At 38.6% G+C, this 72,089-nt stretch overlaps 2 protein-coding genes and 1 non-coding gene across 11 annotated transcripts; 1 reads left to right on the top strand and 2 right to left on the bottom strand.

The window, feature by feature from the left end:
• The first annotated feature begins 10,375 nt into the window (after positions 1-10,375).
• LOC131218818 (probable xyloglucan endotransglucosylase/hydrolase protein 7) lies at positions 10,376-13,135 on the top strand. Its single transcript, XM_058213646.1, has 4 exons — positions 10,376-10,599; positions 10,829-10,929; positions 11,024-11,220; positions 12,384-13,135. Exons 1-4 carry the CDS (start codon positions 10,413-10,415, stop codon positions 12,772-12,774), a joined length of 876 nt encoding a protein of 291 aa, XP_058069629.1. The 5' UTR covers positions 10,376-10,412; the 3' UTR covers positions 12,775-13,135.
• Positions 13,136-25,632: 12,497 nt separating this feature from the next.
• Positions 25,633-45,301, bottom strand: LOC131218820 (uncharacterized). 9 transcript variants are annotated; one of them, XM_058213653.1, is made up of 12 exons: positions 45,099-45,301; positions 42,900-42,958; positions 40,152-40,222; positions 39,595-39,673; positions 38,792-38,866; positions 38,522-38,636; positions 38,358-38,415; positions 37,727-37,807; positions 35,961-36,091; positions 35,459-35,582; positions 35,305-35,379; positions 34,687-35,179 (listed from the first exon to the last, which is right to left on the bottom strand). In XM_058213653.1, the coding sequence occupies exons 2-12, from the start codon at positions 42,939-42,941 to the stop codon at positions 35,113-35,115; spliced, it is 918 nt and encodes a 305-aa protein (XP_058069636.1). In that variant the 5' UTR covers positions 42,942-42,958; positions 45,099-45,301; the 3' UTR covers positions 34,687-35,112. The 9 variants fall into 9 exon arrangements, with proteins under 9 accessions (XP_058069633.1, XP_058069636.1, XP_058069637.1 ...); XM_058213654.1 differs by having other exon boundaries at positions 42,900-42,962; XM_058213655.1 differs by having other exon boundaries at positions 44,960-45,301.
• Positions 45,302-64,853: 19,552 nt separating this feature from the next.
• Positions 64,854-65,010, bottom strand: LOC131219617 (U4 spliceosomal RNA). The gene has a single exon (XR_009158267.1). It is a non-coding gene; the product is annotated as a U4 spliceosomal RNA (small nuclear RNA).
• Between the last annotated feature and the right edge of the window lie 7,079 nt (positions 65,011-72,089).

Here is a 72,089-nt window from a genome sequence, read left to right on the forward strand (position 1 = left end):
GTTTTCCCTACTCAATTTCTAGTTTGACTCGCTGAATTTCTAGTTTGCCCCGCTCAATTTCTGTTTGACTATGAAATGAAGGGAATTGACCGTGAAATGCACAGAATTGACCGTGAAGTGAAGTTTATTGACCGTGAAATGCATGGAATTGACCGTGAAGTGAAGGGGAATCGCCGATATTGATCGTGAAATGCATGGAATTGATCGCGAAGTAAATGAAATTAATCGCGAAGTGAATGAAATGGATTTTCAACCATCGACCTGATGGAATCTTGAAAAATAACCAGGTTGGTTGGCTAAAGTAGCTTCTCCTACCCCAAAATCATACGGGGAACATCAAGTAACTAATTTTGGTTTAGAAGATATTCTTATTAAATGAATAAAGAAAGAAATGAAAAAAAGAGAGAAATTTTTTTTATATATGCTTATATATACATATTTATATAAATATGTATTAGAGAATATTGTAGGTAGAATAAAGTTCTCCATGTAAAAAAATATAATAAAATAAAATAAAATAATAAGATTTAAAAAAAAAAAATTGTATAGATGGGCACAGGCTACAGTTATTGCTACGATTATAATCCGTAGCTATAGGTCTTTTGATATTATCGAAAACGTCCGAGACTGTCCAACGAGTTAGCCTAAAAATTCCTGCAATTTTCGATACACTATACCTACGGAGATAACCATAGCCATAACCGTAGCAGACTGCGGCGGGCGGCAGCGCCACGGCCGTTTGTGTTTTTTTTTTTTTTGTTGTGTTGCTTTTATGGGTCCCATCATGAGGTCTGTATTATATCCAAACCGTCCATCCATTTGGCGAGATCATATTAAGGCTTGAGACGAAAAATAAGATAGATCTAACTATCAAGTGGATCACACTTTAAAAGGCAGTGGGGATTTGAACGTCTACCATTGAAACTCTGATAGGGGTTATAGAAGTTTTGGATCATTATGAAATTTGTTTTTCCTCTTCATCCAGGTCTTTGTGACCCTATGAATGAACTTAGCCGGGGAGGATTTCTCACAAACATCACAGTGGGCCCCCTAAAAGTTTTTAATGGTTGACGCTCATTCAACACTGTTCCCTGTAATGTGGTACATTTGAGATGTGGATATACCTCATTTTTGGTCTCATACATAAAATGATCTGAAAAAATATATGGACGGCATGGATGAAAAGCATACATCATGCTGGGGCCCACAGACCACCGACTATCCGCCATTGACTGGTGGCAGGCGGAGTACCCAATCCGTTTCCGTGAAAGGAGGGATATTTTCGTCCTCAAATTCGCTGTCCGTACGAGCAGGTCTAAGTTCCAAAACAAAGTTTGCATTGTTTCGTAAAAACAGCTGGATAAAAGGTGGGGTCGTCCCAAATTTCTCATCTTTTGGCCCGTAGTTAAGCAGTCACATCTGCCAACTTTTGCTCTTCTACTCGTCTGCAAACCGATCGTAGCTCAACGCGACTCAACATAGCAAACACAGTGGCAGGGTAGATAAATCTATGCCGTTCATCTCATGGGTCTTTCTGTGAATAGCTATTTACAGTAAATTGAAACTTTATAGCTGTCCATTTAACAGAATTTTCTCATATTAATATAAACCGTTGAACTTCTTTCAACTGCCTTCTTGACGGCCCAGATTGGAAATATAGTATTTTCCAAATGGTGTTATTTCTTAGACCATCCATGGTGGGCCTACCGGATTGGCCACACGTACGTACACGTGCACATTATAGTAGCAATGAACCAAGATTCATTCATCTGGAGATGAACCGAACTTGGATTCTGACAGATGACGTGAAGACGGTTGTGCGGATTGCAGCTCCAAGAGCCGACCTCGGGCAAGAGCCGTCCGTACCCTCAACCGATACTAGCCAATGGAAATTCGCAACGTGGCTATCAAATAATGCAGATGGTTGGGGACGTCGGTGCTTGTCCGCATTAGAAGATACGAGCATTGGAAACCGTATTCGAGACGCGTGTGGTTGGAAGCCATGTGGGGCCCAAAAGGATACCCTTTACAAATCCACTCCGTCCATCAGTTTCTCAATATCACAACAAGGCATAGTTCCAAAAATCAGCCACATCCAGAACTTAAGTGGGACACACCACTTGAAATAGTAAAAATTGAACGCCTACCCTTAAATGCAACATAAGGGCCTGTTTGGCCGGGCAGAACGGATTGGATGGTATTAGAGTGGATTACATGGATTTCAAGATAATGATAGCTGCACCAGTGAATCAAGGCCAATCCTGGGATCTATCTTCCAATCCCTTCCAATCCCTTCCAATCTGCCCGGCCGAATTGGGCAGTGGGATTAGAAGGGATTAAGTGGGATGGATTAAAAAACATAATTATTACCATGCTAGTGATTGTTTCCTGTTGCCGTGGGATAAGATTAATTCCATGCTTTGTAGATAATAAGGTGGTAAATTGAATGGATATACCCACCATCATTTGAAATTATTAAGAATAACACATGTATGTTATATCTAAACTGTTCATTGTTTTGTAACCTCGCATGGGCCTAAAAATGAGACTGATCCAAAACTTATGTGGTCCCAAAAAAGTTTTCAACCATAAGTATTCAATCCCTGTTGCTTTCTATGTTGGGGTCCACTTGAGCTTGAGATTTACCTGATTTTTTGGCCCATGCTCTAAAATAATCTCAAAAAATGGGTGGACGGTGTGGATATAGCCCACACATCATGGTGGGATCAACACAACTTGCTGACATTGAGTGAAAATGGCATGGGACCCAATGCAATTCCATCTAACCTAATTCCGCTTTACCTTTCTTCCCAAAGGAGTGGAATTGGCACAGGACCGGATGCAATTCCGTCCCACCTAATCCCTTCTAATCCAACTGCCCAAACACGCCCTAAGTGTTGTATCAGTACGATATTTTATCCGAGTAGTAAAAGCCGTATGAACGGTGTTGGTTCTGAGAAGGTTTTGATGGTAGAAGCTTTTCTGACTCTGTGGCCCACTTGAGTTTTGAATGTGCCTGATTTTTTATTGAAAAACTAGTGGAGAGAGTGAAACTATTGCCCACATGTGGAACCCCACGTAGCTTCCGACCACAAGAACTTTCCGACAATTCTCGTCCGCGATTGACCCCAAACAAAGATTCCTGCAGTACTAACCTCTTCAAGGGCACAGCCTGTATATATGTATTATATGTGCGTCGGTCATCTATCCACCCCGGCTCATTTTAGAATAAGGGCTTAGCAAGTGGACCACACTATAGTAAAGAGCAGAGTTATTGATACTGACCGCTGAATCTATTCTAAGGTCCACCTTAACAATCATTTGCCATCCAACCTACTAATAATGTTAGTTAGACATCACAAAGGAAAAACACAAATATTAGCTTGATGTAAAACCTATGGTGCTCTTAAGAAGCTTTTAATGATGAATATGTAACTTTGGATTTACCTTATTATTTGGGCTTGTGCATTAAAATGAGTTGTACATACATCAATGTGACCTGTTTGGTGGGATTCTACCATGAGAGTGTTAGAACTTTGTACAGGATTTTAATTTTTGTGTAGGTGTGTCAAATATGTGACCTATATTAAAAAAATAAAATTATTATTTTGTATAGTGAAATCTAAATCTTTTACTACTCACATGTTTGCACTATGATGCCACATAATTCACATTAGTGCACCGAGTGGGCAGATTCCTCGGGGGGGCATTTGACACATAGTATTAGGTGAGGTTAGGTGGGATAGAATTGCATTTGGTTTCATGCAATTCCATCCAGGATTTGGGGAGGATGGGAAAGCTGAGGATTAGATGGGATGGAGTTGCATTTAGTCTTATGAAATTGTATTTGGTCTCATGTAATATGAGACTATCATAAGGTTTGTGTTTTATATCCATGCGTATTCATGTTTTTGACCCATTTTAGATTATAAGTTCAAGACTAAATCATAAGAAATAGTGGCAATAACGATGCCTATAGTTGGGATGTTGATTGTGTAGTGAGGAGGTCACTATGTTGTCGTCTGGTATGGATTCTCTGTAAGGTATATGATGATTTATGTGTTTTATTTGCACCATCCAGCTAATTTTCTAATTCATTTTAGGACATGATCTCAAAATTAAAGCATATCTCAATTTCACGTGGACCACATCATAGGAAACTGTTAGACTTGAACACCTACCAATGAAAACTTCTTGGAGGCCACATTAGTTTTGGATCAAGCTAAAATTTATATTTTTCCTTCATCTATGTTTGTGTGATCTTATGAATAGGTTGAATGACAAGTAAACATCGCCACGGTCCTAAAAAGGTTCAGCTGTGGACATGGTCATCCCCATTGTTATGATGCTCTACTTGAGCCATAGTGATGTTTATTTACCATAGCTCAAGTGGCAGGCTAAATGAAAGATACCTCATTTTAACACTGGGGTCTTGGCATCGATCCCTAGTGAGAGTGGCTAACAGTGAAGTGTGAACTAACAGAGGGGTGTACTAACAAGCTAACTAAAAAAAAGTAATATTTATTTACCACCCAACCTGTTCACATGGCCAAATGGAGGGAAGACACAACTATCACCTTGATACAAGAAATTTGTGTCCCTTATGATGTTTTTAATTTAATAGTGACCTTAGTTTACTCTCTCATGATCTACTTGAGCTTTGGATTTGATTCGTTTTTAGGTTCATGTCCTAAAATAAGAGGTACAGTTAAGCTATTGTCGGTGCTCTGCAAGCCCTACTAAGATGTATGTGTTTCATCCATGTTGCCTATCTATTTTTTTGTATCATTGTATGACATGTACTAAAAAACACAAGGTAAATTCAAATCTCAAAGTAGGGCACATCACATGAGATAATGGTAATTGAATGCCCACTTCTTAGAAGCTACAAAAAGTTTAAGCTGATATTTTTCTTCTTGCTTCGTTGAGGTTTGTATGAACTAATCAAAGGTTGAGTGTCAAATAAACATTACAGTGAGCCCTTGGTGATTTTTAATGGTCGACATTTAATCACTACTGTTATCTCATGGAGTGGTCCACTTAAGATTTCTCATATTTGGGATTAAGCCCTAAAATGACAGGGAAAACGGACACATGCATCCGGGTTTGGGCGGACAGAGCACTGACTACTATCCAGACTAAAATGAGTTGTAAAAACGGATGAAAGAGTGTGAATAAAACCCGTATATCACGGTGGGCCCCACAGCGACTGCTACCAGCGATATCCCGGGTGCACCAGGCAATTCGCTTCCGTGGAGTGGCGGATGACGTGACATTTCACCACCGTGCACATGATATTTAAAAAATGACATGCATGCATGACATTTACTCAATCTGGACCGTCCAAATTGTGGGCCAAACCGTGAATGAAGAATAAAACAAATTCATACCGATCTAACAGTTTTAGACATCTGATTTTAAACGTTGGATCTGGACAATATATCATTTCATTTTTAACCGTCCATTTTTTTACAAACACCGGAGGCATATGATTTTTTTCAGTCACTGCGATTTTCTGGCAATGGTTCATTCAAAGTGGGCCCCACATTTTGACCATGCATGCCGCATGTTACATCACAACTTCAAAAAATGGATTTGAAATATAACCATTACTGACTCGTATTTTAAGGACCATTTACGCAGTACACGGGACCACCCAAAACCGCAGCTTGTGATATCTCCATCACGTAGATTGTCCCGCACCATGTTCGGACCTCTAATGCAACCTGCATGTGCGATCACTATCTTCCTCAAGGATACCACTCCAAATACATGGAGCCACATAGATTTCTCTAATGCATGATTTTTTTAAAAAAAATGTAAATAAATTCTAAAAATTTATAAAATGATTGATGATTTAAATAAATGAATTTACAACCCTTTAAATAAGGATACTACTAAGTCATGTAAGAAGTTTTGAAATTAAACTACAACTATAAATCACAACTTACTATAAATAGTAACTTAAAGTAGATTGTCATGATGTCCACTAGACTTTATAGTTTTTGGCCGAAAATAATAAGTGTCTTACTTGGCTTTACCATGCTATTCTCCTAATTATTTTAACCACTTTTCATGTTGGGCGTAACTCCTAAAGCCCAGTCGATGAAGTGTTATATTCAAACTAAAACTTATTATAAATAGTAAAAACAAAATTAAAATAAGAATTCAACGGCTATTCTAATGGTATTTTGCAAATTTGGCATGCGCAGTATACCTTAGTTGGGTTAGGTGGCCAAAGTACCTTGTCCTACCCAAAATTATATATTGATACCTACATTTTAAGGTATGCACGACCCAGATCACTTCCACTTCTAATCGAGCCTTTTCTGATCCAGCTTGGCCATAAAACTCTCTGCAACCCGCTCTACATTAGGGAGCGACGGTGAAATAATAATAATCTCAGTGGGCCCACCGGATCAACAGCTCGTGTCTATGAGATGGGCTCCTAGTCCTGGCGTAGTGAGAACTACAATTTGATGGTACTCCTGCGCGCTACCTTATCTTTTCATTTACAGTTCACGAGCATAATCAAATGTACCTCAATGGACGGTACGTGCACATGCATCGCACTTGTCAGTTATACAACCTATCACACCAACGTCTTGAATCAATGGAATATGGGCCTCACGTGTACAAACCATCGGCCTGAGGAGTCATCTAATCTGAGCTATTTGATACTCTGACGGAGCATGACGGTTGATACACAAGCACTTCTGATATGTACGTGGCATTCTCAATATCAGACTGGTCGAACAATCTAATCTGCGCACTTGTTAATTGAAATAGGACCATTAGATACCTTTTATTTTAGCCGTCCAATAAACGCTCACCGATAGTAATTTTTGTTCACGATAAATCTAAACTTAGATCCATGATTTGGACAGTTTAATTCAACTTATATATGCACCACTTGTTCATTATCTAAGTAATTTCTAAGCGTGGATCCTTACTCTTGCTCGGGTTGTAGACTCTCAAGAGTTTCAACATCAGGTCTAGGGTTCGAGCATCCATAGGTGGTGAAATCCCACTTCGGTGTGAGTGTGTGGGGTTGTGTGTGCGTGTGTGAAATAAAAATAAAGTAATTACTAAGCGCCTGCGTATCATCCATCACACTTTAAAAGCACTTTAAAAGAGTATCAAAGCTTTTACCAGAGATAATACACCGTAGAGACAGGCGAGCAAGAATATTCTCCTGAATAAAATGCCTACGGAGCCCAGGCAAGTAACCATGGACGATAATATTAGTCTTAGGGTGCACATGGCTTGGTTTGGTTCACTTCTAAGGTGAAACTGGAACCGAACTGTTTCCAACTGTTCCCAAAAAACTAGAACCAGAACTGGACTGTTTGCACCCTAAAACCAAATTGGAGCCGGATGGTAATAAATCAGTTCCAACTCCGGTTCAGTTCTATGATTTTGGATTTTTTATGATCCAGTACAATTGTTTTTTTTTTTTTTTTAAGAAAAAAAAATTTAGCCCAAGCTCCTCTACAGAAAATTTTCACGAATAGTAACCTTGTCATGGTTTGTTTTTACGATACTTTCGTGTTCCCAAAATGATTTTGCTGCAGATATCTATCCACATGTTGTTATTCATTTGATGAATGGTCTAATTTTTTATATTATATATATTTTTTGAATATTTATTGACCAAGGGTCTAGCTCTAGGTTCGATTTCAGGGTTTGATTTTACAGTTCGGTGTTCATGATTATACAGAACCTCAAATAAAAAATTGAACCGAACTAACCCATTCTTTAATTTTTTGAATTTGGAACCGGTGCATTTCAGAACCGGACCAAACCGTGCGGTCTAACCGGTTCCAGTCTGGTTTCCCAGTTCTATGGATTCCGTGTGCGCCCCTAAATATTACCACGCATCTTGCACGTGTGCCCAACGTCTGTCACGTGTATATATATGAACCCTCTGTCAAAAAGGCTGGGCCCACCTTGTAGATCAATGGATAGAAATATTAAGCCAATCCACCCGTTGAGTGGGCCACACACGTACATTCAGTTGATCTATTGGCTGCTTACTGTTGAATATGTTGTGGCCAACATTTCCCGGGACCACACCGTTGACGGTCGGTGCAAAAACATCCAGATTTAAAGATTGTATATGTTGTGCGAATCTTAAAACCAGATCATAGACCATTAAAAACCTTCCAGACAGTGGGTCGGATCCACCATGGTCTCTACATGCCATCCAATCCGGTCAGAATACGCAACCCACTAGAATGAATGAAAACCCTTAAAATCAGCCTACTACAAAACTCAAGGTGAGCCACGTCAGGTGATTTCAGAGGTTTATTCATGATAACATGGTGTGGCTCACCTGAGTTTTTGATCAGCCTGATTATTAAAAGCAACGTAGGAGATGAGGGGATCACTTGATGGACGGATTGGATTCCACGGGCTCATTATTCTGGGCCCACACATCATGATGTAGGTTAATCTCAACTTACAAAGCTTTGCAGTGGATCTGGGCCATTCATATTCATGATCATGAAAAAGGGTTCATCTAAGTCATTGGTCACTCTTATATGATTCAGTACCGGCCTAAGCAGTATTAGATTCAGTATTCACATTTTGTAGAACATCTGAGCCGTGCAAAAGGGGAGTATTTGATGCTCTGGCTGCGTATGACTTGATATGCAGGCAGGTAAAAATGTTACACGTGGCTCATTTAGCTCAACTTAAACTGACTAGATTGTGGACCCCACTTTTGCTAAGTTACAGTCCAAAAGTCAGATTGGCTGAAGAATCATGTCCTTTGATTCCTGAACGCTTGTTGTTGAAATAAGACAATTGAATATTCTTTTAATTTCAAACCGTCCATTAAATGTCTGCAATCTGATCGTCAGATAATCAAGTAGCTGTAATTGTTGGTTCATAATACAGCTGTAGGTAGTTTGGACGGTTTAATTTGAACTACTTGTATGCCACATATGCAATTTCTAAGTATTTTTTAATTGCTCGAGTATCATCCATCATACATTGACAGAGTCAGAGTATCAAATCTCTCTTTTAAAAATGGGGCCCATCCATTAATGATGGACCACACTCATTAAGAACTGAGCTGATGATTATACAAGCATTTTCATCTGAGTCTTCTTCAGACGGATCAATTGCATAGGAACATCTCATCCATCCGTTTTTTATTATTATTATTATTATTATTTTTTAACAGAAACTAGATACAACCCACCGATTGGACGGTTTGGATGGATGGGCGCGAACACTGATTGCACGGTGGAGATCACTCTTCCTGTTGCTATTTCAAATTTATCCACCAGGCAGTAGGTAAATACTTCACAGTAATCCCATGATATGATCATTGACAGAAAAAGACTAGTAACGGCCAATCTCTCACGGATCAATGATCTTCACCATTGATCTAATGGACCCATCCAGGTACCGGGGACCCACCAAAAATCTACTAGCTAGGAAGATCCTAACCTCTCAAATCCATAATAATTTCTCAACCACCCAATTGTAAGCAACTGATCAAAGGGTTTGGACCTTCCGATCTAGGTGATATTTTAAGTATTGCCTACAATAACAAGACTGATGTAGAGTGGGCCACGGTTAATTTCATGGCCAAGATGGACTAGAAAAGGTCTGATCGGAAGTGGAATTGATCCGGACCATCATAACTTAAAACATGCCTATCTTGCAAATCAGAATGTGTTATGCCGACATGCTATATATGATTTTGGGGTAGGACGATCTACTTTAGCCACTCAACCCCCTTATGAACTCTTAATAAGTATGGTTGAACCAAATAAGACACTTACTATTTTTAGTAGAAATCATTACGGTCTATAAATAGGAAATAGTTAGTCATGATTTACAAGAGTTTTAGTTATAGTATGATTCTGAAACTTTTTCATAAGGTTTATGTAATTATTGAAGAGGTTGTATGCTTGTTTTTCATCATCAACCAATTTATTACTAATAATTTTAAGAAATTATTCTATTCTTCTTATTGTTTTTGGTGAATTTCCAGGTATCTCTCTAAGAAGTCCAGGAGATGGTGCTCGACCTCAACACGTCCTTCCCTGCGTCAAAGATCCTCCAATCAACGTTCCAGATAACCAAACCATGGGCCCCACATGTACCGAATCTAGCACTAAAAAAACCAATTAGCTGTCGTGCTATTGGCCCTTCAATCTCTCAAAGAACATTCCTTTAAAATTTCTGGCGGGAAGAAACATTTCGTTATTGATGGTGGGCCGCAAGGACGGCTTTCTACTAGCTGGATGATGGGCCTCAAATCCAACTGTAATTGTCATTTCCATTTTAATGAAGTAGTCCCAATCACTAATGAAACCTCTCCTTTTCCTCACTATAAAACCACAACTCTCCAACACCATTTCACTCACAAAAATCTCTATTCTTCTTACACTACAATGATGGCCATCCACACATCCATGGGTCACAATACACTCTCTCTTCTTCTACTACTCTCATTTTCACTTGCCGTCAGGGCCCGCCCAGCTTTGTTCCAGCAAGATTTCAGAATCACATGGTCAGATACTCATATCAAGCAAATGGAAGGTGGAGATGCCATCCAGCTGACCCTAGACCAATCTTCAGGTACCATAAGTCACAGTTTTTGTTATCCTGCACTACCCGTACTTGTGTTTGGACGTTGAATTGAATCGAATTGCGATAATTCAATTAAGCTAAGTGGAAAATGACCGTGTGGGTCTAGTCCCATCTCCATTGTATGTGACCTAGTTATCGCAATTCAATTGAATTGAGCATCCAAACGCACCCTTAAGCGCGGTCCACTTACATATTCTTCCCAACTGGAACATTTTAGGATGTGGGTTCGCTTCCAAGAACCAGTACTTGTTCGGGCGTGTGAGCATGAAGATCAAGCTCATACCAGGCGACTCAGCTGGAACGGTTACTGCCTTTTATGTACGTTTCTCTTCTCAATTGAAGACTTAATTTTCTATGGTGAGGTTTGATTTTCACTAAGTGGATTTTCTTTTGCCAATTTATTTGTTTTTAGATGAATTCAGACACCGATACAGTCCGCGACGAGTTGGATTTTGAGTTCTTGGGCAATAGGACCGGGCAACCGTATACCGTCCAAACGAATGTGTACGCCCACGGGAAGGGCGATAGAGAGCAAAGGGTCAACTTGTGGTTCGATCCGGCCGCTGATTATCATACTTACTCGATCCTTTGGAATCATCATCAAGTTGTGTAAGTTTATAATCCAGAAGCTTAATAAAAAAATAACCAAAATTTCAATTAGATGTAATAGATGTTTGAATTCTTCCATCATTTCTAGCTTCCAAGCATTCAATCATGGTACATGTGCAATGCATGTATTCGATCTGGAACGTTTATTTATTCGGTCCCATCATGGATGGACCATTTGCCAAAATTTATATTGATTAGATGATCATGGCACTTGAGAGGAAGAACCAGAATCATTATTTTTTAAAGGATTTTTTGCACTAATGCTGTGGTAATATCATTTAGTGTATTTATTAATGTGATATTTTCAAAATCTCAACTATATTTATCACACTCATCCATGTCGGTTGGATTGCTGAGTTTCAGCACCAAGTATAATTTTATTCACAGAATGCCCCTCACCTATGATATTTCCAAATTTCTACCACATTGCCATATTTCTATCACGTGCATGGCACATATCTTCAAATGGTTATTTGAACCAGACATCATCATCATTGTCCTAATTAGGGGTGTACATGGAGTCCGTAGAGCTGACAAACCAGACCACACTGTTTGGTCCGGTTCTGAAGTGCACACTGGTTTCGGTTCTGGTTCCGAAAATCAAAGAATTAATTAGTTCGGTTCGGTTCTTGAAATTTTGAAATGATCCCCTTGGTCAATAAATATTTAAATTATTTTTTTAATATATATATAATAAAAACTAAAAAATGAAAAAAAAAAAAACGAAAAAAAAAACTGAACTATTCATCAAATGGATCACAACACGAATAGACATCAGTAACAAAATCATTTTGGCAACACGAAAGAGTCATAAAAACAAACCATAACAAATTACTCTCCGTGAAAATTTTCAATAGAAAAGCTTAGCTAGATTATAAAAACAAACTATGCAATTAGGCTGGATTATAAAAACAAACCATGTAATTGACTTGAATTATTAAAAAGCCCAAAACAGTAGAACCAAGCCAGAACTGAATCCATTTATTACCGTCGGGTTCCAATTCAGTTCTAGGGTGCAAACAGTCCAATTCTAGTTAATAGTTTTTCGACAACAGTTCCAATTTCACTCCAAAATCAGACCAAACCAAACCAAACTAAACCGCTCCTAATTACTCTATTAAAGAAATTAATCTTAATTTAATTAATTTCGTAATATTGTGCAGCTTCTCCGTAGACGAGGTGCCCATTCGAGTATACAGAAACAACGAAGCAAAGGGCATTCCATTCCCAAAAGTCCAACCAATGGGCGTCTACTCGACTCTGTGGGAAGCTGATGACTGGGCCACACGTGGCGGTCTAGAAAAGATCGATTGGAGCAAAGCACCATTCTACGCATACTACAAAGATTTCGACATCGAAGGCTGTCTGGGCCATGGTCCCCCCACCTGCGCATCCAACCCCTCCAACTGGTGGGAAGGCCCATCTTACCAACAGCTCGATCCCGTCCAAGCACGTCGCTATCGTTGGGTTCGTATCAACCACATGATCTACGACTACTGCACCGACAAATCCCGTTACCCCATCACCCCTCCTGAATGCATCGCCACCGTTTAATTCTCTATTTATCAGATTAGATCTCTCATCCTCGATAATTGAATCCTATCCTTCCAAGTTACCCAAATCAACGGTGGATGAAATTGGTAGATAATCTCTTCTTACGTACTAATTGGTACACACGATCTTTAGGTTGTGTGGACCTATCCATGCAAGGGGTAGAATGGGAATAATAATGTGTTGTATAGTGATACACACCGATGTATCGTGGCCTATCTCTATCTTCATTTGTGTTTATTAGCTGGAAACCGTTGTGTAATAAAGTCATTGCATGATTGTGAAAATGATGGCAGACGCACTGTTTAAACTTTTAAGAGTTTTGAATAGTAAAATGAAAATCACCAACTGCGTTTTTACTGCATGGTGAGTGAAGGGCAAGCGGACGCGGGGTGGCTAGTGGTTGGTGCTATGTGGACTCCACCATGATGTGTGTGTTTTATCCATGCTGTCCACTTATTTTTAAAGATAATTTTAGGGTTTGACACCAAAAATGAGGTAGATCTAAATCTCAGGTGGACCACAACATGGGAAAAAAAGTTGTGATTGAATGTCCACCGTTAAAAACTTCCTAGGGCCAATGTAATGTTTATTTGACATATAACCTTTTGATTAAGTCAGATAGACTTGTATGAAGGTAAAAAATATATCAGCTTGATCCAAAAAATTTGTGGGCCCCAAGAAGTTTTTAATGGTGGGGGTTCAATCAACACTGTGCGGTCCACTTGAGATTTGGATCAACCTTATTTTTGGTCTCATATTATAAAATGATATGTAAGAATGGGTGGACGGCATGGATGAAACACACACATCATGGTGAGTCCCACAGAGCACCGACCATAGACATTGGCCAGTGGCAGGGTAAGTAGCCGATCTGTTTCCAGGGCAAATGGCAGGTAGTCGTAAGAGGACGCGGTTTGCCTACTGACGGTGTCAGTAGGAGGTGGCTACTGACGGTGCTCTGTGGATCTTATCATGATGTATATGTCCTATCCACGCCATTCATCCAAATTTTCAGACAATTTTATATGATGAGCCCAAAAATGAGGCAGATCCAAATCTCATATGTACCACACCGTAGAAAAGAGTGGTGATAGAACACTCACCATTAAAAACTTTTTATGGGCTATAAAAGTTTTGGATTAAGATGATATTTGTATTTTTTCTTCATCCAGGCATGCGAGACCTAATTAAAAGATTGGATGACAAATAAACATTACAGTTGAGCCTTAGGAAGTTTTTAATGGTGAGAAATCAATCACCACTGTTTTCTTGTGGTGTGGTACACTCGAGAATTGGATCTCCCTAACTTTTTGGTACCATTCTCTATAATAATCTGGAAAAATATATGTACAGCTTCATAAAACACATATATATCATATAAGGCCCACCGAGCACATGGATTTTAATTAAGCTTTTATGGCATAAATTCATAGAGTAGAGGTTTTTAGTATCCTCAATAAATTTAGTATTCACGGTCTCCACAATGCTAGTGGAGCGAGAAAGACAATAAAGTTTGAATTTATTATTATTTTTATCTTTTTTAATTATCAAATTGAATTAACTATTCTTGGTTAAGTTTTTTCTTCTGAGTTAAAAAAACTCAATTTCAACAAGACAATCCATACATGAAGGTGTTACAAATTGGATTATTTTTAGTCTACAACAATTAACTTGGAACTCAATTAAGGATATATGCTACAAATTTTTTAACATGTGACCTTATAAAGGTTCTAGCATTGTTGAATTATTAATCATAATGTGTGCCATGTTTTATAAGGTATGATTGTGTCTTTTAGTTATGCTATTATGCTCTGGTATCTCAAGCATGATGTGTTAAGTCACAATGTCATAATTTTATAGAAACTTTATAGACCTTATATGCATCTAAAGTAATCGTACATAAAGATATGAGTATTCATAGCAAGATTTCATCTGTTAGGTGATAAAAACTACGTTTATCTATTTCAAAATGCAGTAGGGAATAATCCACAGATGTTCCTATGTATTATTATAAGAGTCATACACTACGGGTAGCACATTTCTTCATTCATCCTAATCTACTTGTACTTAATGCAGTCTATATACACCTTAAACTCCACAAAGTCTTGGGAGTAAAAAATTCTATCTCGCATGAGTCCTTCCATCATATCATGAGAGATATGGTTTGATTGTTTATGCTATAACATGGAAGAATTTTCATGTTGTAATATTTGGTTAGTACTATGCATTAACGATAAAGACGTATAAGACATTCAAGTCAATTTTGTTGGCTAGTATCTCTTCTATTTTCACACAAAGCATTAATGTTGAAGATGTGTAAGGCATCTAAGTCTAGTTGGTAAATGTTATTAACTAAAGTACTAGTGTTAATTGCATTTAAATCATAACAAACACCTAACCTTTTATTCTCAAATTTAAATGTGTAACCACATTTGTCTAAAAAAGAAATATAAAATTAAATTATGCCTTATGGAAGGTGTATGGATACTATTTATTAAATTCGAAATGTGAGTTAACTTTATCCTAGCTTACAGACTTTAATTGCTTCCATGTTCACCATTATGCCATTGCTTATATAGACTGATCTTTCTTTAGTTTGTGTCTAACTTTGCAGCATACATATTCTTTGATAGCCTGGTTTCTTATAGGAGAAAGAAACATTCTTCTTAGCCCACTTTTTCTTTTACTAATCTTCGGGTTAAAGCTGATATCTAACTATCGAAGCTAAAGTTTTTTTTTTTTTTTTTCAATATTTTGTCTCCTTTTTTTATTTCCACCATGTCCTTATTTAAAGGATACAAGATATGCACTTTGTACCTTTCATTGCCCACTGATCTTCTCTTCCTCTTGAATGGATTGAGAAATCAGCTCATTCAATGTCTAATTTTTATTTTGAGTATTATACTTGATTTGAAATTGAACAACTTGAAAAAGGGAAGGAGTTTAAAACTAAGAAAACTAAAAGTTCATCTTTATCTTTAGGTCCAATTCACAGATTTTCGAAATCATATCAGACAATCCCATATGTATTATTTGATATTTTATTAGCAATTATAAGATGCACTAGTTAATTTATAGAAAAGTGAACTCACATATACTTTATCTGATTTTTAAAAGTCGATTTATTGTTTCAGTCAGGAATTCCTTAACATTCCTAGTGCTGGGAATGTGACCTCTCAGTTTCTAAAAATTCGAATGCTTCATGCTTTGGTGGTATATTTTATTAAAGTTTAGCTAAGTCATATAATGTTAATTTCTAACTTTTAATAGTGTTAGATGGTTTATGAGGTTTTTCCTCTTTTATGGTAAGATATAAGTCCATGTAACCTAAGGAAATTTGTTAGTACACAGATTTGTGCAATTTATTTGTTAATCACGTGAGTCATTATGTCATGTAGTCGATTAAGCCTCTAGAAGTTGAAGACCGAAGACACAAAAGAATAAAAACATCAAGAAGCAAAGAACAGGTAAATAATATGCCTTGATGACCTTGACTCTTGACCTAAACTAAACAACCCTTGAACTTCTAGATGATCTTAATTTAATATGTAAACTTTGTTGATCATCTAATAGCCTTGGAAACTTAATTGGAACATGATAAGTAAAGCTATAAGAGGTGTCAAGCTGTTGTGAAATCATACGCCCAAAAACAACAGACTTCAAGGGGTTTTTCGTGGCATTAAAGATTCCCTTGATGACATTGATAGAGAATTTAGATATGTCTATCAAAAATTCATCATTTTAACTGATTTTCTCGATGGCATTATGGTCTTCTTCAATGGGATCGAAGGCTCACCTCGATGGCATTAAAGACCACCGATGACATCAAATACCAAAAGGTAACTCAGATATGTCTAGTAAGAAATAGACATATTATCTGATTGTTTCGATGGCATAGAGGTACCTTTCGATGGCATTGAAGGTTCATCTCGATGACATCAAAGACCAATCGATGACATCAATAAAGTTGTTATCTATCATTTTTCTAACAGTCGGAACTCAAACTTCTTATAAAAAGCATTCGATTCTTGGGCATTGGTATGAATTTTTGATATAATAGAAGCTTAGGTGATTCTTTAATCATATCCCTCATCCTAAGCCTTTAAATCAATAAATTCTAAGCCATCTTTCTTAATATTAACAATCTAATAAGGATTCTAACCTTCACCTTAAAGATATAATTGAATTTCTCTATTTTTTAAAGATTAGACTCAACCTCTATAGGCGTACCATTGTTTAAATCCTCAGGATGACCTATCAAAGTGTGAATCCCCTAAGAATTACAACTTCTTATCAATCGTAGGAGATTCAATCAATCTCCCATCACCTTGGTCACCTTAAAAGAGTACTGCATGTAAGGTGTTTAATCTTGGAATTGAAGCCTTGGCATCATGATCAATGGAGTAAAGGAAAGTCAATTGAAGTACAGGAGAGTATCAATCAAGCTACCAAAGAAGGCGTTACAAAAGGAGCTCAATCCGACAAGTAAGTAGTCAATTGTAAGAGTTTGAATACTTTAATTCCTTGTATATGATTGATGGTAAAAATTTATGACCCAAACTTGATTAGGTTTTTGTATATGACCTTAAATCTTGTATAGGGCCTAAATCCAGGTTCTTGTATAAGACCTTAGCTCTTATGTGGGACTTAAATCCAGTCATTGTATAGGTCACTGGACAAGGGTGCGTTCGTGTTAGTCTCCATAAGAGCCTCCGACTGGAGTAAGCATAGGTCCTTAAACTATTACCGAAGTTGTTGGTTAGCAGATAAAAAAACTAACTAAAGTACCTTTTACAGGAACCTCCAATGGAAGTGTACATCGGTAGGTTCTTAGGTAAGACCGAAGTTCCTGGCGAGCTTATAGAAAACCATGGAAAGTCTCTTATAGGAGCTATCTTTATATAGAATTATAAATATTAGAGGTCAATCTGATTTAAAACCTCTGATAGTGAAATTTGGTACACTCATGGATTGAGTGCTCCGCTCGGAGTGGAGTGGGGAAACTGAATTACTATACAGGCTTGTGTTTATGATTGTATTTGCGCACTTGTTTAATTATACTTATGTGATTGAATGTTTAACTACATATATGCATAATTAGATGAATGCTAGAAATTAATAGTTAGCACATCCCACACACACGTGTACACTATCATGTTTATAGACTAATTCCTAATTGACATATCATTTATAGTTCATATGATTGAACCTTCTATTGGCTTGAAAGCCTTAAAATTAACTGTCTTACTTAACTTAATTGTATGTTAACTTAAATAGGTAATTGGGTATTAAAAGACATAAAATTTTAATTGGTCATAATTACCCCCTATAAGATATAACCTTCATTCCTTAGCTCCACCAAACTTCCACACACGCAACTATGGTAATCCTATTACACTATAGGTGAATTTTCAAAATCTTTATGGACCTTTTCTATTTAAGATTAAAGATTATATGAAATTATATTAATTCAGAATGCTGAAAAGTTTATGACTTAATGTACGAAATTAACATACACGTGAATTAAATACTTGTCCCATCTAAGCAATGCATGATATAAACTGAACATGATTTAAAATAAAATCATGTAGTACACTATTATTCAATTGATTGAAGCTTTCAATCGAATTGCCCCGAATAAGATAGGCTTACTTCATCAACTCTGACAAGAACCTGGTATTATTGTGATTCTTTCTTTGGGTGAAATCATGATATATAAGTGAATCTAATGAACATAAAGCTAATAAATACCGATTACATAAATTTAAGGTATTTAACACCTTTAGGTGAGATTGATCTCTTAAAGTTATATTACCAGTATCAATCACTCAACACCACTTGTGTCCTACAAAATAATAACATTCTTTATTTCGATCACCACTAGCAATTGACCAAAGATAACCTCTACAATCCTAAACATAGATTACTAAATTTCATAGATGAGCTTAAAAAAATAATTAAGGTTACTTTGATAGTTAGCAAAATTAGTTCAAACCTTCAAATTTTAGACTAAGGACTGCAGCATGATTATTCCCTCCATGGACCACTATAAAGAAATTTGATTTGGTTTAAGATATAATTAACCAATTTAATGTTGATAAGTTGAGAATATTTTGAGTAAATCATATGGTTAAATTTTTCGTTCCCTTGACCACAAATAATAGTTCATATTAGCTCCTTAAGAATGGGTAAGGACCTAAAAGTTTTAGGCCAATTCAAAACTTGGTATACAAATGTGGAACAATGAGTAGTCATTTTTTAATTTAGTCAATTATTTATTTTCATATAGGCCAACTTCAGCTTCAAGCAAAGAACCCAAGTATGTTGTGGGTAAGTACATAAAGAGCAGTTTATTTTTAAGGATTATTTTAATCAAATATCAATGATTGGACTATCCTTTGGTCAATCTGAAGTGACAAATATTTTCTGAAAGTGTTAATTGGGGCTCAAAAGTGAATTTTAGCCCAATTTGATATAAAATAAATCAATTCATTCAAAACATCCTATAAATAGGCAGGATTAGTCTGGCCATATTTGGAAAGGATATTTCTATTCCTACCAAATCATTTCGAAAAATATATCGAAAGAATCACTTAGACTAAATTTTACCTTATTCCAATTATATTATAAAGATCGTTTAGTGTATGATCAATCCTGATTGTCCAATAACTTTACTATTCAAACTTTGATCAAGAGAAGTGACCACTCGTTTTAAAAATCTAGATAATTGAAACAACATGCATGAATTAGATCCCTAAAAATAATATAAAAACTAGGCAAAAAATATCTAAAATCTACTAACATAATGAGGATTACATATGGGCCCCCACATGCATGTTTTTCCAGGCTCAATAAGTTGATCCAATAGTTCAATAGCTATGGAGTTAGATATTTAATAAGACAAGGATAAGCCTCGCATCTCTGAGTGGTTGTATGGTCGAATCTATGCATGGATAATCCTATATGAACTTAAACATCATATACACACAGTATGATTATGATGAACATTGTAGATTCCATAGGGACATTTTGGCCTTTAAATTTAAAAGTTTTTTAATTTAGGTATTTTTTAAATTTGTATATGATTTTAGGAAAGAAAATGAAAAAAAAATACTTGATTGAGCTAACCAAGAGAGCTCCTCTCTCTCTCTCAAATACTTAATTAAGCTAACCAAGAGAGCTCTTCTCTCTCTCTCTCTCTCTCTCTCTCTCTCTCTCTCTCTATTAAGGCCATCTGGCCTGGTGTACATAGGGAAGGAAAAGCTGACCTATTCCATAGGCCTCACATGGCCATGGTCATGATTTGTACTATTCATTACTCTCTTCTCCGTATAAGCTTTCCAATGATTTTCATATGTATATATGATTTCCAAATGATGTTTATGATCTAATTTCAATGGCTTGAAATGCATCCACTAAATCTACATTGTGCATCAAGAATTCAGTAAATTTGAGTGGTCCAATTCAAATAATTTATATTATGGGATTCATCTTAGATTGCAGTAGCCAAAAGACAAGTTCTCTTAGATCGAAATGTTTTAACACTTCAATTATTTGACTATATTTCTTTGATTATGGACAGTCTATTTAACCTTTGTATAATAAAGGATTGAAATATTTTAACTTGAAACATTTTTTAGATACCTGCATTTACGTTGAAACAATTAATTAAGATGATTTAGATCATTAAAAGTAATCCAAGTCGTCGAGAGTAGTAAGATAATATATCTCAGGAGGCATGATGTAATATTTCAACCACTTAGGAGACAAGATAGATAATAGGGTCCATCTATACACTTTGTGGCAGCATGGATGATATAGATATTCTGATTCACCAATTTATATCTATTTAAAAGGCAAAGAAAATGATAATAGTTAATAGTCAAAAGATTAATGATGGATGGAATTGTCTGATATGGATTTATTTTTTATACAAATAATCCTTATCATGTCTCAATATATGGATGGACCTGATTCGCTCATGTGCAACTTCATATTGCATGGATAACTATGGTTATATTAATATACGGAAACTAAGGCTACACTCTTATGTAGTTTTGTGCCATTTAAAAAATGATATAGCAATTCTTCATATATATATATATATATATATATATAGGAAAAGGTTCTATGCGGTCAAGCCCATGCGAACTTCCCATGAGGTCAAGCTGTGTGGGCCCACCGTGATGCGTGTCGAACATCTACCCCATCAGTCAGATGCACCATTCCATGATAGGCCTAGGGCTTAAAAATCAAGTCAATCTGTGATTTTGTGGGCCACACCACATACAAAAGTTGAGAGGGGCTACCCTCCATTAAAACATTCATAATCATTTGTTGGGCCCACCAAGATGTGGTTCACAAATCCAGCACATCCATTATGTGTGTCCCACTTGGATGAGGGGTCAGACCAAGTTTCAGATGCATCCAAATTTCAGGTGGGCCCCACTAAGTGTTTTTATATGTTTTAGGCATGTCTTCACATGATTTTAGATGGTATGGCCCACCTGAGTTCCGTATACAGCTGATTTTTGGGATATCTTATAATTTAAAAGGGACCCATCAAATGCACGGTGTTGATGTTTGACACACATCACGGTGGGCCCACACAGCTTGACCTCATGGGAAGTTCCATGAGCTCGACGACATAGAACCTTATATATATATATATAGACACACACACATATATATGGCATAGTTGCATAGCAATCTAAATTGTCCAAACTGCTGGCCCAACTGTAGAATTGGGCTAAGAAAATAATACTAACCATCTGATCTTATTTTTTCCCTTTGAATTTGGACCATTTAGTATTTTACTTTTAACCACCTGTTGTATAGCCATTGATCATATGGGTAAGATTACTTTGATTAGTGTGATTTTAGATATATGTTCCATCCACAACAGGACTCACATTTTGGATGGTCTTTGATTGCCACACATCAGTGTGACATATGAGGAGCATGAGCCACCATCATTTTTTTAAATGTGGCCTGCATGAATTGCTAAATGTCTTTATTTTTGGGGCGTCCATTCATCCTAGAGGGGTATGTCACATAGATGGATTGGATTGCATATCTACACCATGATGGAACCAATACACAACTGGAAAATTTTATTATGATTTCCCAGCACAACTTTCCAAAGGTGTAGCACACTTAATTTTTGGACTAGCCTTATTTTTTTGGCATAAGGCTCCTTCCAAGAATGCAAATTAACACCCCCTTTTATGATTATGCAAGTCATGGTGGCGTTTAACTCTTCCTATAGAAGTCTTCCACGTCAAGTAATGCAAGTCAAGATCACATTTAATTCTTCCCACAAAGGTCTTCTGCTAAAAAGTAGATTGCCCGGTGACCGAATCACAATAAAGCCAATTAATTATATACTTGACTTGACCAAATAATTTTCAAATATGCTTGGCTCAAGTCCCAATTTTTATAACAGCAAGTAGCCCGATCAAATCCACCCATACCGTGTCATCTGCGATATCCCCATGATTCAGTCAATTTTGGTTAAGGGTTGCTTGGCGCTATGGATCTGGGAGGATTTAAGGGAATTTTTGTTTGGCACCCTAAAGTAAATGGGAATCCAAGATGGAAGTTAGAGTTACATCTTAAATCCTTCTAAGAGTCACATGTGTAACATGTGTGTCACTAGACTACTAATCTACTGGGCACATGGTCCACTGATGACATTCCAAAACAATTAGATTATCAACTGACTCACTATAATTACTTTAATAGGATGATTTATGCCTCCCAAACATTGTCCATATAAATCAATGGTTAAAAATCGTCGGTTTGTCACTTGAATGTGCTCCTATGGTTATGGCCCATCTTAGACTTAGAATTTCATAATTTTCAGCTAAAGTATATATTTCAAATTTATTACAACCATTATATAAAATATTACATATATACACTAATTAGGAATATTAAAGTTAATTTAGTAATTAAATTCAATTCAAATCCAGGGTATTTAAATTAAACCAGGCCAGGTCTCTTGTCTTGCTCTAAAAGTCTGAACAGCAGGCACTAAAAGTCATAGAAAAGTAACAAGAGTACGACCGCATAAGTCAAACATGCACATCAATCCGAACTGTAAGGATAGTGGTTTCAGTGGTGGACAGGAGCTCACAAAAAGTTTAATTGACAAATCCTAACAATTGAAATCTACCCGTTGATTTTGAACTGCTTTTTTTTTTTTACTGCTGTCCATTTAATGGCCACAAATCAGATACTTAAAATAATACCTTTTCCATGCAGGTTATGGTCATTACAATTCATTTGGATTGTTTGGATTATAGTACACATCTGCCACTAGGAGCTCACATCAAGTGGAGAAACAAACCAAGCTCCCACTCATTGGCAACATGCTTATGAACAGATAATGTGAAATAACATTCACCACGTAATTAGGTATTTATATTTAAAAATAAATAGAGAAAGAGACAAGATGTTCATGATTTGTCACATCATGATTATATTTATGAAAAAACACCAAAAAATACTTTTGACAAATAAAATAAAAAGAATAGAAGATACAAGAGAAATATTACTCATAAACAATAAAGAAAATAGTAAACATGTTTTATATTTTCTAATCATGAGTTCTTACTCTGCTCCGTGGTAGACTCTCGGGAGTTTCAACACTGGTTCAAGGGTTCGAGTTCTCATTGGTGGTGAAATCCCACTACGATGTGAGTGTGTATGGTGAGCGTTTCCATATGTGTGTATGTGTGTGTGTGTATTCTAATCATGTACTAAAAAACATTTGACGGGAAAAAGAAAGAACTATTCATTTATTTTTTACACCTTAATAATACATGAGAAGATGTTACCCTAGAAAAACTAGTCTACATTTGATTTAAGCATCTCTTTTCTCATCTCCATCTTACTAGTACAATGAAAATTCTTTTAAATTTTATAGAAAAAATATTATTTTTTATTTTTATAATATGAATTAATTTGGAGATTAAGAAATTTTTATCCTTAGAAAGATATCCCTCATTTAACTTATGAAACTAACAAATTAATTTTACCCTTCAAAAAGTACTCACTTAAAATTACTTTGAAGACCATCTTAACGTGCTAGATCTTGAGTTTCACATGGATGTAAAAGCAAACTTATGTTAAATGTTACTACTTTAACGATGGTATTGGATGGTTATATTTGAATTGTTGATTGTTAATCTAGTAGGCTAAATGCATGGAAGTCTTTTATCAACATAATTACATTTAAAATCTCCATTAAATCCAAGCTCTTCTTACTCTTCTATCTTCTATTGGGAAAAAATCACAACAAACGTATGATTTTAAGCCTAACTTTTAGGAACAATCATTTACATCCATTTTGCATGCCACTAGCTGCACGGCTTGGATCATCCGATCATTGTGAAATTTTCAAGGCATCCTATGAAAACTGCACTAGACCTAATGGACGGTCGAAATGGTCGATCTGGACACCATGGGTCTAAATGAAACTATGCCTAGGGGTCTGAATATTTAGTACCTTGGGATGGATAGGGCCACCGACTGGTATTGATGCTGGGTTGGGTTTGGATTGACAACCTTACCTGACCCACTCAGTAATACTAGGACAAAATACATCAATGGTGGGGCCCACGACAGTCTGCACATTCATGCAGTGTGGTCACACCGTTGAAGTGATGGTGGCCAATCTAACAATAGAAATAAATGGAAAGATAAGAACTCCAGCTTGGATCACTGTTCATACGTGTGATAGTGACATTGGAGTAATGATCATATCTGCATGGGCCATACGTGTGATAGTGACACTGGAGTAAACTCCGTGTGGGGTCCTTTCTTTTTTTCTTTTTTTTTTTTTGAGACTTGGACACGACCGTGTACCATCTTGTCAACGGTTCGGTCTCAAACGTCCCATTGTGGTCCAACGGGTTCAACCTGTGGTTGAGAGATGGTTAGATACAGCCACTGTATGTGAACTTCACCATGCAGCTATTTCTTTCCCTATGTCATTTCAAACTGGCAGAGCATCTTATCCGTGTAAAAGGTGGGCCGTGCTATGATGAACGGTTGGTATAAAAATAAAGCAGACAATCAACTCAAGTGGGACACACGACTACATTGAGTCATATCATTGGCTGTCCAATGAATTTGGCATGGTGGCCTGGTGAATGGATTGGACTGATTTTCTACCAGGTAACCATCAAGGCATGGCCCACCTTATGCACTGATAGGATATTCTATCTAGGGGTGCACATGGAACCAGTGGAACCGGTTAACCAGACCGGAACTGACCAGACCGCATGGTTTAGTCCAGTACACTAGATCCCGTTCCTGTTCCAAAAATCAAAGAACCGGTTAGTTCAGTGTAGAACCGAACCTTGGATCCAAACTTGGAACCCGACCCTAGTCAATAAATAAAGAAAAAGCCTAATTTTTCTTGATTCTCCCTCTCTTTCATGGCCTCTCTGTCTCTCAAGAACCGTGCAATTGGACTGGATTAAAAATAATTTTTTTAAAAAAATGCAATTAGACTGGATTATAAAAATAAATCATGCAATTGGACTGAATTATAAAAAGCCTAAAATTGTAGAACCGAAACAGAATCAAAACAGTTTTTTACAATCCGGTTCCTTTCGGTTCTAGGGTGCAAAAAGTCCAGTTCCGATTCTAGTTTTCCTAGAACCATTGGAAACAGTTTGGTTCCGGTTTCAGCCCTAGAACCGGACCGAACCGTATGCACCCCTAATTCTATCCCACAACATATTGGCATGGAAGAAACGGCTGTGTTGAAAGTTCACATTATTGCATGAGGTGTAAAAGGATTTTTATATAAAAATATCCCAATAATCCTGATTTTATATAGGATCTAACAGGATGTTCCTGTGGCCCAACGCAATCTCCATGAGAAATTACTTCATCCATCAGCTCTGCAAGCTCACAATAGAACAGGAGTCCAAAAAGGAAGCAGATCAAAAGCTCAGGTGGGGCAGATGACAGGAAACACTGAGAATAGATTTGCCACCATTGAAATCTTCCTAGAGCCCACCATGATGTTTATATGCCATCCAAACCATTAATATAGTTACTCCCATTTAGATGAACTACAAGCACAAATATCATTATGATATAAATCTTTTTCTAACGGTGGGCGTGTAATTTCCAGTGTTTCATGTGGTGTGGCGCACTTGAGTTATGGATCTGCCTACTTTTGGGACTCCTGTACTATCGTGAGTTTGTGAAGCTGATGGACGGAGCAGATTGCTCATGAACATCATGTTGGGCCAAAAATAGCTTTAACCTTTAGGAAATTCCTGTGGGCGAGGCACAGGCAATTCTTAAAATTAGTACATGTGGCATACATTAGCACAAGTTAAACCGATCAAATTCCATAATTCACTGAAACTAAGTGATATTCTAAAAATTAAATTGATTGAACAATCCTAATCTTTATTTACAGAACTTGTTTGTGATGGGGATTTTCTCCTCATTGCTAGGTTCGATGAAATCAAACCAGTTTCGATATCATCGATAATTGTTAGATTTTTCACTGCTGGTTGCTGGACAGTTTTTTGTCCTGTTCCGATATCATCGATGGACTTTAGATGATATCGAGGCTGTCATCGAGAGTGGTTCGATGACATCGATAATTGTTGGATTTTTCACCCCTGGCCGCTGGACAGTTTTTGGTCCTGTTTCGATATCATCGAAGGACCGTCGATGATATTGAAGGCTGTCATCGAGAGACCGTCGATATCATCGAAGAGTTCCGTAGATGTGATTGCGGAAACGCAGATTTTTTGAATTTTGTTTCCTATTTTGGTTCTACCTCTTTCTATTCTTATATAAAGGGATGTATGCAGGATTGGGGAGTATTCCAGGGGATTCCAGGGTATTCTAGAGTTTCCTAAAACTTTGCAAGGGTTTGCTAAAGGGCTTAGGGTTATCAAAGGTGTGTGTGTGAGAGAGAAAGAGAGAGAGAGAGAAAGAAAGAAAGAGAGAAAGAGAGAGAGAGAGGAAGCTTATGGAAGGGAGGTTATGCTCGTAAAGGTGATCTACCATATATCAGCGCTTCCACGTCCTCGTAATCGGTGAGATCTCTCTGTCTTCTTTGTTTCTCTTATTGTTTATCCACTCCTACGTGAGTGAAGAAGGTTTGATCCAAGCGGTGTGTGCTTGTGATCGGTTGTAATGTTCTGCTTTATAGTGGATTGTTGATTTGGACGAGGTCCCGTGGTTTTTACCTTTTTTAGGGTTTTCCACGTAAAAATCCCTGGTGTGATGTGATTTATGCTTTGATTTAGTTCATTGCGTTATTATTCCATAATTCTTGTTTGTATCGGGAGGCTAGATCCTAAGGTTTTGTGCAAGGCCCCCAACAAAGTGGTATCAGAGACAAGTTCATTGAACGGGTAGGATCGGTTTTAAATTATGGAATGTGGCTCATCAAGGATGATCAGCCTCAATGATTCTAACTGGACCATATAGAATGCTAAGATAGAGGACTTGCTTTATTGTAAGGACCTATATTATCCAATTTTAGGCATATCAGTAAAATCTAAGGATATGTCTGATGATGATTGGAAAAAGATGGACCGGAAGGCAGTGAGGTTTATTAAACAATGGTTGGATAATTCAGTATTCCACCATGTGTCTACGGAAACCTCACCCACTAGCCCATGGCTGAAATTAGAAGGGATGTATAAGAGGAAGACAGTCGGTAATAAAATTTTTCTGATAAGGCGACTTGTGAATCTCGAGTTCAAAGATGGTGGTTCTGTGACCGAGCACATGAATGAGGTCAGTAATATAGTGAACCAGCTCTCCGCTATGAAGATGGTCCTGGATGATGAATTGCAGGCATTGTTATTGCTTAGTTCATTGCCTGACAGTTGGGAGACATTGGTGGTGTCTCTAAGTAACTCCACGCTAGACGGAAAGGTATTCATGGAACAGATAACCAGTTGTCTCTTCAATAAGGAGACAAGGAGGAAGTCTCAGGGGTCTACTCAGCAAGAGACCCTTGTGATACAAGAACAGGGGAGAGGAAAGAACAGAAAGGGCGAGAAGGCCCGAGATAAATCAAGAGGCAAGTCGAGTACTAGGAAGAATGTTGAATGCTGGAATTGTGGCAAGAAGGGCCACTATAAGCATAAATGTCGTAAAAATAAGAACGACGGGAAAGGAAAATGAAAGGAGAAGGAAGATGAATCAGATTCCACTACGGTCGCTTTAGATGGCAACGTTGTAATTATTCTTTCAGCAGATCACGATGTATGTCTCATGGTTACGGGTTAGAACACCGACTGGGTGATAGACTTGGGAGCTTCTTTTCATGCGACTCCACGAAGGGACTTCTTCACAAGCTACAAGTCACGTGACTATGAGACCATAAAGATGGAAAATTCTGGCGTATCGAAGATCGTAGGGGTCGGTGATATTTGTGTAAAGACTGATGTGGGCTGCACATTGGTTCTCAGGGATGTGAGGCACATTACAGACCTTCGTCTCAACTTGATGTCAACGAGAAGGTTGGATGATGATGGCTATGAAAGCCGATTTGTTGGTGAGCGATGGAAACTCATCAAGAGTTCGTTGATCGCAGCTAGAGGAAAGAAGTGGTGTACCCTTTACAAGGCATGTGTTAGTGTATGCAAGGGTGGGTTAAAGGCAGCGGAAGATTCAGCTATTGACATATGGCACAGACGTCTAGGCCATATGAGTGAAAAAGGGCTTCATGTACTAGCAAAGAAGCTACTCCTTCCAGACATGACAGATACACCTCTCAAAACCTATCTTGATTGTTTATCAGGGAAATTGCATAGAGTTTCATTCGTTAAAACTGCTTCTCATGTTAATAAAGTGCATGCATTAGATTTGGTTTATTCTTATATTTGTGGTCCTATGAGGACAAAAACCTTGAGTGGGGCATTGTATTTTGTCACTTTTATAGATGATGCATTTAGAAGGGTTTGGGTTTATGTTTTGAAATCCAAGGACAAGGTCTTTGGTGTGTTTAAATTGTTTCATGTTATGGTCGAGAGAGAGAGATAGGTTGATCATTGAAGTACATCCGTACTGAGAATAGTAGTGAATACATTAGCGACTTTCATAAGTATTGCAAGTCCCTGGGTATACGGCATGAACAGACGATTCCCAAGACCCCCTAGTATAATAGTATAGCTGAGTGAATGAATTGCACCATTGCTGAGAGAATCAGATGCATGTTATCCCATGTGAAGTTACCCAAGACGTTCTAGGGAGAAGCAATGCACACGGCAGTGTATTTGATAAACAGGTCTCCATCAGCCTCATTGAATGGAAAAGTACCTAAGAAGGTGTAGACTGAACAGGATCCATCGTACAGTCATCTCAGGGTATTTGGATGCAGGGCATCCATTCACGTACCAAAGGACGAGAGATCCAAGTTCGATATAAAGATTAGACAATGTGTGTTCTTGGGGTACGGTGATAAAAAGTTCGGTTACAGGTTATGGGATCCGACGAGAAGAAGCTCATCAGGAGCAGAGATGTGGTTTTCTTTGAAGATCAGTGTATATAAGACATTGGTAAGCTAGAGAAGAACTAGCCTAGTTCAGGTGAGCTAGAGGACATGGATCCGATTATTTCTCTTGTGGGGCCTGATGACGGGGGAGTACAGTAAGGTGCAGAGGACAAGGAGTTCCTTATGAAGATGAACCAGGAGAGCAGCCCCCACTTGATCCACATGTTGAGTCACGGGTAAGGAGGTCATCTAGGGACAGACAGTCCAAAAGGTACTCGCCACATGAGTACATTATACTCACTGATGGGGGAAAGCCAGAAGATTATTCTGAGGCCCTAACCGACGAGTATAAAAGAGAGTGGTTTAAAGCTATGCAAGAGGAAATGGAATCATTTTATAAGAACTACACCTATGATATGGTGAAATTACTTAAGGGCAAGAAAGCTTTGAGCAACAAGTGGGTGTTCAGACAGAAGATTGAGCAGAAGAATTCACAAACGAGGTTCAATGCCAGACTTGTGGTGAAAGGTTTTGGTCAGAGGAAAGGTATAGACCTCGAAAAGATATTCTCACCAGTGGTGAAGATGACATCCATACGGGTGTTGCTTGGGTTGACGGCTAGCATGGATCTAGAGATAGAGAAGTTAGATGTTAAAACTGTCTTTCTTCATAGTGACCTGAAAGAAGAGATCTACATGCACCAACCAAAGGAGTTCGAAGTCAAAGGTAAGGAGCATATGGTGTGTAGGCTGAGGAAGAGCTTGTATGGGCTGAAACAAGCTCCACGGCAATGGTATAAGAAATTCAACTCGTTTATGTTGAAGCATGGGTATGACAGAACGGAGTCGAACCACTGTGTGTTCACGCACAAGTTCTCAGATGGTGATTTCTTAGTTCTGTTATTATACGTTAATGACATGCTCATTATGGGAAAAGACATCAAGAAGATTGACACACTGAAACAGGAGTTGGGGAAGTCGTTTGCGATGAAAGACTTGGGCCCGGCTAAACAGATCCTAGGAATGGAGATAACCCGTGACAGAAGCAGCAGGAAACTTTGGCTGTCACAAGAGCGGTATATTAAGAAAGTCCTAGAGCATTTAATATGAATGCAGCGAAGCCGGTTAGTACTCCACTGGATGGTCACTTCAGATTGAGCGACAAGCAGTGTCCCAAGACGAAGACAGAGGTGGAAGAGATGCAGAAGATACCCTACGCGTCAGCTGTAGGAAGTTTGATGTATGCTATGGTGTGTACACGCCCAAACATAGCATATGCGGTTGGTGTTGTCAGCCGGTATCTTACCAATCCTAGCAAAGAGCATTGGGCAACGGTGAAGTGGATACTACGGTATCTAAGAGGATCATCTAGGTTGAGCCTATGCTATGGTGACGGAAAACTTGTGTTAAAGGGCTACACAGATGCAGATATGGCATGTGACATAGACTCCAGGAAGTTTACATCGAGGTTCATGTTCACGTTTGCAGGGGGAACGGTTTCTTGGCAGAGCAAGCTACAGAAGGTCGTAGCATTGTCAACGACAGAGGCCGAGTACATTGCAATCACAAAGGCATGTAAAGAGATGTTTTAGATGAAAAAGTTCCTACAGGAACTTAGCCTGAAGCAGGAGCAGCACATGGTCTATTGCGATAATCAAAGTGTTATACACTTGAGCAAGAATCCAAGTTAGCACTCCAAGTCGAAGCACATAAGATTCGGTATCACTGGATCAGGAATACTTTAGAACAGAAGGTGTTACAACTTGAGAAGGTCCACACGGACGATAATGGGTCAGATATGATGGGCAAGGCTTTGCTCAAAGGCAAGTTTGAGGTTTGTAGAAACCAGACTGGCTTAAAGAAGGTGGATTCCTCCTAAGTCGAAAAGGGGGAGATTTGATGAGGATTTTCTCCTCATTGCTGGGTTCAATGAAATCGAACCAGTTTCGATATCATCGATAATTGCTGGATTTTTCACCGCTGGTTGCTGGACAGTTTTTTGTCCTGTTTCGATATCATCGATGGACTTTAGATGATATCGAGGCTATCATCGAGAGTGGTTCGATGACATCGATAATTGTTAGATTTTTCACCCCTGGTCGCTGGACAGTTTTTGGTCCTGTTTCGATATCATCGAAGGACCGTCGATAATATCGAAGGCTGTCATCGAGGGACCGTCGATATCATCGAAGAGTTCTGCAGATGCGATTGTAGAAATGCAGATTTTGCGAATTTTGTTTCCTATTTTGATTCTACCTCTTTCTATTCTTATATAAAGGGGTGTATGCGGGATTGGAGAGTATTCCAGGGGATTCCAGTGTATTCTAGGGTTTCCTAAAGCTTTGCAAGGGTTTGTTAAAGAGCTTAGGGTTATCAAAGGTATGAGAGAGAGAAAGAGAGAAGAAGCTTATGGAAGGAAGACTATGGTCATAGAGGTAATCTACCATATCTCAGCGCTTCCACGTCCTCATAATCGGTGAGATCTCTCTGTTTTCTTTGTTTCTCTTATTGTTTATCCACTCCTGCGTGAGTGAAGAAGGTTTGATCCAAGCAGTGTGTGCTTGTGATCGGTTGTAACGTTCTGCTTTATAGTGGATTGTTGATCTGGACGAGGTCCCGTGGTTTTTACCTCTTTGAGAGTTTTCCACGTAAAAATCCCTAGTGTTGTATGGTTTATGCTTTGATTTAGTTCATTGCATTATTATTCCATAATTCTTGTTTGGTTCGGGAGGCTAGATCCTAAAGTTTTGTGCAAGGCCCCCAACAGTTTGCTGAAATAAGACCACCAGATATTTTGTATTTTTAACTGTCCAAAGAGTATTTAACACACACATATCGAAGTATGTTTAAACCGGTACCTATAATTTACTTCCATGCCACAAGCAATTTCGGAGTAATTTCTACTTGCTTATCATCCATCGCGCTCTGTCAAAATATAAAAGTTTTTTTTTTATATATAAATATTAGAAGGCGTTGAGATTCATTATGAAGTCTTAATTTAATTATGAACTTCGTTGTTAAGCAAGCTTTGGTTTAATCAAATTTTAAAAATAGTTATTTAGAAAATTTTCTTCTTAGAGTTATACTGTTAGTAGAATTAAGAAATAATAACTGTAAATGATAAGCAGTATCTAAATAACATATAACATATATGTGAAAAACTATCCCTTCTTTCTCTTTTACTTTTTTAATAAAGTAATTTTGTCTTTTTTACTATCTCTGTAATGCTTTTCCATTTTTCTTTTTCTTCTTCTCCATGGATGCCTAGATGCTCTTCACCATAACCTTGGATGTGTGATTTTCGACATGGTATCCTAACCATGTCTATGAGTAGGTTGGTCCTTTTTTTAGCTTTTCCACTTTCACTTTATATTAAATCTCCTCTGCATTTTTTGTGGTGTTGGTATACTTGAACATGTCAACATCAAGTGCTATTGTTCCTCAAGTTCTTAAAATGAAGAATTATGGCAATTGAAACGTATGGCTACAAAGTTATTTAATAGGCTGGGGTCTATAAGATATCGTTAATGGTAAAGACCTCAAATCAATGACAGGGAGGCTAGGTTTTCAAATTAAAGGATGAATAATGGAAAGGCTTTACATTCCAGCCCAAATTTCTTATAAATCATATATGCTTTCTTATATTAGAAAATTTAATTCAGCCAAGGAAGCATGCATCACTTGACTATTGTGCATGAGAAAGCAAGCAGAGCTAAGAAGACATTTTTAAAAGTATAATTGAGCGCGATCAAGAAAGGCAATAAGTGGTGTATGGAAACCTTTCCATCCACATAGCTTCAGTTGAACTCATCAGAATTCACATCTCCCATCTGAACCGTCCATGGGGTCCACTCCAGTCTTATTTCACTTCTGTGAAAAGATCACAGCAATCTAACAGCCCTAAACATCTGTCATTACACCATCCATTTTTACACTAACTTGACAGTTTGGATAAATCTGATTAGTATAATTTTTTTGAGGTAACCTAACACGACTGTGGCAAGCCTTTTGCACGGTCAAGATTAAGTGATGTGGATGCTAATGAGACCACCAGATCATAATTCATTAGCAAAAGTAGGAAATGTTTCTTGAAGATAAAGCCCAGTTGTTTGCTGAGCAGCCCACAGAAACTGAGGGCCCACCTAAGTTATGGAGTCCACGGTATTTTAGGAATCTCAAATTTATTTATTTGCTTATTGGACGTTGGAGAGGTCCACGTAGGATACATGGTTGAATAACTCATTGGACCACCTGCATGGCATGCCCTTTTCCAAGGTGCACATGGCCCATTTACAGTGATCAGAATATGTTGGGCCATGATTCAAAACTGGTATCAATCAGAGAATTAAGTTATTCTACAAGTGCTATGGGTGGGGCCCACTGAGATGTGTATGGTATCCAACCAAAAAAGGGCTGATCTGACCGTAATGTTTTGGCCACCACTTAAAAATTTTGGATGGTTATCCATTGTTTTCTATGGTGGGGCTCACCATGTGTATGTGCCATTCAACCAGTTCAATCAATGGCTTAGATTGATCTGTAGACATGAAATAGCATTAACTGTTATAAATGACATGAATACCACAGTGAAAGATCTAATAATCACGAATCCGCATATGGCCTGCGATTGCAACATTTAACTATGGCTTACCATTGTCTAATGTCTTAAATCTATCTCTACTCGGGTCTGCATCTAGAAAATTTCAATTTTTGGCCTTTGATCACGGGACAATTTCCAGGTCCAAATCGATATGATCGAAAGAGGCTTCAATCATATTGACAAACGTCAATGGTACTCGATATGATTAAAGCTCCCATCGACCGACTTGCGCAATTTTGCGGAATTGCGGGATTTGTTTTCTATTTCGGTTTGAACTCCTGAAAAGGATTTGTAATCGGGAATTAGGGTGTGAAAATCGTGTCTAGAACTTGTGAGGAGCAAAGGGTGAAGAAAAGTTGGGATTTTGTGGTGTTTGAGGTGTATTCTCGATCGGTAAGCTCGTTCCATCTCTTGTACATTGATTTCATAATGGATTTCTCTATCACTTTGTGCCGCGGTTTTTTTCCCATGAGGGTTTTTCCACGTAAAACCTTGTGTTTCGTTTGTGCTTGGTTAGATTGATCTCTTATTGTTTGACACTTACCTGATGAATTATATGAACGAAATGCATAGCTTGATGAGGGTCATCACTCCATACACAGAGGGCCCATGGTTCAACAATCCAGACCACTAATCCAATGTGCCGCAGCAAGTATGGAGGGTGCCCCTAAAGTATCAAAGATTGGAGAATCCCCACCATTTGATCAGTGAAATTTAAGTAAAAAACGGCACCATGATGTGGAAAGTAGGCCAAACATTAAAGGGTTGGGTTCTTCTCTTGGAACTGCTCAGGACATCCTCCATCAACAGCGGGGCCCAGCTGAATGGAATCCAGGATCTGTAAACCATATATTTTTTCAAGGTTCAAGACCTTATGATTCTTCTTGCTTTATGCCCAAATGTGGGAAGTTTAATGAAACGGTTATCTCTGTATTTGGATGCCCGATTTAACTGAATTGCAATCCATTCAATCTATCATATACAGGAAATAGCCATAGTGCAGTGGCGGCGCCATTTTCATGCATTACGGAAACCAAACCCCTAATTGCAATTCTATGTATTTCTAGTTGGACTTGGAATAATAGCATATCCAATTTTGGGTATAGGCCCTCACTATGATCAGAGTGGGGCTAAGCCCACTTTCATTTTTTAAAAATCTTTCCTGAATCAATTATCGCAATCGGTCATCGAAACACAAGATAACCATCGGTTCTAGTAACTAACCAAAAGAATGATATTACACCATTCTACACATTACTATTAACTGGCACAGCTTCAGAATAGCATAGGCGATTCCCAAACGGTATCATTGATCTGATATTCAAAATCATGAAAAGAACTTGCAATATTTTAAAATGGTAATGTAGAAATGTAAAGGAAAAGAAATTGCATGCTGTTTTAAGTCCAAAAGATAGGTAGAGATAATGCTATCGGTTTACCTTTCGCTGCTATTGATTTTGACCACAACTGGTTCAGAACAGTATGGGCAGTTCCCGAACAGAACACCAAATGACCTGCAAATACATGGATTGAATGCATGAATGTATTAAAACAAGCACAAGCTCATGCATGTCTGAAGATATGTCAACATACTGCCTTGTTGTCGTAATGGTACGCAACCAGTCTCCAAGGCACACGCTATGGAAAGCTCTACTGCAGTTGGGGTTATCGCATGTATAGTCAGGTCTGCTTCCGCTCAAGGCTCCAAGCTCATCGTCTTCATTGGCAATGAAAATCCATTGATCAATGGTGACTGAATTATATCAGGAGAGGATTATATGATCCATAACCCGGGATATGCTGAGGATCCTCAGCTTTTCAGTTTGTAGAAGTACGACCCATGATTCAGTGATCCAAGCAGTTGATATGATGGGCCCTATCATGCTGGATCATGTCCCAAAATTCCCATTTCTCAGTTGAATATGGATCGTTGCTTTGGGGCATGAGCCATCAACTTTGAGGCCCATCAGATCTACATTCTGAATACCGAATGATTCCACCTGTACAAACTGAGACCCGAGGATACCACACATATCCCCAGGTCAATGATCATATAATTTCTCAAATCAAAATAGCAGAAGGCCATTAACCTTACCAACTGGAAGGTAGTAAGCATAACAAATTCCACAATCAACTTGCTGATCGTCCTTGCAGACATTTGGAGGCCCAGGTATTGCACTTTCCAATACACTTGCAAGATTTTCAGGAAATGGTTTGTCGCTCATCCTACCCAAAAGAAGAAGAAGAAGATTCTACAAACATTCACATTGGAGACAGCTATCATGTGATCTAAATGGGAAAGGCTAGATCTAAACGTACATAGATGAACAGATAGGAAACCATAGACATATATAGCAAAGACCAAACAAAACTGCTTCTCAAAAAGCTACAGAAAGAAATGCTATAATGGAGGAAATTGAACTGTTAGAAAAGCATGTGACCATAGAGAAAAGAACCAAAGTAAATCCAATACGGAAGAAATTTTATTCAGCCACAAATGCAAACCATTCTTCTTCCCAGCAAATATTGCCACAAGCAAGGTTTGAAATGGGTGTGTTACATAATGTATCATCACCACCGGTACCTTTACATATCCCTGTATTGGGTTGTTTCGGGCCGATACACCCGTATTGTTATGGGCAATAGCAGTACGTATCAGGCGATGCATACCAGCTTCAGACAATAATTTAAACCTTGACCGCAAGTTGCATAGTTACTCTTTTGTATCTGCACAGTTCACATGCAGATTGAGTTGGTTCAGTCATGCACAACAAAGACCAAAAGATGGCCCAGATAAGGATGGGAAAGAGAGGATGAGAAGACCTAAAAGGACTTTGGATCAAGGTGGTGAGAATAGGTCATGAAAGCTTGTTCACACACTGAGAATGTTAACGCCTCAGATAGGAATAACTGGCAATACATGGTCTACGAAGCCAATTCCCAAATAGCAGGGACAAGCCTATGATAATGATGATGATTGGATATCAAATGGGCCTTATATCATAACCAAGAACGTATTCATGAGTAAACCACAAATATATAAAAAACACGAGTACAAGTGTGTATAGAAGTAAGGATGGATGGTGTTGGAAGTATACACACAAAGGGCCTGTTTGGATGTACCATCGAAACCATTGTTTGGAGATGAAACCTTGAAATGACAGTTTGCGGCCTGTTTGGAAACCCACCCGAGACTGCCGGTTTCAAAATCACTCGATGAAATAGGCGCAATAAAGCCCACTCACTGAATACCATTTGGATTAGTTTTCGCCAAGTCTACAAAAACGTTGCTTATGCAGGAGAAGCTTTGCAGAAGTTGCTTCCAAATGGGCAATAATTACATTTTCTTATTATCTTGGGCAGAAGAGCTGTTTCATTTATGCGACAATTATCTCTTTTTTCCCTTTTTCTTTTTTTGTATTTTTAATTATTTGTGTGCCCTGTGCTTAGTGGTGTGCTTGGCAACTGCCCCTCCATGACCCTCCTTTCCTTATTTGCCCTTTCAGGGGTGCATCTATTAGTTGGGTTAGACCTGTTGGCATCCAGATCCTGGCAAAAGAAGAAAGTTGATGTCCGGTAGGCGATTGATCCCAATCTTCCAATTAAAGGCTGACCACAAATTATTCGGAGAAAGGCTAAGAAGAAAATGGAAACAATGATAAATCAAAGATCGACCCAACGTCCAAAATTGCGAATAGATACTAGAATTTCTAGGTTAACAGCGATTATGCATCTGCATGTTCTCAGCAGAAGAAAACTTATCCTCTACCAGATTTCAAGGATGAAAAATATGTGCACACACCACATGGATAATATCAGATGTAGTTACAGAATAATCCATGCAAAAGGATTAAAACATACCATCTCTTGCTATTTCTCCTCCACTTCTTTATCATAGAATCTGTGATCAAGTCTGGACCAAGAAAACGGCACCTAGCAAAACTTAACAGCCAGTTATGGAAGAGCAATGCTAAGATCACAGACGTGAGCTGAACAGAGGGCTTCACAGAAAATGTGCTGACATGGGACACATGTCAAAGATCCATCTTCTGTATGCCCTGGCCCAAAAATCAGGCTGACCCACTCATCGTGTATGCCCACACATGCACACAAATATTGAATGTTGCTCGTCTGTCAACCTCCATTCTTTTTGCATGTGTCACCCTCACCAACCTAATGAGCAGATTGGCAGGATGACCCACTCTATCATGTAGGCCTACATATGCACACAAATATGGAATGCCACTCGTCTGCCAACCCCTATTCTTTTTGCATGTTTTGCCCTCACCCACCTAATGAGCAGATTCGCACTATTTTTTGGGCCAAGGAATCTGAAAGAATAGGACACGGTGGCTTGATCTTGCTCACATATACCACATGCCACATGCCAGAGATGAGTACCAAAGAAATGTAATCGCTCAACTTCATTTAGCATTGATAACACTAAACATATCCTAGCAGATGCAGTACTCAATTTCAAGAAGAATCTTACTCTGGCAAAGACCTCGAGTTGCAAGGATTTATATATAACAAAAGGTAGCAATCATTTCCTAAATGAATTGACACAATCGAACATTATTAATAGGATCAGTAGTAATGGATGATTGAAAAGAAAAGGAAAAGCTGACATTGCATGGGCAAACAACAAGCCCTCACCAAGGCAGATTTGGCGAAACGATGAAGCATGAGATGACTGTCTTGGATCAACAACCCAGAGAGCCCTGTCAATATCATCCAAGGTAGACCAAAATTCCTGCAAATTCTCCAAATGCTGGGGTACAGTTGTACAGTGGTGCAGATTCGTGACAAAATGCAGGAATTCATGAGAGAGAGAATAACCGATATCCCAACATAGAGAGGAAAAGTCTTTAGACGAGCAAAATTGCTTTCCTTTTAGACACTTCTTACAAGCTTGGCTTGAAATACCTCACTGAACTGGCGCACAACATCTTTCAGTCTTGAGTGTGCTGACCATTGTAATTCACAAACATAAGGTATATCCTAAATAAGAAACCAATATAGATTTAGATACGGAACATCATTTTAGCTAAGATATTGCAGTCTGTATATATTAAAAAATGGCCTTGAATATGAAGAATCTTCCTAAGATGTCCATTGGGAGGATTCTTTGTATTCAAGGGTTCAAACAACTGGATTCAAGTAGGAGAAAATTGCTGAAAAACATGACTAGCAGAAGAATCTTATTGGGTCATCCACAAATATGTATTTGATTCTTCTATCACACAATTCTCCTATTAAGAATGGCATTGAAAAGGCAAACCTTTCATCTCTAATAATAACATGGTTGAAAAGGTCCTGGGCAGTTGGGCCTTTTTGGGTACGTGGGCAAGAAAAGAAAAAGAAGTAATACATGTGCATGATTATTTCCATGAGCACAATTGAAACATGGATTCCATTTTCAAGGGTTTTAATGGGATAGCAAGTGGAAATCTCATATTTGTGAGACAACGGTAACTTTGTGTCTTATGCTAGAGAATTTGACTACGGAAAGGCCAATAATTGCTATATGGTATCCAATATCTTCTTTACTATCCAAACAATACTACAAAAGGTCAAATCAACAGAAAACCATTTTCATAACCCACCTTTTCTTTCCCTGCTATCCAAACAGGCTGAAATATCAGAATTTGAAAACCAGCATTTATATCTAAGTGCAATTTATCATAAAATATATGTAGACCTATTGGAAAACAACCAAAATAAATTACCGCTGCAACTGAAGGTGAACATTTAGGATAATTTTGAGGCAGTGCTATCTCCATAATATGTGCCTTTCCCTTCTTGTCTCTAACATTCAGAAACCAACAAAACATAGTGCCCCATATTAAACAAATGAATGCATTGAGCAAGAGATTGAAGGAAATTAAAGCAAAAGGTATCACATGGATGCTGGAAGTATCATGTATGTATTGGCATCATGTATATATTGGATATCAATTGATGAGAAAATTTCTCTAGAACAGGAAATAAGCCCTCCCTCCCTCATGCATACACACAAAGATATGGAAAATTAAGCTTTCCTTCAAGCACAGAATAATACAGATAAATGATTATTATAATCAATAGATTGAAGGAACTGAAGCTCTTCTGTGTTCGTATATGCACACACATACTCGAGTGTGTATGTGTAGATAGATAGATGTATGTATTTCCAAAAAAACAAATGGAAAATTAAGCTTACCTTCAAGTATGCAAAATAATACAGATAAATTATTTTTATTATAATCAATAGATAAAAGGAACTGAAGCTCCTCTTTTAACTTACAAGATGCAGAAGGTAAGAGAGGCTAGGTCTTCACTAGAGCTTACTAGATGCTCCCATCCAACTTCTTCTATCTGTATACCAAATAAATATAACCTATGAGTATTAGATTTATTATTTTCTTTCTGTGGAAAGAAGGAAGTGTGTACCCACAACACTTTTGAATGCTAAAAATTCACATCATGCTCATCTTACTGCCACAACGGGTGGCAACGGACGTTGCATGGCATTCATAATGAGGAGGAGACACCCTCAATATATAGTTTCATTCCTCTCCAACAATAGCACAATTGCGTGGGGTGCCACACTAGCTTTCTCACTAACATGCGGTAGGCCACACCATAAGATCATCCTTCTCAAAATCAGGTTGGTCAACTCGCTAAGTGGATCACACCTGTATGTTGAGTCAGACTATCAATTGTCCATTGATTCCAATGGCATGGCTCATCTGATGACTGCAATATGATCTTCAAGGTGAGGCTTTACCATTTTCATGTTATGGATGTCTAACACAAGTGGCATGCTAGCATGAAAGATGGCACAACATTAAAAGCTGTAGTCTGCTTGCCCATAGACGATCAGCTGCCCCTTACAATTTGGTCATTCAATTTAATTGGACTAATAATTGCAATTTGATTGGATGGTGCATCCAAACATGCCTAATTGATATGGTGGGCCTTTTCATTTTAGAAATTCACAAGGTCCCCTATGTGACATAGAGAGGCAAGTTTAGTGGCAGACTTGTTAGCCCACTTAGAGCTAGGTGCATTTTTTTCTGTTGGAGATTGTGTGTGGGTGTACCGCATTTATGTGCATGTGATATAAAATATATTTTCATTATTATGGGTGTGCAAGTTTATGCATTAGGTGCTCCCTCAGGACACCATTTCTTTTTGTTTTAGGGTTCTCTTAATACAATAAGATTGGAGAGAGAGAGAGAGAGAGAGAGAGAGAGAGAGAGAGAGAACCATTAACCTCTCTTCTCTTCCTCCCAAACCTATCTGTTTTCCTCTTCTTTTCAATTCCACGGTATCAGCAAGTTGTGCAAGTATGACACCTATGTTGTAGCTTGAATGGGAATGTTATTGATTGTGTGTGAGGGTGTACATGTTTTCGTGTGCATGGGATGTAATGTATATTTTCCATTATTATGAGTGTGTGAATTAATGCCCTAGGTGCTCCCTCAGGAATTCTCTTAAGAAAATAAGATTAGAGAGAGAGAGAGAGAGACCTTAAATCTCTCCTCTTGCTTCACTCAAACCTTTTTCTTTTCCTCTTCCTTTCTTCATTATCGATAGGGAATTCCATGCCCTAGTTTTCCCTTTTTTTTTTTTTTAAAAAAAAAAAATATCCATTAAGATTTAAGGGTTGTAACCAAGGTATTCAAAAACGGTTACATAACGACCATAACCGTTACGTGTTACGGGGCCGAAACGGGCGTTACAGGAAAAACACCCCGTAACGGCCCCGAAACGGTCCCATAATGGTCCTGTAACAGTCTAGAAACATGTTTTTTCAAAAAATAATTAAATAATGACGTAACAGTAACAGCAATGACCATTACAACCACTGTTACCATTATTGAACACCTTGGTTGTAACCAATGTTCGAAATATTGGTATCGCGTTACGTATTGCATCCTTGAGATATAAATATGTATCGATTATCGTACGAGATATATCGTTTGTATCGGGTAATTTATCACACTTTTTGGGAAACATACGAAAACATTGGGAAAATGGTTGATTTTTTCAATGAAACTTCAAATATTGTTAAAAAAAACCTCAATACACACTTTTAAATCATAACATCTCAAAAAAGAAATGCACATAATAGGTTTCCTTTGTATAGTGTCCTAAGATATGCGCTGCATGACTGAACTAAAACAATTATATTCAAATTGAATGCATAACATTTAGAGTGTATATGATGATCATTTCATCAAACACTCATAAATACTTCAAAATTAGTCTCAATTGACAGCCAGTTGAAGGAAAATTTTGAAAAAAAAAAAAAGCTAATTTAATAATTTTTTATATTAAAAAATAATTTTTATTTTTCAAAAATTGACAAGACTTTACAAATCAGTAGATCGGCCCTCGTACATGCTTGATTTCATGTTTGGAGTGCAACATTGCATGTAATTTGGGAATTTTCAAAATTTCCCTAATTTTTCCAAATCGAACCACCTACACTCAAATTTCAAAATTAGAGTGTATGTGATGATCATTTAATCAAATACTCCTAAATACTTTGAAATTAGTCTCAATTGACAGCTGGTTGAAGGAAAATTTTGGAAAAAAAAATATGGAGAACACGAAGAACCAATTGATATCAAAATCTTCTAACTCCATGATTTTACATGCAAAACATGAAGAACCAATGAATTTATAACCAATTGACACTGATTTAACATAATTTCAACCAAAAAGGGGATAAAAATATGAAAATGCCCACCCAATTGAACACGTGGGATATATCGGCACTACTCGTGCGTTTCGTATCACACAGGTGGGATACAAGATATATCGTGGGATATATCGGCTGATATCGTTGATATTTAAAACATTGGTTGTAACCACAACAGTGGTTGATAGATTACTGCCAAGTGAAATAAATCATCACAATGAAATAAATAGCATCAATCATCACATTGTAGTGAATAGCAATCTCATATCAACATGCCATCTTGCTATATGAGAGACAGGGAGAGAAGAAATGGTTTGAGATTTCTACAGTAATCAGTCTCACCTCCGAATACACTGAGCGGTAGAAAGAAGATGATGGAAGCATTTTACGCTCCTACCCAGCTAGCTTGCAAAAAAAAAAAAAACTCCAAAGACTCAACAACATTTGACAAATTGCAATAAGCAAGTTTCTGATTTTCAAAGAAAAAGTATAATAAAAAAATTTTAAAAATAAAAAAATAAAAAGACCCTTTTCAAGAACTAAAAACAAAACATAAGGAGCTTTCCAGTTTGTTGTGTAATGACCATTCATGGTTCATTGCCACTCTACAGTCAGGAATCCAGATTGTCCAACTGATGGCCCCAGTATGAATGAGTAACAAAACCACTCTGATTGAATGATACTAGTCCATGATTCACAGACAATTCCCTTTTGAAGCTGGACCATGGACACCTTTCAATCTTCACCATCCATTTGTGGGCCACAATTCAACAAGTAAAATTGCTTGTCCAGTGTGGTTTCTCTACTGCGGGTCATCGACAGTATGGACCACCAATGGATGGTCAAGAATCCCCCACCATACAACCACATGAAAATTACAATTCTAATAGAAAACAATCTCTTTCCAAGAAGTGAAACACTGGGAATGGGCCTTCAATCAAAAGAGAAAACCCCAGATAGCCTTTTATATATCTTGTTCTAAATTGAAGACTGAATAATTAGGTCAAGAGACCATTCAGCCCTTGGAAAAATGCCGCTCAGCTGAAGCCAAGGTGATGGTCCATTACACCAATGATTCTATTCCCATAAGCATCAATTTATCAAAGTGGTGCAGAACCAACTCCGGGGTTGTGTTTGGATGCACAAGTGAATTGAATTACGAATGTTTGGTTTAGTTCCTGTTGCATCCACCACTCTAAAACGTGTTTGGTTTCCATTACCATCAATTTATCAGTGTTATGGGAATGAGGCCAGATCCTCTACATCACTTTGTAGGTTCAGCTTAACGAACAACTCAGATGTGTGGGGACCACCATGATGTGTACATGACATCCAAGCCGTCCATACTATGCCCCCTCATGTTCACCTATGCAACCAAAAATTAGGCCAGTCGAAAGCACAGGTGGGCCACACCATAGGGAACAGTCGAGATGGGGACACCTCCAATTAAAAACCTTCCAGATGTTGTGTGGGGCCCACTGTGTTTTGCATATGCCAACCAATCTATTCAGTAGATGCACCCCATTGGGATGAATGAACCATCCAAAAAGCAAGCCATTCCAAAACGCAGGTGGACCAGCCCACATGATTCTAGAGGTTTAGGCATAATTTTAAATGCCACCCACCTGAGTTTTGGATTGGCCAGACTTTTGGGTGCCGCGAAGAACATGAGGCGGCGCACATGATGGATGGTTGGATGTCATGCAGACATCATGGTGGGCCCCACACATCATGTTGTAGGTTAAGCTTAACCTACAAAGCTTTCTCGTGGATCATTCGCGGGTTCTGTTTCAATGTAGAAGTGAATTGAATTACAAATGTTTGGTTTAGTTTCCATTGCACCCACCATTCTAAAACATGCTTAATTTCCATTAGCATCAATTTATCAGAGTGGTATGGAAACAACTCTGGGGTTGTGTTTGGATGCACAAGCGAATTGAATTGTGATTTTTTGGTTGAATCAACGGGAAATGACAACGATCGATGATGTTTCCTAGCATTTATACCGAGCAAGTAAGACACAAATTGCAATTTTCCGTAATCACAATTTAGAACCAAAAACCCCCCAATATGGTTGCTATGAAAGGGAAAAAAAAAAAAAAATTTACAGTAGGTTGATTCTACTCTATCAGAAATATTTGCAATTCAATTCAATAGTGCATCCAAACGCATCCTAGAACCATCCAAGCATTCAAAACCATGAAAGAAGAATCTAAGGAATACCAGAGGCACGGCAAAGCTGTCCACCCCTTCTGCACCATCACATGAAGATCCTGACCGTTCATCTATAAGATCCCACTGTTGATGAGCCAATAGAGAAAGAAAACTTCACTCGTCAAAGAGATCAATGACTATACAGAGTTTACAAGAAACAACGGTACAGAAGGGACAGTTTAACTCACCTTTTGTATGGACGATGAGGATCTCTGATCAGTGAGATTTTCGCCATGGGCCTCATATACAGTGGGACCTTGCAGATGAACGGTCAGGATCATCTGGGGCATAAGGGGTGAAGAGAGAAGGAAAGGAAGACAGAATTACCAATTTGCCCTTCTGTGGGAATGAAGTGGAAAGAGGTGGGAAATGGAAGGAATTAGAGGCGGGAAAGGTTGCAGCTCTTCTCTATCGGAAGCAGGGTGCGCACTTCACCGTCCCTTAACTTTGCTTCGTATAAAGATTGGGGACGAGGCACACGTGTGAAAGATCATCGGCTCTCATACCACCACTATCTAGATCCAATGTCTCATTAGCACGTGTGTACATAGAATTTGAACGGTTGGTTTTTCTCGCACAGGTGTGGCCCACTTGATGAACGGTTGGTGAACCGGGCTTCGTCCCACTAGATATTGAAGAGGGGATTTGCGTGCACACGTGTGCAAGATTCGGGCCATTCATTAGGTCCATCTGACAGGATCTCTGTCCACTTCGTTCCGCATTCTCATATTGAGGCCACAGAAACGCGACCATAATCATATTGATTGGACAATCCCAATCGTCCAATCAAGTGGCTTAAAACGAACAGTCTGATGTCTGAACTCAATGTGAAAAATCAGACGGTTGAGAGGTGTAATGGTTGCGGATTTCAGGCAATTCTCATCCACGACGTGGCCCACAAAATGGACGATGTAGATTGACATGCATGCACTTTCGATGAGTGCCTACATGAGTTGAGCTTGGCACGGCTCAGCTCGGCTCGGCTCAGCTCAGCTCAGCCAGTAGCTAACCCCAACTTGAACTCGCTCCACTTGGTCATTTAGCCTGGCTGGCCAACTCACCTCGGTTCAGCCAACAGCTCAGATGAGTTTGAGCTTATACGGTATTTTCTCACACACGCACCGCGCATCTTTAAATTTTCATATAATGAAAAACAATAGCTACAAAATGTAGGTATTTTATTAAACACCGGGTAGGCAACATCAAAATCATGATTTAAAGATAATTTTATAATGTGAAGTTTGTTTTTTTATAGTAATTTATAGGGCTTTACACAAGCTAAGCTAGCTCAAAAAGCTCGCTCGGCTTGGCTTGATTTAGCTTGACTTGACTCACTTGAACGATGAATTAAGGCGAGCCAAGCTTTATATAACCCCGCTCATTTTAAAAACAAATCAAGTTCAAACATAGTGGATTTTGACTTGAACTCGGCTTGGCTTGAAGCTCGAGCTCGAGCTCGGTTCGACTCGAATATATTATTATTATTATTATTATATTAATATACATTAGATTATATTTAAAAATTAAAATAAATAAATAAATAAATCCTTATGATTCCTATGCATTTAATTCAGCTACCAACACAACAAAGCCAAATCCTGAAAACGCAAGAATGACATTTCAAGATAAGTAGAGCATCAAATCGCATAAAAAACATTTCAAGATCTCTCTCAGTATCAACAACAAAGTACCATCTATGGTTTTATCTAATATTATATATATATATATATCTATGTGTGTATTATTAATTAAATATTTGATTTGAGAGTTGGGTCGGTAGGGTCAGGTTGGTAGGTTAAGTCAGGTGCAGGTTGCAGGTTGGGTCAGCTTAGGAGACTCGAGGTAAGCTCGCCTTGACTTGATCCATTAACTCGCCTTAAGCTTGACTCGAAAGTTTTGGCAAATAAGCCAAGCTTCAATAGTAAGTTCGAGGCCGAGCCCGAGCTAGAGCTCGAACTCGAGAAGAGCATGGACAAGCCAAGCTAAGCTTGGCCCACCTCGACTCAACTCGGCTTTATGCACAGCCCTAGTGATTTATTTTATATCTGTTCTTTCCTCGCTTCTAGCTAATCCCATGAAGAATATATGCATACAAAATAGTACTTCATTAAGTCATTTCATCAAACACTTGGCGAGCAACATCAATATTGAAATGATTAAGTTACCGAGCCAATTTAAGGTTGATCTGAGTTGAGTCAAGCTTGGCTCAAAAGTGTTTTGAACTCAAGAAATCAGCTTAACTCGGCTCAAATTTAGTTTCGAACCGTGTCAAATCGAGCTTTTTTGAGTTGAGTCGAGTGGAGCAAGCTAAATAGCTAACTCAGTTCGTGTACAGCTCTCACGGCACATCGGTGAATGGGCTGGGCAGGGGCGATACAAGCCCGCCTGCTTCGGGCCGTGATGAGCCAAAAGAAAGAAATAGCCACAAGGCTGGCCCGTGATAATTGGACAAAGCCCGAGCCGAGTCCCCAGCCACCCACTTTTGTGCAAGATCTAGGCCATTCAATAAGTGTGCCCCACCATGCATTATATATGACAATTCCCTTAAAACCTTAAATGGTCTTGGCCCATGGGTTCTTAAACACAGCTTAAGCCTGGATGGATTAATAAACGGGCCCAAATTGTAGGCCGAGGTCCATCCCGGGCCTCAAATTTCGATCCAAGCCCAGGCCCATTCCCCCGCCTCAATGCCCAATGGGCCGTAAAGCATGACCCATTGATCATGGATCTTTGCCGTGTTTTTATTTCGTCGTAAGTCAATGATAGGGTTCAATAGGGGTAGATTACGTGCAACCTGGGCTCACCCAACGCAATGCGGTCATGATCATGGGCCCACCTTGATATATGTTTTGTATATCCACTCCGCCTATCTATTTTTCCAGCTTATTTCACAATATGAGCCCGAGAATGAAGCATATCCAAATCAAAATTAAACCACACAACAGGAAATATTGGTGATTGACCATTAAAAACTTCAGGTAGGTTACAAAAGTTTTGGATCAGGCCTACCTTGCTTTGGGCTAGGCTTGAAATGAAATATTAGGCGCGTGGGCCAGACCCGGGCCTACACAAGAACAGTTTAAGTCGTTATATACTGAGATACCTGAGTCCTGAGAATGTTTGGGTTAGATCACACGGTTTTGCATTGATGTTGGTGTGGTCCACCTTATTACTGGATTGTCAGATATCTTCATGATGAGTTTGAACTTTTGGCATGGTATGGATGTCCTACAGCTTATGACATGTTGCCAGAAAAAGCTCATGGTATGGACGTCCATCATCTCTCTATATTTTGCCCAGCCTGTCAGTAGACCGTCCTGAAGACAGTCTTTGGTCTGGATTTTGAGTTTGTGCTGTCAGTGTGCCAGGATCAGCCAGGCAAAATCACAATTTTCAATAGTCACCGGAACAGTTCAAAATCCGGGCCGAAGGCCACAGGCTACAGGCATGGGAGCGGATTAGCTGTTACAGGGTAACTCCGTAGTGGGTGTTACACCAACCGTGTGGGGCCCACCTTGATTTGATTTTTGTATGTCCACGCCGTCCATCTGTTTTTTCATCTCATTTTATGATGCTATTCCGGATATTAAATTGATTCAAATCTCAGGTGGACCATACCACTAGAAAAAGTGATAAATGACCATTAAAAACTTTTTGTGGGCCACAACCATTTTTGATCAAGCTGATATTAGTATATTCCCTTATTTTAGGTATTATTGACATTATCAACAGGTTGGATGGCAGATAAGAATTACTGAAACCTTACAATGGGCCCTTTGTAAATTTTAATGGTGAGGCACTCAATCACCACTATTTCCTATTGGGTGGTCCACCTGAGGTTTGGATCTACTTAATTTTTAGTAAAACACCATAAATTAGGCTAGAGAAACTGATGTACGGATTAGATATACAAAAAATCATCAAGGTGGGCCCTGCGGTAAGGGTAATACCGAATCCACTCCCCACACCTGCCCTGTTGACAGCCCTAGCTGGGCTCTCAGGCTAGGCCTGTAGAATATCCTAATAGACCAAGCCCAGCCCGTTTGCGGGAGCGGATTAGGTTAGTGGGTGTTACCCTGACTATGTGGCCCACCTTGATGATGTGTTGTATATCCACGCCGTTCTTCCGTTTTTTGAGCTCATTTTAGAACGTGGTCTTGAAACTTGAGAAGATCCAAATCTCAGGTGGACCACACTATAGTAAACAGTGACGATTGCTCCTTCACCATTAAAAACTTCTTAGGGCTCATGGTAATGTTTATTTGCCATCCAAACTGTTTATAAAGTCAAACAGACAGATTAAGGGAAAATATAAAGACCAGCTTGATCCATAACTTTTGTGGCCCACGAGAACTACTTCCAGTGGTGTGGTCCACCTGATATTTGGATCTGCCTAAGTTTTGGGACGTGGTTTTCCTGCTAAAGGCTTTCGCTGGAAGTTCCTGCGCTAGGATGGAAGGTGGGGTCCACCGTGATATATATGAGAAAGGAAACCGATACGTCCATTGTTTCAAGCTCATTTTAGGACATGTGACAAAAAATTAGGAAGATCCAAATCTCAACTGGGACATACAAGATGAAACAGTGAGGAAAGGAATTCCTACCTTGAAACCTTCCTAGGCTCAGCCTTGATGTTTATATGTCCAAACCGTTTATAAGGTCATTTTTAGTGGGATGAAGTGAAAACAACAAAAACTTAAACCGATACAAAACTTTTGTGGCCATATAAATATTTCAACGGTAAAAACTAAATCCCCACTTTTTCATCTCGTGGCCCACTTGAGTTTTGGATCTACTTTATTTTTTCTCACATGTGCTAAAATGAGATTGAAAAACGCATGGATATGTTGGATTTCTCACAAACATCACAATGAGCCCCACCTAGAATCCTTGGCGGGAAGCCTTTTACAGGAAATCCGCATCCTAAAGTTTTGGGATCAAGTTCTAAACTGAGCTAGAAAAACGGATGGACAGCGTGGATATACAAATATTCATCAATGTGGGCCCCACATCCTTGTTTACTATGGGGGCCCGATGTGATTTATAATCTTAAGCCATCAAATAAAAAACAATGGTTTGGGCATCGAAACCATTGACTTGGTAGGTCTCACTTTGGATGGGAGGTGTCCTGGTGAAACCAATATTGGAACATCTTAATCTTCCCTCCACTTTCCGCTTCCGCAAATGGATGGTTAAGATGAACTAGAGTATATTTATTTATTTGTTAATACTGTGTCAAATCAATTGAAAACTCATTTGAGTTGGACTCCCGTTTTCTGATAATTAGGGGTGTGTACGGAGTACAAGTGCACATGGGTCAATTCAGTCCGGTTATGGGGTGAAATTGGAACCGAACTGTTCCTAGCTGTTCTAGGAGAATCAAAACCGGAACCAGACCATTAGAACCCTAGAACTGAATCGGAATCGGACCGTTAAAACCAGTTCGATTCCAGATCGGTTCCACGATTCTGGAGAGAGAGAGAGAGAGAGAGGAATGGATGGCGGTGGCCGCAGCAGGGGCGGCGTGAAGACAGAAAGGAATGGAACTTATGTTATATATATATATATATATATGTATGTATGGTTCGACTTGTGGTTCGGTTCTATAGATCGGTTCACAGTTCGGTTCAGTTTTACATACCCCCAAACCGAGAACCAAACCGAACTAATCGATTCTTTGATTTTTTGGAACAGGAATCGAAACCGATGCACTTTAGAACCGGACGAAACCATACGGTTTGGTCGGTTCCGGTCCAATTTACCGGTTCCATGTGCACCCCTAGCACGGAGGCATGGATGAATGACCACCAATTAATATCCATCAACATGCCGAGTCCACTCATCAATTGATCCACACATGTTTGAGAAAGTAGATGGTTACAAACCTATTGGCCAACCTCGAATATCCCTTGGCCAGGTCATGTTTAGATAGGTCCACCAAATGAATGGCCTAGATCTTGCTTATGTTTGTAAGGGCTTGTTTGGTCCTTGGGATCAAATGGTATGGAATTGAATTAGATGAGATTAACATCGTTATTGAACAATGATTGTATGTTGGGAAATACAATAATATTTTGGCTTGGGATAAAATTCATACTATGTATATCAAAATTAATGTAGGATGATGGAAACTATCTTAGAATGCGAGATGGGATATCAATTTATATATTAATTTCAACAATTAACATGTAAAATTAAACATAACCACATAATAAATTCAAATTTTCTGTTTTATAATACAAATGTCCTAAATTATCACATATGCCGTGCATGAAAATATAAAATAATTCTTTAGTGGCCCACTTGGAAGTAAAAACTTATAATTTAACATGGGTAGTACAACAACCACGTGGATAAATAAAGATGCAATTAAAATTCTGATTTTTTTTTAAAAAAAAAGTTTCACAAAAATTCATATTTTCATTAGGATTTTGAGTTTGAGGATAGAGATTGATAATTAGGATTTTTTTTAGAGATTCAAAGAATTTAGGAATTAGAAAGTTTTAGAAAAAAAATTCCAAACGGGGCCTACATGTGTATAGGTAAAAGAGAAGAAAGAGAGAGAGAGAGAGAGAGAGAGAGAGAGAGAGAGAGAATTGCATAGGGTTTAACACTGAATTGAGTAAAACTCCATTTGATGGACTAAAAAATTGTAATCGACGAACCAAATTCACAATAGATGTTAGTAACTTGTGTGTGTGTGTGTGTGTGTGTGTGTGTGTAGAATGTCTTATATAAAGAGCACGTGTGGATGGGCAACATGGATAAAACACATGCATCAATGCCGGGCATAGGCATGGTAGATTTCAAAATCCATGAAAATTCTACATAAGACCAAATGCAATTCTATCCCAACTAATCCTAACCATTTTCATCCTCCCCAAATGCCGATGGAATTTGCATCATACTAAAAGCAATTCCATCCCACCTAGTCACATATAATGATACCAAACATTAATGGAATGCATAGTCCTTGCACAAAATTTCCTTGATGAAAGAATTCTCACCCTTAAATAAATGTTCCAACTAATAGACGTTTAATAAATAAAGAAAAACGGCAATGGTTGATAACCAACCACAAAAATGCTTTGTAAAGTTATAATCTTCCAATGTACGAAATTTTAGTGGTGTAATAGCCTGGATAAAATTTAACCAACCTATGCATGCATGCACCTACCATATGAAACCACACATACCATATACTCTTCATATATTGCACACATGTGACACACATGCGAGAAAGAGGAAATAAATGAATTTAATTTAGACAAACGTAGGTAATATTAGAATTCCACATACCTCACCCATATGGACTATTCAAATCTCAGTATACTCACCTTTATCAATTAGCTAATGTATCCTCGCATCAATCTAAACCATTCAAAGAGTTTAATCTGTGACCTACTTCTCAATATATGGTTTAACCAATCAAAACCATCCAGTGGCGAACTGTATCGTCTGGACTGTTGAATTTGAATCTGTCATGTGGAGTGCTCATTTAGAAATTTAAACCATTCATTATCCGAACCATCTAAGCATACATCTAATGAACGGTATTCTAATATCAAATATTTCTTATATACACATTATTTTAGATAAATGTAGATGTATTAGCATGAGAAGTGACAATGCAGGTTGAAACATTTTAGTATTAGTATTAAATATAATAATGAAATGATATTTAATATAGGAGTTTTTAAAATATTAAATTTTCATGCATGAAACACCAAGACACGTATTTTGCTTCACATATGAAGCATGTGCATGGATATTTATGGCATAGGCCCTATAAATAGGGGTCTAGCCATTAGCTTACGACAGATGTGTGGGTCCAGTAGAGTTTGAGTGTGGGCCCACCTTTAGAATCATAAAATAATAGTTAATGTGTGCATAGTGCATAGGTGTGAGTCAGTCAATACTCAATTTTAGAAATTATGCACATTAAGTGTATACGTCGGGTTTGTTCTACATAAGATTTGGTCTACCACTCCAAGTCAGGTAGATGATCTTAACTTGAAGTTTAAAAATTTCAGCCAATTATTATGTCATCTTATTCCAAATTTTAATAGTAATATTAAATTGATTATTTATGTGATCGATTTTTTAATTTAAAATTTATTTAATTATTTAGCTTAATTGTCGAAATTTTGAAATGTACCTTAAAACAATTGTTGAATTAAATCGGTTCGATTCATAGTTAAATTTTAATTTAATATTCAAATTATATATATAAATATAATAAATCTTAATTAGCTTAGATTAATTAATAAATTATTGAAAGTATAATTTGATTTTTTTGAAAAAATAATAATAAAATCTAGTTGTAATTCTAAAGTTTTAAAAATTAATAATTTAAATAAAATTTATTATTAAAATAATCAAATTCATCAGCTTTAGAATTTATTTAATAAATTAGATTATAATTTGATTGACTTAAATCATTTTTATTAAAAGTTAAATTTAAATATAAATCTATTTTTTTGTGTAAAAATACTTGATTTGTATAAATTTATTAAATTTTAATTTAATATTAGAATAATTAAAAAAATTATTTACTAAGTTTATGTTGTAATTAAAATAAATTTTAAAATTTATAATTTCGTGAATAAAAATAATAATAATTTATTTCATTTATTATATTTAATATAATTTAAAAAATAATTTAATTAAATTTAGAATTTAAAATAAAATTTCTTACACGTTATCATATCTCAGTAATTTTTTAATTCAATAAAAAATTTTTTATTTAAGTATTTTAATTATTAAAGTTTTAATGAAATTATATCTAGAATTATTAATTAAAAATTAAAAAAAATCTATATTGTTGATATTTTGATAATTCAATAATTATTGACTCTTATAATAATTTTTAAAAGTAGTAAAAGTACGTAAATAAATTCATTATAGCTTTATGTTGATATTTGCGATTGTAAAACTGTAATTCATATGTTGGATTAATTGAGTATTGATATTCATATGTTGGATGTAACGTAAGCAAGTAGGGCGATTATGTCCCTTGGGTGAAAGGCCCTAAAGTCGGCAAGTAGGGCGATAGTGTCCCTTGAGTGAAAGACCCTAGAATTCACTGGATCCTTCGGAATCTCCTTTGTGTACAACGTATGAGTATAATTGTGTACGCGAACATACGTTAGAGATACAACTGGAGCAGTAATATAACCAGCTAATGTATAAATGTATTCCTCACTATGAGGTGCCGGTGCATGGGCGTTAATGTAACATGGTCATCCACTTGGGTACGGTGTTGTAAGAGATGACATATATTGTTTATGAGAATTCATGAAAAATATCACATGCATAACATTTTTATAATTTTATTGTTTAAATTTATGTTCTCTTATTAACCATATTCTATTTTTTTTTTCTTGTTTATAAAAATTTAATATAATTTGAACATTTTAGATTTTAAGTAAGAAATGACCTGACCGGGTTGTTATGCTCATCCTATTATAAAAACGCAAAGGTGCAAAGCTGAAATATTACGAGCAAGCGAGCCTCTATTATTAGTTTTTATTTTTCAAGAAAATTAGATTTAATTTATATTTCAATTCAATTTTTGTTATTTAGGCTTAGTTTAAATTCTAAATTTCCGTATAGAAAAAGAAAATGATCACGAGAGATTAATTTAATGGAGAGATGAATATCTATTAAATTTCATTAAATCAAATCACGTGGATTATTATAAATATCAATCTATTAAAACTCACGAATTCGGAATTCGGGTCTCAAATACCCTATTCGGGTACCCGAATGTTGAGGCATGACAGGTGGACCGGCCATCCAACTTGGTTCCTATCGTACCAACGGTTTAGATTTCACTTTTCACCCAAGCTTGAACCAACCTACAGTACAAACTTTTGGCCCGAGCATTGCACAGTCTCATCCATCGGCTGGTACGCATGCAGAAAAGCCATCCGATTGATCCCTGAGGCAACATACAACTCATGTTCATCATTGTCAAAATCTACCCCTTTGCTCTAGTGGGCCATATCACAAAAATCTATATCGAAACCAACGCAACGCAATAAAAAATATATATTCACATGCATGGACACGTGCAAATATATATTCACATGCATGGAATTCAAACCACAGATCATTCAAACCATCCATTCTGGCCTAAAAATCAGTCCATTTCACATTTTTTAAATAAATAAAAAAAGCTAGAAGAATTATTATAACCGTCGGTTTATTTTATACATTGTGGCCCACCTGAGGAGTGAAACGGCCTGGTTTTAAGCAACGAAGATCTAAGCATTATTTCCAAACAGATAGAAAGCTCAGATCTCACAAACATCTTCCATACTGGCACCTGTTCCTGCGTGTGATTGGTCATCATTCTGCATACATACATCTAGGGCTGGACTGTGTTAAACAGTGGCAGCTCATTTACCGTACATCTGGTGTAAGATCACGTCAATCCAGACCGTCCATATCATGGGCCCTACCATGGAGGAGCATTGTTTAACAAATTCACTAATCAGACGAATTTAATCACCACCGCATTCTACCGTCAAATTTGGATCATTAACTTTAAATCGTTAAAATCATCCACTAAGTGTGATTTTGAGGCCATGAACCGTCCAAAGGAGGGCCTATTATTTGGACAGCCAAGATCAACGTAACACATGTATGACCGTTGGATCATCACACATCTAACAAGGCGCGGCAAACAGATACTTGAGTCTGGCCCACCATTTCTCTACTTGTTATGAAGAGGATTAGATCCTGTTGGTACAACTCTCTTATCCTCCAACGTAGCATGGAAAGAAGAGGACGGTGATGATGAAGTAGAAGAATAAACTGATGATGATGAAGAAATGTGACCATGACCCACCATTTCTTGACGAACGGTGATCGACCCAAGAACCGCTACTGCGAACAATAGCACTGCAGCCAAGACAAGCCGACCCAGATCGACCGTTGGATGTGAAGAACTCATCATAATATTTGGTGATCCACTCGAAGGATGGGAGGTTTTAACAATTTTGAGATGTACATTGAAAAATCTGTTTAAGTAGTGGCCCATGGTCCATGACAGAGGAGACAAGAGAGTAAATGAAGAAGTAAAAAGAGGCCGACAGATCTGTGCCGTTCATTACTCGAGTACAAATGTAAAAAATGAATGTACATGGAGGAGTAAATGGGCCCATTAAGATAAAGGTGGTCAAACTGCCTTTAATCAATGAGGTTGGTTGCTCTACAAACGTCTGTAGAATGAGCTTATTCTACAATGGTTTTTGTGGGGCCATGGTGGTACGTAAATAGAATCCAGTCCGTTCATCATGTGTGATCTTTTATTTTCTTGTTGGATCCCAAAAATCAGGAAAACCAAGAACTCAAGTGGACCACAACATGTAAAGTCAAGACCAAAACCTCTAAAATCATATTGTAAGGCCCATCTGAGATCTGGAAGGTCCTGATATTTGGGGTGTCCATTCATCCTGGTGAGTCTCATCTTCTGAATGGATTGGATGGTAGATAAATAAACGGTGGCCCTGATCCACAATTTGGAAGTTTTTAATGGTGGATGTCTGCATCAGAACTGTTCATGTGGTGTGACCCACATGTATTTTGGATCTGGCTGAGATTTAGGGCTCATGGCTAACTGAAGGGGCAAATCTAATGGAACGATTGGATGTGAATCCTACATCACGGTGGGCCCCACACACTAAATTGAAAAATAAGCTTATTTTACAAACGTTGCATAGGAACCAGCCTCTTAATCAACAGCCATCAGATGGCAGGAGAGCTTTTATGTGGGGTCATCTTTTCTGCCGGTTTTGGTGGACCTTTGCACTTCTCTTAAACCATGCTATGATGTTTTATTACAGTCATCGCTTCTCTCTCTCTCTCATAGTTGTTAAATTCTTCTAAACCGTTGAGAATGGGACCCACCCCATTTGAATCTTTGGCCCAGAGTAGATTACAATGTTGGATGGACACAAATCCCTAGATTGTGGCTAGCTACTATGACTTGGTTCAAGTGAGTGCTGATCTGGACCGTCCTACTTGTGGGCCCCCATCGTGGTGGAGCATAGCCCAAAAATCAGACTGATTGGAGGATCCCAACGGTCCAATTTCATGGCCTTCGAATGGATGGTTTGAATGGTCTGTGGTTTGAATTCAATGGGCGGAATCAGAAGGTTCAAATAGTCTGGTCCGTGTGATCTTCAAGTTGGGAACCATCCATCTTGGGCACATGAAATGGACAATCTAGATATATGCATGAGTGGACAGTCACACATTTAAAGGAAATTAGTATACTATTTGTGTACATATGTAATTTGTTAAAGTAAATAAAACCATACAAATGGTTGCATGTTGATGAATCTAGATCCTTCATCAAGTGAATGACCCTCCGTACAAAAATAGATGGTGATTAGTCGATCCTAGTTGTCTGAGCTGTGGCCTTCAAACGGACGGTGGAAATAAGAAATGGGAAAAATGGTCTGAATTTAAAGGGGAAGTCGGTTATTGGAGGGCTAGGATCAGCCCATCCAGATTGCCAATTCCTGGTCATGTGCACTGATGAGTGAAACTAGGGCTGTCAACCATGGTTAAAAGACTTAGTCGACTCGGACCCACTCGTCTAGTCTGGGGTCGAGTCACAACTCAGTTAGGCCAGGGGTGACTCGTCGAGTGACTCATGATGTTGAACTAGGTCAGGTCCTTCCGAGTCTGAGTCGACTCGAACTAGTTGCATGGGACTCTTCCGAGTCTTAAAACCATGCAGGTTGACCGAGGCGGACGCGGTTTGGCTGGGAGCAGATTAGATGAGACCCCTGCCTCACTGAAGACAGTGCGGCCCATACCGTGGGGCCCACCTTGATGTATTTATTGTATCCACACCGTCCATCCGTTTTTCCAATTTTAGGGCGTTATCCCAAAAAATGAAGAAGAATTAATTGTCAGGTGGACCATACCATAAGATTTAATTATCAGGTGGACCATACCATAAGAAAGAGTAGTGATTGACTATTAATGGGCCACACAAGTTTTGGATGAAGCTGATTTTTGTTTTTCCCTTCATCTAGGCTTATGTGACCTTATCAACAGGTTGGATGGCAAATATACGCTATGGAAACATTAAGGTGCGCCTAAAAAGCTTTTAATGGTAGGATTTTCAATCACCATAGTTTCCTAGAGCATAGACCACCTGAGATTTGTGTCTTCTTCATTTTTGAGATCATGCCCTTAAATGATTTGGAAAAATGGATGTACGGTGTGGATATAGAATACATACATTCAAGTGGGCCCCACAGTAAGGGCCGCACCGTCTTGGGTGAGGCCGGGTCTCACGTAACCCGTTTCCGGTTTGGCTAGTGACCCCAACATCAGCCGGCTAGCTGATGTCAAAGCTCTATGGGCCCACCATGACGTATCTGTTTTATCCACGCCGTCCACCTATTTCCATCTCACTTTTAGGGCATGATCCCCCAAAAGGAGATAGATCCAAATCTCAAGTGGACCACATGAAACAGTGGGGATTGAACACTTACGGTTGAAAACTTTTTTTTGGGGGGGCTCCTTCATCCATATTTGTGTGACCTTATCAACCGGTTTGATGGCAAATAAACAGTACAGTGGGTGGTAGGAAGTTTAACTGTGGACATTCAGTCAACACTGCCCAACCTGCTCTCCAAGAATTAATAGTCAGGATTGCCATTCCTGCTGGGCCTATAGGCATGTATGTGTCCATGTTGTTTCGTCATTGGTCTGCAAACGATCAATGGCCGGATCAAGAACTTCTATGAATGAGATAATGGTATCATGGCCCACCGAACTGGGGCCACTACCAGACATTTAAGGCTGTCAACCGGTAGATGTATTGCGAACCAAAGCATCAGTTTATTTGTTTATATTGGACACTTAGATTGGTGGGCATTTATTAGATGGTTGAAAATGAAACACATCCAATGGTCTTATTTCAACAAAAAGTACCCACGAATCAAACCAATTGTTCAATCAAATATGATTTTGGGACCGTAGCTTAGCATCAGTACTTTTCATAATATAATCCATTTTATTTGAGTTAATGTAGGCCACGTCTACAATTTCCTAGTGCCTGCATATCAAGCACAGTAACACTACCTGAGTATCAAATAACTGTTGGGTATAGCAAACTAGGCCCACCATGGTCTAGGTTCCAAGCTCTGCCCAGGCCTCATATTGCTAGATTGAGCTCGGGATAAGCCTGACCCAACAGATTTATACTCCTTGTCTTGCAGACATCATAGGGTCAGTCATGTGGGCCACCCACCTTTTTCTATGATCATCTGATTCTTAGATTATAGCCCCACCATGACTTGAAGGTCCATGGGCCAAACATGGGCTAGCTGTATATGGATAGAGAGAGAGAGAGAGAGAGAGAGAAGAGAGAGAGGTGATGGGTTGCTGGGATTGGAAGAGGAGGAGGGAGGAAGAGAGATTTTGGGATATGGGTTTTAATCGAAACGAGTCATGTTTGGATCGAGTTGAGTCCGATTGAGTTTTGGGTTGAGTCAGGTCGAGTTATTGGGTAACTCGAACCTGACTCGGTTTGAGTTCGGATTGAGAGAAACCTACTCGGTTTGGACCGACTCACCCATTTGGTTTGGTTCGGGTTGAGTCGAGTTGGACGAGTTGAGTTAGGTGAGTCAAGTAGTCCCTTGCCCAGCTCTAAATTACAAATCAGAAACTAGGCCCACTGTGGTCTAGGTTCCAAGCTCTGCCCAGGCCTCATATTGCTGGATTGAGCTCGGGATAAGCCTGACCCAACAGATTTATACTCCTTGTCTTGCAGACATCATAGGGTCAGTCATGTGGGCCACCCACCTTTTTCTATGATCATCTGATTCTTAGATTATAGCCCCACCATGACTTGAAGGTCCATGGGCCAAACATGGGCTAGCTGTATATGGATACAAATTGCCTGTAACCTGTGCTACAGAATTTCAATCCACTAATATAGTGTTTTGTCCAGAGTACGTCAGTGGTGGGGCCCACCATTTCAGCAGTTGTGGTCAAGGCATGCGGACATTTTTTATTACAGCCCTACTCCTGATATGCACATACGGTAATTTTAAATTTTCTTAGGGTGTGATCTTCTTTAGATCTGAATTCCTATGAGATTTTATTATGTGCAGTAACCATGAAGTGGCCTAACTGATGGATGGAATAGATGTCACACACCTAGACATCAAGTACTTTTATCCATCGATTTAGCTATGTAAATCCCAATCTCCCTCTCAGATTCCTTTTATGTATTTCTCCAAGTCTCTCTCCAATGGATCTCTCCCTGATAACTATATGGACTCAGGAGAGTCCATATACTACTCCCCACATCTCTCCATAGATCTCTCTCCCTAATAATTTAAGGAGTTAACAAGCCCAGTTGCATGTGACCTTGTCCAAACATGCTAGTACCTGCTGGACCTGACTTGATTTTAGTGAGTCCTGGTCTCTTTTTGGACTTATTAAGAGATCAAGTCAGGTTAAGGGATGTAACCTTTTGGGCTTGGTTATGAATCGACCTGACTTGATTTTAGTGGGTCCTAGACCCTTTTTTGGACCTATTAAGAAATCAGGTCAGGTATATAACCTTTTGGGCTTGGGTTGTAACTAGACCTGACTCGATTTTAGTGGGTCATAGTCCCCTTTTTAGACCTATTAAGAAATCAGGTCAGGTTAAGGGATATAACATTTTGGGTAGAGTTGGGCATCAAGTCGAGTTGGACTGAGTTAGGGCTCATCTGACTCAACCCAGTTTTGAAATAGACTTGACCCGAACTCGACCCGACTCGGTACCGAGTCCAACTTGCCTAACCCAATTTGAGTCTGGGTTTGTCCTGGACTAACCAGGACCAAGTCCGACTCGCTCATAAGTACTGAGTCGGGTATCACCGAGTCAGATCAGGTGCAGTGGGTATCTACGGGCTGAAATCACAGCTCATAACCCAGGTGCACCTGTCGGAATGGCAACCTCTCCATCAGCTACATGACATCTCAAATCTGAAATGTCAAACCTGAAATTTTTTTTTTTATAAGTATTAGTCGGGTTTCGGATTGAGTTGAGTCAATACCAAGTCGGATTTCAACTTGAGTCAAGTTGAGTTACTGGGTGACCCAAACTCGATTTGGTTTAAGTTCAGATTGGTCGAAGTCTACTCAGTTCGGATCGACTCACCCCCTTGGTTCGGGTTGAGTCAGATCCGTGTGAGTTGAACGAGTCGAGTCTGCTGAGTCGAGTCGTCCCGTGCCTAGCTCTACTTTTGGGCTTGGTTATAACTAGACCTAACTCGATTTTAGTGGGTCTTGGTCTCTTTTTCGACCTGGTCATAATTAGACCTAACTCGATTTTAATGGGTCCAGTGCCCATTTTGAACCTATTAAGAAATCAGGTTAGATTAAGGGACATAACCTTTTGGGCTTGGTTATAACTAGACCTGACTTGATTTTAATATGTCCCAATCCCTTTTTGGACCTATCAAGAAACCAGGTTGGGTTAAGAGACAACCTTTTAGGCCAGGTTATAACTACACCTGATTCAATTTAAGTGGGTCCTGGTCCCTTTTTTGGACCTATTATGAAATCAGGTCAGATTTTAATGTCATAACCTTTTGAGTCCGGTTATAAACAGACCTAACTCGATTTTAATAGGTCTGGGTCCCCTTTTTGGACCTATTACTCAGTTTTAGTGGGTCCGGGTCTCCTGTAGGTGGGATTAGGGTAAAAATAAATGTTAGAGTGTAACATCCCGTCCAATCGGTACATTGTCCTGAGGCGTCCACGTAGGATTTTACCGCAGGACCGAACGTTTGAAACGTTCGTAGCAGGGATGCTATGAGCTAATTAATCTAGGATTAGCCCATTTGCCTGTACCGGACAGGCCATGGCAAGACCAAGTGCGGGCCGCCAAGCCGGATGACCATTTACACTAAGCTACAGTCCGTCCGGGCTGTACCGAGACGCCGGAAGGTCAGAAAAATCTATAAGTTTAGGAGATCATAGATCTCACTGGGCTTGTAGACTAACGCGGACCGCGGACCCGGCAGACGCTCAGAAGTGGGATCTGGCACTGACTTAATGCACCGCGACTATGCCAGGACCAATCTGGCGCTGGCAAATGGAACCAAGATTCCAGGTTATCCGACCATTGGATCTCTTTCATATTCACCGTGGAGGCCTAATGGATTTTCCTGCGCCTGCACACCAACTCTGGGATCCGATCGTGGGCCGGTCACCGTCGATCGCAAATCGGACCCGTGCGGTCAAACCCCTGGTCCGATCGTCCCCAAATTTTGCGTGGCCCTTCATCAGGCCATGAAGCACCCATCCTATAAATCTCATAGCCTGAGGACCACCAGAATTACTCAAATCACTAAAATGGACCCCGCAGGGCCGTTTAAAGGTCAAAGCCTTTGACTCAAACCCCATTTTCGTCTATCCGTTTATTCCCAAATTTGACGCGGGCCCTAGTCGGGCCATAAGGCACTTACCCACCGAGTTTGGTGGCCGAAGGAGCATTAGGGCCACGCCAACCCCGAAAGTGTCCTTTGTAGGCTATTTTGGGAATATGAAGAAACTTGGGGCTAAAGGGCCCAAGTCTAGGGAATAAACCCTATCCCTCATAACTCCCTCTCCCTTTTGCTACAACTACCAAGAGTGAAAGAGAGTAAAGGAGAGTAAAGAGGAAGAGAGAGAGAGGAGGAGGAGATCCAAGGTGGACCTTAGATCAAGGTGGGTCCCAAGAAAGCCAACCCTTCCACCTCTTTACCGCTCTTACAAGGAGGAAACTCCTTTCCTTAGCCTCAACAAGCATCCGTGGGTTGCTTAGGTGAGCTTTTCCCCCATCCTTCTTGAAGTTCAAGTAGTATTATGGATTTTGGTTGGAACTCTAACATGAAATAGCTTGATTTAGGGATTCCGACCGTTCTACCCAAAAGCCCTCACTCCTAGGGCGTTTTCCGAGCCTCCATCGAGCCATAGGTGCGGACTGTTACTCTTAGGTGGCCTAGCACCAATTACAATATGAGTTTATTGATTTTGATTGTTGGGATGTGCATTTAGAGAGTGTAGAGAAAACCTAGGGATGCATGCCTACTTTAATCGTATGAAATCATGTGTTTGTTTGATTTCCTCACATGATGTTGTTCGTGTTTCTCACATGACTTGTTGGAATTAATGACTGCTTGTTGATGACCTGTTTGATTGCTCATAAGATTGATGCCCTGTTATGCATGCCCTATTTACCACATGTGAAATTTGATTCCATGAGTTATAGGAAGTGAGCAACTTCCCACCAACCCACCCAACGCACATGCACCATTGCTCTTGAATTGTTAGTTGGCTTATTTGGAGAATCCGGACTATATGATTGAGGTTTGAGAACATGATAATCTTGCATGCTGATACTCATGTCCGTTGACATGTTGTGGACCACCATTCAAACCTTGCGGTTGGCCAAGAAATCAAGGAAAGCTAAGGTGGTCTCGTTGGTAGGACCACCTTGAGGCTAAACCCTCGGATTTGGGCGAACGTGTGTGGGCGGCTGTAGTTAGACTACGTGGGTTGCTTGCACCCGATGTCGTTCCGCCACACGCTTGCCTGGACTCATGCGGTCTAGCCTACTGCCTGGCCAACCATGATTGTTAACCCTGTATGCTCACATTTGTATGGAACCTGGGACTCCCCACAACCATTGTAGCCCAACGACAAACCACTTGAAATCGGTCCACAGCCTCGTGAGCCGGGCATGGTGGAATGGGACCCTATGTTGGGGTACCGCACCTCCTCGTAGTGACCGCGAGCTATTCCTTTCTCTTGGCATTCCTCATGTGCTTGAAGTCAAGGATGAGGAACCTGACAGGATCATGGACCGCGAGGCCTTGGCCTCACGCATTGGGGGGTCTTGGCCTCGCAACCAGTTTAGGGCATTAAGTAGGTGGGGTGTTCTAGATTCCCGAATCTGCTGGTTGAATCAACCTAACTAATAACTCGGCTAACACGACCGCATCGCATCGCATTAGTTAGGTTGGCGACTCGGCAGTCGAGGTCGCAATGAGGGAGTGTTGGCATTGGCGATCGTTAGATGGCGTCGCACGAGGAAGTGTTGGCGAGGGCATACATCATATCATCCCGCATTCATGCGCATTAACAAGACTATAAAGATGCTGATGATTGATTGCTTTCATTAAATTCTTATTACAATTGATGCTTGTTGCAACTTATGGCTAATAGCACCCATTCGAGATGATCACTCACTCCCACTCGAGACGGTGTTTTAAAACACCAACTGGACCCGTTCATAGATGCAGTGATACAGGCTGGAGGAGCCTAGCGAGGTGAGCCTAGACGAGGAGCTGGAGCTGTCCTACTTCCAGCTAATGGAGGGTTCGCCGCCTGCATGAGAGGCGGGATAGGATGGCTGGGTTTCGGGCTCGGTCCCATCCTTTTGGACATCATATTCTTTTGTTATTTTGCCTGGGCAACGCCATGCGCAACCCATTTACATCTATTTTTTTTGGACTTGTATATTTATATGTGAGGCCTCTTCATTTCAGCAGACTTGTGCGTTCATGTTTCATGTTCAGGGAACTTCAGACTGCGCAACTCAAACAGATTAAATGCGCATTTATGATCATCTCCTAATGGTGACTCTTGGGAACTCGGGAGTCGAGCAGATGCGCGACCCCCGATTTTCAGGGCGTTATAACTAGACCTGACTTGATTTTCATGGGTCCTAGTCCCCCTTTTAATCTATTAAGAAATCAGATCAAGAATCAAGTCAACCTTTTGGGTCTTGTTATAACTAGACCTGTCTTGATTTAAATGGTTCCTAGTCCCCATCAGGTCAGGTTCATGTTACTTGGATAAAACCAAGTCTAGTTAGGAAGTCAGGTCTATTAGAGTCCACGTTGGGTATTCCAGGCCCAAAGATACTCAAAAAAACCTACGTACAAATCTGGGGATTGAACACCTACTACTTAAATTTGGACCCAGAAATAATAGAATACACACCTACCATATAGACTAGCTACTCCACACTAGTTAAGATGAAAATAAATTGAGATAGATTTGTAAGGCTTTACCCTTGATTAGAGGGAGCCCTTCCAGAAATTCTCCATGGCACTAGGCTGAACCCAGGCCAAAGAGGGGGTTTGGAAATAGTTTTCAACCAGCAATTGACGCGCCTCGGTTATAACCTCACTAGCTGCGTCATTGCCCCAAGCGCAAAGATACTCCCTGGCATTCATCTCCTCTAATTTAGTACTCTCAACCCATGTCTCTGCTCTTAGTCTATTTCCGATGTGGGACTTGTTTTTTTAATTCACTTTTCCCCTGAGTAAAGGAGCAGTGATGTATTGGACTGCATATGTATGCCTTTCACATGCGATGGTGTACCTGACTTGTTCGAATCCACATCACCTATCCTGATGGGCCATTATGTTCAGTCCGCTCTTCATGGGCTGCCTTGAAAATTTCATACTGATCGGAAAATCTGGACCGTATATTTACTTGAATGCAAAAATTAGATGGAGAATATCATCTATTAAAGATTGGTCTAGCTTAGATCATTCAGTTGATGTGATTTTTGAATAGTAGTGTAAGAACGGTGGAGAAAATGTGACCAACGGTCCAGATAGCTGATGTAGATCAAGAAAAGTCCAAATGAAGCTAGATGCTCAGAGATATTTTCATACATAGAGCCCACTAGATAGTATAGGCTGTATAGCCATTGTTTGTAAAGTGGCGTATTCAAGACATTAGTAGCATGCCCACTCTAATCTTTGTGTGGGAAATGGAGAGATGGGTGATGGGTTTCATGGAAAGAGGAATGGGCTTGGGAAATGTTTTAATGGGCCTAGCTCTTTTTCAGGGCCAAATTGAGAGTTTTTAGCCATCTTTTAGGCCCAGAATTTTAGTATTATGGGCCTATCTGGATGATGCCCAAAGATATTACCTATAATTGTTAAAATGATGTTCATGATCTTTTAAATTGAGTCTAAATTTGGGCCGGGGCCCATTAACCATTTAATGCGCGATTATCATGGTTTTTGTGACATTGTTAATTTCCCTCCTTTGTGTAATAATGTGGGTTTATTTGAGTTGTCCACAAGCATCTAGAAAAGTGTATATGGGCCCTACATTTGTGCACAAAATGAGGTGGGCCTAATTTAAGCCCAATAGCTTTCTCTAGAGAGGGTTAAGAGAATCTTATTAAGAACTTTTTATTAGCTATTTATGGGCTGATTTAAGCCAAGTTATGAGAAGCAACGAAGGGTTTTTAGGCAAGATCTATCTAATCATTGTTGGAGTACTATCGTACTCAGCAAAACCAATATGAACCTTAATCTACTTAGCCTGTTGATGGGACATGGCTGATTTTAGTTGTAGATCATCGATCACCATTTGTCCTTTGTGGACACCATAGTATACATTAGTGTGTAGTATCACTCTAAGCTTGCATGTATATGGGTTAGTTGAGGCTGAGTTCTCTAGTAGTCCATGGGAATTAGAGATCAGACATAATAGTCATTGACTGAGGAGAATTGTGGTCAATGGATCTCAATACTCTATAAAGACCATGATCATTATAGGTACTTAGAACACACCTGTGAGCATTCTATCATAAGATGTAGGGTCATCTTGTGTGAGGAAACTAACTTGTATAAGGATAGACTGTCTCCACCGAAAGAGATCTGACCTGGTGTCAGTGTGCCTTCTCCCTTTAACTCATAAGGAGTATGAATGTATCATAAATATAGGATCCAGGGTAGGACCTTTAGGACACTTACCTTGAATGGATTGAATTCAAGTCACTGGTGTGGGGGACCATTGGCTTGGATTAGATGATCATAATATTGTTTGTCCTTAGACCCGAGGGCTTGTAAGGGTCACAACCCTAGCTAGTAGGCTTTGGCTTTCTTACAAGATAACTTATAAGCCATTAAAAGTGGATCTGACAAGATACCTTCATCATGAACCATTGATTTTTGCACGGGCCAATAAGGAACACATTGGGTTTTAGTTAAGGACCATTTAATGGTGAGATCTACTAGATTAATGACTCATCAAGTAATTTTTCTACCAGGCTCAACACTTGAAATGTTTTAATCGACTTTTCAAAAGTTTTTATTGTTGAAGTTTTATTTTATTTGTTAAAACTACTTTGATCACACTTGGTGATGACTTGATGGACCGCTATTTGATTAAGCATATGAGATACAGATTTCTAGTGGATGGCCATGAAAATTGAAGAATTAGATCATATTTAAGTGCATAGATGAAGTGGATTTATGTAGCACTCCGACTTTTTGAACCTCAAAAACTCGGGTGTTAACTTAAGGTAACCGAATTCAGAGTTCGAAGAATCAAGAAGCAAACATGGTGAACCATTTCATAGCAAATAAAATCTAAATTCTAGTCCACCTAGCTGGAGACTTTTAATACAAAACATAAGGTCCAAATATTTCAAGTGACAAAAGGGTAATAAATGCAACTATTAGTTAAGGCCATAGAACTCGGCCGGGTCTTGGCGAGGCTCCTCTTCATAGAAATCTCTTCCCTCTCCCGTGGGGCCCGCATCTACGTCCGCCACATAAGTACCCTCATCTATACTTGCATCATCTATACGGTTATGTATTCAAAGGATGAGTAGCCGGCTCAGTGAGAACACCCTTTAAGATTACACACTGCCAAATTAACTAGGCTTTATTCTTAATAACTAAAGTAGCAGAGATATGAAACAGTTTGCGTTTCAAATTTGCTGATGTGCCAAATGTATGAATGCATGTCAACTAGGGATGCATATCCAGCTGGCCATGTAAAGGGTGGGCCTTTCAAACAGTCGGCTCATTCAATGCAAAATGGTGGGCCTTTTAAACAGTCGGCTCACTAATGAGAGGAATGGGCCTTTCAAACAGTCGACTCATTCAACAGAAAATGGTGGGCCTTTGAAACAGTCGGCTCATTCAATGGATTATGTGTCATGTGTGCATGTTTATCGTTTATTCATGATATTATAAATAGTCAATCTATGAAGGCATTCAAGTAGTATTATAGTGCAAAGATTTATAAGCATGCATTGCATAAGTTATAAAATCACATATATAGAGTTCCATAAGCATTGAGCATGTGGTTAAATTTAATATCTACACAAATATCTTTGAAATCAGGCATGTAAATAAGTCAATAACTAATGCAAATAGCCTTAAAAATAGATTCATTAATGGTTAAGTAAGAATTTGAGTTGAACTAGCACATAGTTAAGATAGGAGAGGAAAGCTCAAAGGGTAGAATCCTCACTTGGCGGTTCGTAGCTTCTTTCTTGATCCGAGTTACTATGCTTAGCTAATGATCCAATGTCGTATGATCCAATACATATAAGGTATTATAATATAATATAATATAATATATAATGTAATTCCATGTTTCATGGGTGGTGGTGCACAAATCAATGTAATTAATTTGCAATGCGTATTATATCACTTCCGGGATTGGATGTCACAAATAGTCACTCCATGAACAAATTGTGTCACATAATTCATTCAGTCATGTGTTGTGTTTGTCTTGGGGTAACTGCATAAATCTATGTTAAACGTGGGACACGCCGGTGAATCTTCGTAGTATGGGATGCGGGGCAAGTCGGATAACTCTAATCATATTCCACATTGTGGCGATCGCTAAGTGTGACGAACCGCATATACTTTGCTAGGCATGTATCTCATGTAGATTGCTTATGCATATTGATACCTCTTATAGTTATGAACTACGGGACATATCAGAACATTTACATTGTTTTTATGAATCTCACTGTTAATCTTAAAGGATAACCATCACTATGAGTAGGGTATTGACATTCTCCAACTGTTCAGATGATACAGGTGATGTACAGATTGAGGACCGAGAGGACCATCTCCCCATGGAAGATTTTACTGAAAAAAAAAATGAAGATAGTTTTATGATTTAGTTTTATACTTCCACTGCGAACTCGATAAATGTAATAAGCTTCTATTGAGAAGGCATTTTGTCATGCCCCGAAATTCGGGTAAAGAGTGTGCACCCTCAGACCCGAGTTTCAGTTCGTAACTCGTACACAAAGTGTACTAATTCAATTCATTAATCAGTTTAATCAGAGATGATAATTATATATAATATAAGGTCCATCATAATCTCAATCACACATGCATAATACTTAGCACCAATCAACTAAACATATATAAATCTTGATAACTCTTAAAATAAAATAAACCTTAAAATCATTCATTTATTATACCATTATAATATAATGATATTTATTCCATGCTAACATTATTATAAAGAAATAAATCTAAATAATTGCTTAAAGTCTCAAAATAAATGTCAGTATGCATTATTCGTTAATTAAACTGTACTAACAAAATAAAACATATAATTAAAAATTTTCTAATGCCGCCACTTCATCCTTGGATAGGTATGGCCATGTTTCAGGCAGGTCGTGTTCAAGTACACTAGATCCTTCCGGTTCTTGCGTCACATCATCTGTTAATGGCTCCTCTGTACGGTTTTTCCATCGGTTTTTCCATCAATAAAAATGTAAGCTGGCCAGGCTTAGTGATATAACCTAGCATGGTTCATAATCATAGCAATTAAAATAATACATAAATACATGTACAATGATATGAATGTAAAATGATATATGAATGCATCAGATGGGATGATCGTCCATCTACTTGGGTTGGAGGTCGTCAACCCGCATCCACCCGTTGGGTAGGCTTTTACCTTTCGGTAGGCTTGGGCATAGCCCGCATCTGGTAACGCTTTACCAGGATCGACATTTCTTCCAGGGAGGGCCCTTAGGATCGACCATACATTATGCAATGTAATGAATGAAGGATGATATGTAAATGCATATTTTTCATATTTGGCATAGTTATCTTGATTAAAATATTCACATATAAATTTATCGTACAATTATCATATCAAAATATTCAAACCAGTAAATCAATCAAACAATCACAATGATTTATTTTAATTTTAATGAATTATGAGACAAGTTGGGTTACTCACCTGAGTCTGATAGTGTAGAATCCACAGGGTAATTATGTTGGTTTGAATTCAGAAATCCTATCAGTTATATCAACAACATTATTATTCATATATTTTTATTACATGGTGGGGCCCACCTCTGATTAACATCTTAGGTGGCCAGATCTAAAATAATCAAATAATTAAAATTTCTATTCTATTTTTTTCTCCTTTTTAAGATTATAAAATTGAATGATAATTACTTGATCGGGGTGGTCCATCGGATGGTCAGATCATTCAGATTCTTGAGGTATTATCATGTTTTGTCTCTACACATTAGATGGATGGTGTGGATCTAACCACACATACACCGACCTTCTACGCCAAGTCATACCAACACTTGCGCAAAAAATCTAAGATTCCTTTATTAAACACTTTTAGATCTGACTAATGTGGCCTATCTGATTGTTAGATTGATCTAAAAATTATGGCTCTTGTATATTTTGGCCTTAAGGATCATATGATCCGTACAGATCTATCTTAACACAATCAGATTCCATCCATTTAATTTATTCCTAAAATATTACTAATTAGACCAAAATCATAAAAACATCACTTTATTAAAATTGACTCTACACACCTATACAATGATGGTGTAAATGATCCACGCCATCCATTGTATAGATCAAGAAGAAATTAACAACATAATAAAAAGTTAAAAAGATCTAACGATTAAAACTTACCTAATCGAGCCTTCTTAGAATTTTCTCTTCCTTTTACTTTAGGGCTTCGTATCTCCTTGTTTTTTTTAATGTAGAAACCTTCCGTATCCTTTTTTAAAGAAAATTCTCATAAGATAGGATGAGCACATCCTCCCTTATCTTGAATTTGAATTTTTTTATAATATTTAATAAAAAATTTATTATTACCATTTCAAGAATGGATCCCTAAACCTCTCTCTCTCTCAACTAAGAATACACTACCAACTCAACTATTGACTTGTTTTTATTTTTTATTTTAAAATAAAATCTTTAAATATTTAATTTAGTTTTTTAATAATGTACCAAAATTTAGGGTTGTTACACATTTGATTATTTACTAAATTCTGTTAGTCTGATGAAATAATCAATACAGTTGATTTTACTCTCGTGAATGGTTACTTTCACGAATGTAACTTGATGTGATTTAAATGAGAAAAAAATAGGGTGTGATTTTAAGGCATCCAATATATACACCCGGTTTTCTCGGACATGAGTATAAATTCTGGCTGTGAAAATTCGGGATATTACACAAACAAGATGGTGCTCCATTGAAGTAACTTGTCCTATTCTATCACCTTGTTGGTAGTTCTATCTACCTAATAATGACAAAACCTGACATTGTATATGTGGTACAAGTGGTTAATTAGTTCATTGCCGAGCCTTGTACCTTGCACATGACCGTTGTTTTGTAAATACTTCGATATTTGCGAGGTGTCATAGATCATTCCTTGTTTTTTCTTGAGCTTCTCGCATATTTTGATGTTGATTGGGCGGGTTGTGCTCTCACCCGACGGTCCACCACAGGTTACTGTATGTTTCTAGGCACATTTCTTATCTCTTGAAAGTTCAAGAAGTAAAAAAACGTTTCCAAGTCCAGCAGCGAAGCTAAGTATTATGTAATGTCTTCAACATACAGTGAGATCATTTAGCTTTGTGGACTTCTTTCAGATTTTAAAATTGCTTTGTCTACCCCTACTCCACTTCATGTCAATAATACCAATGTTATCCAAATTGCTTCTAATCGAGTGTTTCATGAAAAGACAAAATACATTGAATTGGATCGTGAACCACATCTTGGTGGGCTCAATAAATGATTATGAATATTTTAATGGGAGGATAACCCCTCTTAACTATTGTATGTGGTGTGGCCCACCCAAGTCATGGATTGAATTGATTTTTAAGCCCGTGGTCCACCATGGAATGGTGCATCTGATTGATGGGTAGATTTTCGATGCACTTCATGGTGGGGCCCACACAGCTCAACCTCATGGGAAGTTCTCATCAAGTCGACCTCATATTACCATTTTCCTATATAATAATAATAATAATAGTAATAAACTTTTTTAAGGCCAGATGAATATAGAAAACTCAAGGAGAATTCTTCAAATTCATTTTCATGTCTCAATGTGATCATGTAAAACCCTAACCAGTTCCATACCAACCCTTAAAAAGATCAAATTCCTTTTAACCCAATCCAAATGGATCACGGGCCTACCAAAGATATCAAAACACCAAAACAAGGCCAAAATGACCCTCGTGCACTTTGAAT

This window comes from Magnolia sinica, chromosome 11 (assembly GCF_029962835.1).
Source record: "Magnolia sinica isolate HGM2019 chromosome 11, MsV1, whole genome shotgun sequence".
NCBI lineage: Eukaryota > Viridiplantae > Streptophyta > Magnoliopsida > Magnoliales > Magnoliaceae > Magnolia > Magnolia sinica.

Excerpts from the sequence above, each read along its gene's own strand:
- LOC131218820 (XM_058213647.1), bottom strand. The coding sequence starts at position 45,061 with ATGCCCCAGATGATCCTGACCGTTCATCTGCAAGGTCCCACTGTATAT. Across the intron at positions 40,223-44,959 it reads CCTCATCGTCCATACAAAAG|ATAGAAGAAGTTGGATGGGA; the intron begins GTGAGTTAAACT and ends TTTGGTATACAG. Across the intron at positions 39,674-40,151 it reads TCTCTTACCTTCTGCATCTT|AGACAAGAAGGGAAAGGCAC; the intron begins GTAAGTTAAAAG and ends TCTGAATGTTAG.
- LOC131218818 (XM_058213646.1), top strand. The coding sequence starts at position 10,413 with ATGATGGCCATCCACACATCCATGGGTCACAATACACTCTCTCTTCTT. Across the intron at positions 10,930-11,023 it reads GAACGGTTACTGCCTTTTAT|ATGAATTCAGACACCGATAC; the intron begins GTACGTTTCTCT and ends ATTTGTTTTTAG. Across the intron at positions 11,221-12,383 it reads TGGAATCATCATCAAGTTGT|CTTCTCCGTAGACGAGGTGC; the intron begins GTAAGTTTATAA and ends AATATTGTGCAG.